Source organism: Aythya ferina (genome assembly GCF_964211825.1).
Source record: "Aythya ferina genome assembly, chromosome: 10".
Classification (NCBI taxonomy): domain Eukaryota; kingdom Metazoa; phylum Chordata; class Aves; order Anseriformes; family Anatidae; genus Aythya; species Aythya ferina.
The window spans coordinates 11,922,585-11,981,702 of NC_140306.1; the positions used below are offsets into that span (position 1 = coordinate 11,922,585).

The 59,118-nt window shown below is 53.5% G+C and overlaps 1 protein-coding gene and 2 long non-coding RNA genes across 6 annotated transcripts; 2 read left to right on the forward strand and 1 right to left on the reverse strand.

The window, feature by feature from the left end:
• Window positions 1-10,337: 10,337 nt before the first annotated feature.
• On the reverse strand, window positions 10,338-29,037 carry GATA2 (GATA binding protein 2). 4 transcript variants are annotated; one of them, XM_084531168.1, is made up of 6 exons: window positions 28,905-29,037; window positions 21,268-21,740; window positions 19,928-20,527; window positions 17,068-17,246; window positions 13,884-14,009; window positions 10,338-13,012 (listed from the first exon to the last, which is right to left on the reverse strand). In XM_084531168.1, the coding sequence occupies exons 2-6, from the start codon at window positions 21,494-21,496 to the stop codon at window positions 12,713-12,715; spliced, it is 1,434 nt and encodes a 477-aa protein (XP_084387294.1). In that variant the 5' UTR covers window positions 21,497-21,740; window positions 28,905-29,037; the 3' UTR covers window positions 10,338-12,712. The 4 variants fall into 4 exon arrangements, with proteins under 4 accessions (XP_084387294.1, XP_084387295.1, XP_084387293.1 ...); XM_084531169.1 differs by lacking the exon at window positions 28,905-29,037 and adding an exon at window positions 26,707-26,723; XM_084531167.1 differs by lacking the exon at window positions 28,905-29,037 and adding an exon at window positions 22,247-22,707.
• Window positions 14,016-19,190, forward strand: LOC311442241. Its single transcript, XR_014696534.1, has 2 exons — window positions 14,016-14,450; window positions 17,290-19,190. It is a non-coding gene; the product is annotated as an uncharacterized lncRNA (long non-coding RNA).
• On the forward strand, window positions 20,997-31,438 carry LOC311442240. Its single transcript, XR_014696533.1, has 2 exons — window positions 20,997-21,375; window positions 30,599-31,438. It is a non-coding gene; the product is annotated as an uncharacterized lncRNA (long non-coding RNA).
• Window positions 31,439-59,118: the final 27,680 nt, after the last annotated feature.

Here is a 59,118-nt window from a genome sequence, read left to right on the forward strand (position 1 = left end):
CCCCTGCATCAGGAATGAGCATGGTGAGAGGAAAGCTTTGCTGCTAACAAAGAGCCGTAAACAGAAGTAGTGTCTGCAGCCATGCTTTTTCTTCTGCAAACCCTGCGTGGGCACCCTAAGGAGTAGCTGGCAGCCATGCAGGTAGGCTGTGTGTGATTTGGTGGCTGGGAATGGTGATGGACAGTCCTTCTTTTGTCACCCTTTTTGTGGAAATGGGGTATAAAAGAGACCCGTCGGCAGAGAGTTGCAGGTGAACTTGTCCCAAATGGTGGGACATGCCTCATCCAGAGTGGGCAACCAGCTAACTGTGGTTTGATGAGGAAAGAAGGAAAACCAAACTGACCATTTTTAACCCCACTATCAGCTCCCTTTGTCCTCCCTGACATCTTCCCCTGGCCTGAACCTCCACAGAGGCAAAGGCCATGCTGCTTGGACAGCAGGATGGCAGCAGGGAGAAAGGAGTTTCATGAGGGGCAGTGGGCGGCTGCCTTTCCTCCTGAGGGTCTCCCTCCCTGGTGTCAGGCAAGTCCCAAAGGAGATAGGGAACAGCTGCCTGCCTATGCTAAGTCCATTTTATGGTCTATGCCTTGGCCCCCAGCATCACGCTTTGCAGCAGCCACCTATGTTATTAGCAGCCTTTGCTCTCCTCCAGCCTCAGGTTCTGCTGCTCCGACACTGCGGTTCAGCAGGGCAGGGCAGGGGAGGAAAGGAGGAAGAACTGGGGGGGCTGCTTTACAGGGAGGAGAAAAAAAGAAAAAAGAGAAAAGGCAGTCATTTGGGGCCTGGGCATGGTGGTGGTTTCACCGCTTCCGTTGCCTGATCCACCTTGTCAGACACGCATGAGGAGACTTCTGAGAAACAGCCCTGGGCCGGCCCCGAGCACTTCAGCATAACTGTGCACACGTGTGTGCAAATACCCCTGCACGCATGCTCCCATGCTGGAAGGAGCCCACAAGGCCAGGCTGCTCCCCAGCACGCACTCACGCCTGCACACCTACCACCCTCCTTCCACAAAAGAGGTTTCTTTCATTTCCTGCAAGAGGAGGAGGTGGGAGAAAGGGAACTCGAAGGCTGCAAATTCCTCAGCCACATATCTCGCCTCCCTCTCCTTCCTTATGCTGCCTGCCAGCTCCATGTCCAGGCTCCGAGGCTCCCGCTTCCCATACAAATAGGCAAGGGTGGACAACTGTGGTGTTTTGTTTTTGTGTGTGTGTGTGTTGTGAGAAGTTTCTGTTGCTTAGGGGGGTAGTGGGGTGTAGTTGAAACATTTACGTGCTTTTTCTTTTTTTCCCTCTATCAGAGCCATGTCAGGACTGCTCTAGTTCTATAGGACTAAACTGCTGTTTGCCTGGTTTTGATGGGCATGCCTTGTGCTGTGCTTATAGTATTTTTTCCCCTACAATGTCCCCTTCTTGTGCCTGGCCAACACCAGAAGGCTTGTCTTCATGCATATTGACAATTACCTTGTGCTAGAGTAAGTCTTTTCCAAACCCTCAGATACCCAAATGTGGCATTTCAAAGGGCTATTGCTGTCAAGCACCCAGCTTGTCACAAAACTGTGAGCTAGGGCCGCTAAAGCAGCAGGGGGTACCCAGGTGTGTTAGGTTCATCCTCAACTCTCCTAAACCTGAATTACTTTCCCTTGTGAGTAATGAAGACAAGCATGCAGGAGACAGAATATAGCCCTGATGGTTTCACAGTTATTTGGTGCTTGCAGGCTTTCCCTTATTTCTACAGGGGAGGTAGTATTGCTTCTCCTGTGTCATAGGTGATGACATTAAGGTAGTGGGTAAGGTCTTAACTCTTTCCAGAGCTGCAACAAAGCAACTTATATCAGCCAGCCCAGGGCTTCCAGGGCCTGTTCAGAGCATCTTGGTGCTGTGGTTCAGGTAGAGGTGCTGATGGTGTAGGAGGGAGTCCATCTGGCACTCCTATTTCTTTGCCTGACACTGCCTCCATAAACAAATAGTATCAATCAGAAACTCTGCCTGAAAGGCAAGTAGGTTTGGTCTTCATCTAAGTAGGGGAAATCCTGTGCACGGAGATTTCAGGACCTGGTGGCTGGAGTGCAGAACACATGGAGAGAAAGTCCGCTTTTGCAGAACGTTTCCCAAGGCATCCAAGGACTCTCACAAAGCCACAAAGCCTGCCCTAAAACCACAGCTGCATCAAAAGAGGAAGAGTCCACAGCAGAACTCGGAGCATATTAAACCTTGCAAAATAGGTCTCTTTCTGTGGTGGGAGGTATGTGTATAAATACATATGTATACATACATGAAGGAAAGAGCTGGGTTTGTTCAGCACTGCAGCTAAAAGTGAAAGCAGCCTGCAGGAACACTAGGCAGAGCGGTGATTTCAGGCAGGGTTGGGTTGTGCAGCAGAGTGGCCCACCTTGATGGCTCCACAAAGAGAATGACCAGTCTCCCCAGGCCCTCTACACAGTGTCGTGCAGCAGAAGTAAGGGAATATATCTGTTTTGTGAGCCACAGAGGCACATTCAGCAAGTATGTAAATGCAGGAGTGAGACACTGCTAAGAGTGCGTCAAGGAGGGTACAAATGAAGAGATGTCCAACTGGTGCAGCACACGTAGGCCAAAAGGGACATAATTGCCATGAGGCACCAAGGAAGAACACAAGGTTAAAAAAAAAAAAAAAAAAAAAAAAGTAAAGGGAGACTTAAAATGGGAGCCTCTCTAGCACACTGGTACCATCTCCATTCCTGTCAGTCCTTACACAACAGAGTACAGTTGCTGTTGAGTTCGGAGTTGTGCAGGCTCCCATGAAGGCAGTGTTCAAGGCTGGCGTCCGTGAGACTTCACCTGAGGTGGCTGCATTCCTGTGCATTGAGTCAGGAGCTCACAGTTAACTCTTTCGAGGTTGCAGGACATTTGCTGAGCAGATGTGGGTCCCTCACGGACAGCTTTGCTGCAGCTGGAATGACGCTGACCAAAGGGATCTCACCAAGGTGAGGAAATTCAAGGAGCTTGTGCCTGGACAGAATGCTGTGAGAGATGTTCCTTCATTTGGACAAACCTCTGCCCCACAGTCTTGGTGCATTCTTTGTGAATGTGCCTGTGGCATGGTTTGCAGTCACAGCTGCATATTTTGGCTGTTGCACGTACCCAACCTCAAACTTTCATTCTTTACCCCATTGCCACTACCCTCTGCAGGGGTGGTAAATCCTGCCTTAGCAGAGTGCACTAACCCACCTGGATAAGCAGGTGTACAGCCCATTCTAGATCTCAGGACTCTGTACCTCCCAGGCCAGCGGAGTTATGTCCCGTGTCACTTCAGAAAGCACAGAAGAAGGAAATGCACTGGAGATCCCCACTAGTATTATCTCAATTCTTGTGAGCACAAGGTCAGCAGAAGAAAGGCCACTCCATGCTATGTGTGGACTGCAGGCAGACAGGCTCTGCTGGGCAAGTCACAAACCTCATTCCCCGGTCATCCAGGCCAAGGTTGTGGTTGGAGCTCCCTAACTTCCTTTAGCCTGCACACCCAGTCTTTGTTCCCAGGGAGTCAGGACAGGGCTGCTGCAATCCTCAAGATGGAAGGACCGAGGGGTAGCTGAGACCAGGGGTTACAGTAAGTAGTGTTTCCTTCCCTGAGATTATTTGTGTCTCACCCTCCACTGGAGCAAAATTCACATTCATATCCCTCAAAGTCAGCCTGCTGTGGAAGTGATGGAGAAAGAGATTAAAACAAGCAGATAATGCAGTGGGGAAGCATTTCTTTGCATCCTTCTGGGTAGAATCGCTGTCTCTGTTCCCATCACTAGCAGGGACCAGCTGTGGTTTCTGGCAATGCCAGACACAGACATTGCCCCACAGGTTCCTTTCCCTTTCATTGTCCCTGTGGAGAACAGGACTCTTGTTAAAAAGCCTGGATGTATCATTGGGAGCCAGCTCTATTATCCTCCAGCCAGTGAAGCAAGATAGGCATATTCTCCCACAACCTAGGGATGCCCTATTATGATCTCTGACCAATGGGAGTATTTTTAATGGGATCAGAGCCTGCCCTTTTCCATATCCCAGTGGGACAACACCTGCCCACAAGAGAACAAAGAGGAAACCTGTTGTGATGGGAAAAAAAAGACGTCATTTTCCCCAGAGAGGCAGCGAGGCTGTTTGATTAAGAGCATCTTTCTCCCACCAGCTGGTTTGTTAGCAAAGCAACCTTTATGCAAAAGAGAAAATCTTTGTGAAGCAAATGCCACGAGTCCAGTGTTACTCTCCCATATACATAATGAGAAGTCTTGGTAAATCATTGCAAAAAAGACTGTAGAACCAGGTGGGAAAATATTTCTGCTTAAAATTTATATTTAAAATAGATTTTTTAAAGGTAAATTCACAGCAATATTTGAAATGTTGCAGGAGAGAAATCTTACTAGAAGCTTCATCTCTAGCTCATCCTTCTCAAAAGACCTACCAGTCACCCACTTCCATATATTTCTCTCCAGCCCCTGTGGAGACCCTGTCCCATGTGTGCATGGTGTCCCAGCAGTGCCTTTCATCTGCAGCAGTCCCAGACCTGGGTCAAGGAACCGGGATGGGACAAATGCAACCCACATTGCCACAGTGGTGCCAAGCTCCAGCTCAGTCTGCACCTTCTTTTTCTCTGCCCATTTCTCAAATCGGAGACCATAGGGCTTGGGTGCTGGTGCTTATCTCATGATCTGCCCTGAGCAAAACTGGCTTGTGAGAATAGTTGCAGGCTCTAAGGGAGTCTGAAGAAAGTTATCTATGGCCCAGGGACCACTCTATGTCCCATGGTTCATTAGTTCTATCCAGAGTTGGAGTGGAAAGACTCGGGCATGGCTGGATGTGTTTGTGCATTGTAGTTTATTTGGGGTTTGGGGGATTCTGGCAGAGGTGTAAACGTGAGCCAAACTTTATTCCAGTGGATGCGGCACGTAACAAGAAGTTCACCTTCAGTTAGAGAGGATCTTAATATGACCTTCTGTAAAAAAAAAAAAAACGGGCATTGTTTTGAATTGTTAAACAGCTGCTGTGTTCCACCCCGCTAATGGTTGCAATTCAGTGGTGAATAGTATAAGCCTTAGATAAACAGCCGGTAAAATGATTTGGGATTTTTCCTTAGGAGGGGGGGGGGGAAGCAGGCAAGTTACTCTACAAAAATAAATTATTATTCTCTCTTCCTAGGAAATGAAGTGTTCTCCTTTTCATCACCAAGGGGGCTGTCGCACAAGATCTCTTCCCGCCCTTCTGTGCTGGAAACAGCCCAACGCTGTTTGCGCCGCTCTTTTGCCACCTTCACCTTCCTAGGAAGCAAGAGGCAGTTTCCATTTGGATTTGTGCATCTTCTCGGTTCACTCCAACCACCCCGGGCTTTTTCTCCATCTCATCCCACGTCTTCTTAAAAACAACCCTTCCCAAGCTGCTCATCTAGTGTTGTGCACAGGCACAGACACCATCCCCTTTCTCCAAACAGCCGCGACTTGCCCAAAAGAGAAGCAAAACTTTTGCTAAACCACTCCCTCCCGCTCAATGCCGGGCGTCCGCTCAGTACACGCTGTGTCTGCCTTTGCAGGGGCAGGACTGAAAAGCGCCGGGCCTTGGGTCTTGGCCTCCATCGGATGAACAATTTCCCGTTGAAGGTTACTCACTTCCTGTTTTCCGTATTTAGACAATCTGGGCCTATAGGGAGGCTTTGATTTGTTGTAAGCTTCAGCTGGTTTAAACGTTAAGTCGCAGGAGACCGAGGCGGGAGGAGGGAGGGGAAAGGCCTGGAGACAAATTAGGGCCATTTAATACCATGACTGTGTTCTCTCACAGTTTTCTAGTGACCATTAGAGCATGTGAAAGGAAGGTCAGGGGCTGACAGCATGGGAGATGGAGTCAGGGCTGCTTCACAATGGGCTGGGGCGAGCGGCAGTGTGTGCGTGGGGCTGCGTAGCAGTCGGGAGCAGCTGGGCCATGCACGCCAATGACTAATTTCTCCAGTGTGTCACTTTTGCCACACACAGCTGTATGGAGAGGCCAGCAGCACTCCAACAACGACAGGGAGGGGCCTCTAACCTGCAGAGGAGAGCGCTGTGCCCTTTCTGGGTGCCTGTCAGCACACACCACGTGCCGATGTTTGCTCAAACTTGCCCAGAAGTCTGCTAGGCTGGAGCGAGTCAGCACTCGTAGGCAGCTGACAGGGGCAGGTCACGTCTTTTCGGTGCCTGTTTTGCAGAGGGGAAACTGAGGCACGGAGTTTTGCAGCTTTGCTCGTTATCTGAAAGTGAGCGTGGGAGGGATCGTGGTGAGTCCTGGTGGCAGCCGAGCAGCGGTCTGTCTCCTGAGATGTGCTTCGTCCTAACGAACGTGTTCCTGTGCTGGTGGGATTTGTGCTCGGATAGAGAAAAACTCAGATAAAGGAAAAAAAAAAAAAAAAAAAAAAAAAAAGGACTGAAATGCAATGGGAAATGGTGAATGAATGTGAATTTTACAGCAAAATCCTACAGGGATTTTCAGGGGTACCTGGAAATCACTCCAGTGTATAACCTGCTGCTAAAAGCCAATGTGGGTAAGTGGGATTGAGTGAAAGAACCAGAGATAAATAGTCACAACCAAAATGCCAACCAAAAGAAGAACATGATGTTCTTCTGCTCTTGTGTCCCAAGGGAAGAAATCTGCCACAGCCTCTCTGCCTGACAGAAAGTGGGCGGGAGGACTTGAGCTCCAGAGGAAAATAAAATCAGTGAGGAAGACTCAGGTGAAGCACTGAAGAGTTTAGGAGAAACAAGAGTCCACATTCACACTGTGGTGTTGATAGGCCCGACTTCAAATGATTTACATGTGCCTTCGGCCCTCCTGAGCCAGAGCCAGCTTTCCTCCAAGTAACTCCCCGCAGCCCTGAGTGCAGAACCACACAGAGAGACGCGGTATGTAGGCAGGTAGCTGTTTTCTCCTTGGCATTGCTGCATAGGCTGGGTTAACATTATACTTCCCTGATTCAGTTTTTATAGACAGAACAGTAGCAGTTCCCTCCCTCGGTGGTATGTAGAAGCCTTTCCCTTTCCATGAAGGAGGGGTTAGTTCTCTATTGTGTTACTACCTGGTGGCTGCTTTTTTTTTTTTACTTTCTTTTTCTTTCCTTTTTTTTTTTTTTTTTTTTTTTTTTTCCCTGTGTCTCCTACCCTGCTACTGCATTTTGCTCAGCCAAGCTTTTGGCGTTCAGAAATGCAACTGAGCGCAAATGCAGTGTAGTTCTTCCTGCAGCATCTCCCAAAAGTTTCATCTGGTGGGGCCCTCAACCTCCCAGCAGCACTTCGGTGCAATCCGAGCCCTGGGCTGAGGACAGCGCCGTGTCTTACCGGGACACATCAGATTGAATCAGGATTGACTGCAAAGCTGACACCATGGAGAATTGCACTCAACGCCATTCAAGCAAATGGTGCTTCTGAATCGGCACCGGCCGGCTGCCCTGATGCTGAGGTTTTGATCTGTTAGATCCAGAGCAGCCTGGTTTGCACTCATATCACCACGCTTAAAGAACAGTCACTTAATCTCACTTAGAAATGTTTACTCGTGAGGACCAGATGGCCCAGGGAGTTGGGCTAAACAAAGCATTTTACTTCTAGGTCACGCATTCTAATCCAGTCCAGGTTGGCAATAAATGAACATATTCACCTGATAGCCGCTTTTGGCTTAATTTTTGGTGTTTTTCAGGCTGGTTTCCAAGGGGAGATGTCACACCACAAAATCTCCCTCCGTGCCCTGCCACAGTTGGTCCTGATTTGACTGTCTCTGTGGAGAAGCTGAGGATCAAATGCTCCGTGGCGCCAGAGTGTTTTCTTTTGCAGCCTGCAGGTAAGGGGAAGTTGTCCTGTGTCTGGCTGTGTCGTGCCTGCTCTGCGGATGGGCAGGATTTCAGTTTGCAAAGCTGCCAATCCAATCCCCTCCACCACCATGAAATTCATTTAAAAAATAGGGAAATGTTTAATTGCAGTTGACATATAGGCACTCTCTGCTATGAACTTTACACACAATTGCAGATAACAGTATCAAAATTAATGCCTGCTTCCCACTTGTCCTGCTATAAGCAATAAACGTTTGGCAAGTCAGTAAATAACAAAATTCTCATGTGGCCATCTACAGGTCACCAAGATACTTAAGAAGTTTGCGTTAATTATACCATGTTTGCCATCAAAGAGGGTCTATTAACCCTTTGAGCTGTTGTAGGAAAGCCGTGGAGTCATTTGGAAGTAAATAAATGAAATCTTGTCACTAAAAGTGCAATCTTTGCAAAAAAACAAAAAGGTTTGAGGCCAAAAACCTCACCAGACATCATGGAAAATAGGCTACCTTTTCAGCTTTCCTTTTATTTATTTTGTATTTTGACATCAAACACTCCCTGTAACCTAATCTTCTTGGCTTTTGATGTGGCTGTGGAGACATGACAATTAAGCACGGCTTAAAACAATAATCCCAACAACGGGAACTAAAGGCAAGTAATGTCAGGGTCCCCCCCTCACAAAAAGCCTGTTCCCCCTGTATCTGGTGGTAGTGAAAGGACCGTAAATCCCAGTTTGTTGCCTCGGTTTCTGCTGTGTGCTTACACTTTGCGTTGAACTTTACACACTTGCTCCATTTCCATTCCCTGCTGTTTGTTTTTCTTCCGCTATGCAAAATGTCTGGAGACAAACACGATACACACGTTGCAGAGAGATGGTTTGATCTTTCGCAGATTAGTGCCACCTGACAAACACGGGATTATTTGTTATCTGTGTTGCAGGAACCGCAGCTGACCCTGGTCAGAAGAGGCACGCTGCTCCCTGCGCTGGGGGGCTGCAGCACCCCTCCTGCCAAGCTGATGGATTGCGGCCCCGATTCTGTGAGCAGATCGAACTGACCCCATGAAAAGCCTGCAGAGGGGCAACTCCAAGGTAAACCCTACTCAAAGCCCATATGTATAATGTGCAACCAAAGCAAATGGCTTAATTATTCTAAATTATTTTAAAATGGTGTGGTTAGTTCTCCGGTTCTCTCCTCCAAAGACTGACTCAGTCTGAGTTTAGTTATAACCCTGTTTTGAACCTGTCTGAGGATGAACATGTTTCTTCTTACAGGAAGCTTGCACGGTATGCCATAAACTCTTTTCTTTCCTTTTTTTTTCTTTTTCCTTTTTTTTTTTTTTTTTTTTTTTTTTAAAGGGTGTTTGCACTAAGCCTTGCTAAACAAGTTAGAGAGATGATTAACTCGTCTGAAATGATGGAGGAAGGTCTCATCCCAGTTGTGTGTGCTTTCTTCAACACATCTAGAGCTGCTGCAACTCCTTGTCAGTTGCTAGCAGGGCTTGCAAAAAGGGCTGAAGAGGAGGCTGCACAGCCCTGTTTGCAAGAAGCAAAGAGAAGCAGTTCGAGAAAGGGCTGGAATTTGTACGCATTCACTGAAAAAGGAACTATTTTTTTTTTTTTTAATGAGTAAGGAGTTATCCCCAGGCAGGCTTCCACAGAAGTGAGATGCAACTCCCACTGTGTCAAAGGAGGAAACCCGAGGTTCATTAGCAGTTTTCTAGAAAATATTGTTTTAGTAGCAGTGGTGCTCACCCCCATGCATGGCAGCACGATTTGCAAGTCTCTTTCACTTTGTAAGGCCCCAAGGAGTCCCTCGCATGGGTCATGCTCGGCCATGTGTTGAAAGCAACCGCCAAGTTTGGGTCTTGGGAGCCCTGCCTGGTAAACCCTGTTCTCTGTCCTCATGTGCCAGACCGCACACACAGCCCCCACATCTACACCCGTCATCCCATTTCCAGAACAGCACAGGGCGGCTCCGGGCTGGCTGTCCCTCTTACTCCTTTCATGCCACGGATGATGCCAAATGGTAAGAAACAAGTTTTTAGGTTCGCGATGTTGCCTCTTATGCTAGTGCAAGAGCCTACAGAGAACTTTGCCCAGTCTAACAAAGGCTCAGTCTTGAAACCGATTAGGCAGCTGGATGCTTTTCCGTGCTTTTAAAAAATGTTTTTAATTGAAGAGTATTTCTCCAAGCACTTTAAAATAATGATAATAAAAACCTGTAGTCCATCATCTGCAAAGTTGCTGCTGCCTTACGTTTTAAAACTGGTTTAAAAACTTCAGCGCTCTTAACTGCACGACCTCGTCACCCCAGAACAACACCAGAGAATGAGCTTTTGTACCTGAGCATTTTATACTAAATCATTCACCAACCACTTTTTTGTCCTACCCTGCTAGGTTTCTGAAATAGCAATAGACCACTCTATTACATAAAGTTTAAGCTAATAATTCTACTAGCAACAATGATGACAATAATTTTTCCTCTCCTAGTTAAAAGCAGCCTTTAGGACATGAAGCTGGGCACAAGTAGTTTCACAAAAAAAGGTATTTTATTATTCTTAGCAATATTCACCTTGAAGGAATATGAGGAAAGCATACACTTTTTACAGACAATATATAAACATGTTGTACATAATTAACAATAACTTAGTTCACTAATCCAAAAATAAGCAAAATAAAAAAATTAAAATAAAAACAGAAAATACTGCAGATTTTTTTTTATGCTGATACAAGTACAAAATAATTTAAATCTCAACTGCTGTTGTCTATGCTGCAGTGACTGACAATATATTGCACTTTGTCAACTGTATCAGTAATCCCTGTCTTCCACCCACATCCCTTCCCCACCCCCCTGCCCAAATCCTACAGAAATTTGAGTCGGGTACAAATAATGTACAACTGTACCATTGTAAAAGGTAAAAAGTAAAAAGGATCCAAATTTTTACCTCAGTAGATTAAAAAGCCTTATGATTTTTCTTAACAGATTTTGTTTCCTGTTTAGTTCCACTTTTATACAAAGTGCACCTATATGCCTACGCAGACCAGAAAAAGGACGAACGCAGGATTTTCCAGGTCTGCTTGGTTCTTAAATTCATTATCAAATATTTGAATTACATGTTTAGAAAAAAAAAAAAAAAAATACATCCATTTTTATTGGTTTCGTTGTTTGTTTTCTTTAAAGCAGGACTTTTGCAGTAAAGATACAATTGGCTTGATCCAAAAAAAAAAAAAAAAAAAAAAAGAAAGAAAAAAGAAACAAAACCCAACAACAAAAAAGTTAAAAGTTAAAAAATAAAAATAAAAAGCTTGTCACAGAGTTAAGCTTACGTGGTTTACATTATCAAACCCCTCTGCTCATTGGGGCATTTTCATCAGAAGTATAGCTAAATATGTACATTGTATGTTATACTGGAGCTTGTGTTCACGAGAGGCATCAGATCATTACAATCAATAGAATACACTTCACATTGGCAATAGCTTTTTTTTCGGTCATTTACGTACAACGTGGTTTAATAATGGGAGATTTAATTTTTCTTTTTTTTTTTTAATTTTTTTTTTCTTTTCTTATAAAATGCACTATGGAAAACGGACGTTCCCCTTAGAACGGTGCTTTCCCTCGTCTCATCAGCTGTCGCTGCATCTGGGATTTGACGGATGTGTGAAGCTCAAACTGATTGTCTCTCTCTTTCCCCTCTCCAGTGATCTCAACCTCATTTCTGCCCTTCCTCCCTGTGAAGTCCACCGGGGCCTGGGTGCCTGAGACAGCACACGCGCTGGCTGGCTGCGTGTGGACATGGTGGCCACACTGCCGTAAGTTTACCCAAGCAGCTAATCTGCATTTTTAAGCAACAGCTGCCAACACAACAGAACAAAATGCTTCAACCTCTGTAGTCTGTGAGTTGGATGATTTTATGCCCTGCGATGCTTTTTGCTGTGCTGCAAGCTAGCTGCAACAGTTTCGTAAATGCCTGTATTTTACCCCTTGCTAGTGCAGGACTGCCTTCCCAAAAGTATCTTCCCAACATTTTGTCTGACATAGCTCTCTGGTTTGAGGAATAATAGGGTAGCCGGGAAGGGGGCTGTTGTTTTTTATTATTATTATCGTTTAATTTCTCACGTTAGAGTAAAGAATTAAGAAATTGTGTCAAATATAATCACCATCTTGGGCACACTGAAATCCCGTATTACGGCTGCAACTTTGCTTACCCTTTCTTTTCCCCCTTCCTGGCAGCTATTTTGATATGGAAGATAAATGGAGCTAATCCAGGGGGCTGCTGAATATTGTCCCTCCCCCGCTTAGTTATGAAGGCAGATTTTCTTACAGGGTAGCCATTGCAAACAACAGCACAAAAACATGCAGTCAGAGGGGTTGAGGCTTTTTGTGGAAAACAAGAACAAAATAAATATGACTTTTTGTCTGATTTCATTTTAAAAATTAAGTTTTTATAAAGATGTCTTTTTTTTTTTCCCTCCCCAAAGTCCACGATAGAAATCCAGCATGTGTGGCTTCCAGTGAGCCGATTCCATCCTGGGAGGCTGCTTGTATCTCTTTACAATATTCACAGTAATAACAAAGAGAGAAAGGAAAGCCAGTTCCAGCCTCTTCCTTCTGCTTCTGCCATCTTTTGCTTTCTGCTGGACCACTGAATATCGAACAGGTGAGTTCTTCTTTTTCCTTATACCTGAGGGGGCAAAGTGCATTACAGGCACCACTACGCGTTTCTGCAGAAGACCCATCATTTGCAAGGTTTTAGTCCAGCGTTAAAGAGTTAAACCACACAGGAGCAAAGATCCCTTTTTGCCATCCCTACATTCTCTTCTTGGCAGAACATTTTCTTACTTGGTGTCATCTTAGGCAAAGCCCCATGTTCTTAATCTCTGGGTGGGTCTCTTGGTCATCAGGTTTTATCCCATGGCTGTAACCATGCTGGATGGGTGTGGATGTCCAAATGAGATGCTGGAAGATGGGTGGATGGGGGTGGGTGTTGGTAGGATGTGTCCAGAGTGGCTGAAAGGTGGCAAATGCCCCATGGGAGCCATGTGGCTAGCAAGGGCAGCAGCGCTGAAAGGAGACGATTTCTCTTGCATGCACTTGGACAGTTCCTCAAAACACTCAGAGCCTTTCTTGCTTTTCTTTGATTTGTTGGACATTTTCCTATTCCTGGTCTGAATTCCTTCCTTTTTCATGGTCAGAGGCCTGTTCACCTGCAAGAAATGAGAAAATCAGGCTCATGCAGACAAAATGACCTTATTGTGCAAAAATGAAAATATTTGGACAGCCCCCGTGTGTTTTTCCTGGATGTAGACCTTTTTCTGGCCAAAAAAAAAAAAAGGTGTTTCTCTCTGCAGAACTTGTTTATGTTGATGTGTTTAATAAAACCACAAACACAAAAAAAAATAGATATGAAAAACAAATTGAACCGAATTTGGCATCTGATGACTCTCTTTCCCGTAGGCTTACCCTCAGTCCTCATTCATTTCCTAATTGAAAAGATCAAACTAGGAGGCACATGGTGACCCAAATTCAGTCCTAAAACATGAACAATCTTGTACCAATAACCTCTGTTACTTATGGTTTAAATAACTTTCTAACATGACAAATGATTCCTGCTTGAAATTATTTTCTTAAAAATATATATATAATAAGACAAAGTTTTAAATATAATTGAAGGGGTTTTGGTGGTGTGTTGTTGTGGGTTTTTTTGTTTTAAATCAAAACGAGCAGGCCCCATCGAGATTAATTTCTGCACGGAGCCCATCCCGAATGGCCCCTCTGTTTCTGGAGGGAGAGGGCACACAAAACATGCTTAGTTAAAACCAAGTGTTGTAACTCTATTTTGCCTGATTTGCCCAAGCGTTAGAAGCCAAGCTAATACATTGTAATGTCACTGAACTTAGCATCACTATGCCGACAAAGAATGGCTGTCACTTCCCAGGGGAACCTTAGAGACAGGGGGGGAAGGAATAAAACAACAACCAAAACCCTGAAACCAATAAAAGCCTAGTGTACACCATGCAGTTAAGACATCAATCCCAGCTAGGCAAGCAGCGACACATGAGATGAGCAAATACTCACATTGTGCAATTTATAGTAGAGTCCGCAGGCATTACAAACTGGGTCCCCGTTTGCATTACGTCGCCATAAGGTCGTGGTGGTGGTCTGACAGTTGGCACAACAAGTCCCTGCTCTCCTAGCCGCTGACTAACCAAAAGAAAAAGAAAATTTAAAATGTGTCAGCGGGAGGAGGGAGATCATGAGAAAGGTCAAGTTAGGCTCAAAAATTTAGGTCGGGCAGAATTAATAACAAAATTGTACACAGCATCAGGTCCGAAGGAAAGCTCCTGGCAGTTTTGCATTCTGTGGCATTGGGTTTTTGTTTAAATGCAAGTATTCTCCTTTGCAGACCGCAGCTTCCAGCCCTGTGGCACCATGTGTGCGGGGGAAGTAAGGAGGGAAGCAATACATCTCTAACTCTGCAAAGACAAAAATTTTAGGAGGGGGACATGGTGTTTGATTTGTTCAAAGTTCCCCTTTATAGGATTATAGAATGCATCACAAAACGTATTTTTTTAATTTTTCACCTTTTTTTTTTTCAGTGACCGATTTAGTGAGTGCCAATGTTGGGACTGGGTTTCAAAAGAGGTAATGATCTTAAAGAATGTGATTTTTTTTTTTTTTTTTTTTACCACTACTCTGTCTCTTTAAAGATGGCTACAAAAGAAAACCAACCACATTACTTAACTGGGTGCAGTATTTATCAGAGCCATCACTGAAAATTCAGTTTCCATTTACAAGTGAAAGGGAGAAAACAAAACCGGCTCCAACTTTCTTTAAATATTTAGCAAACCAAATTTCATGCCTTGCAGCAATGATTCTGCTGACCCGTCTGCCGCCTCTGTCCCTACTCACAGTTCCTTAGCTGACAAGCCCTCAAACAACCATCTTTAAAAAAAAAAAAAAAAGAAAAAAAAAAGAAAAAGAAAAGGATCTTTTTAAACCATATTGTTCTGCTAAAACCAAGGTGGGGGGGGACAGAAAAATACCCCAGCCGTTCACCCAGCTCCCAGAACAAGAACAGGAAAAGCAGAACAGCAGGTAACCAGTAATTTCTGGATGGGCCCTTCTCTGGCAGACCCCACAATATAATACACTCCTTGTGCAAGCACGGTATTGTTGAAAGTATTGTGGACAAGCTAATTGCACCCCGTATTTGGGGAAAGAATTTCTCATTAGAAAGCTTCAGCCCTGCCTCTGGGAACGGTCAAAATACAATCTATTTTGCGCGATCAGATTAATGTAGAGGACTCAATTTTTTTCTCCCCTTAAATTAGCACAGTTTTACTTTCTACCACCACCAATCAATTGTACTGAATTTCCCCGGGGCCTTGCTCTCGGGGTATTTTTGCAATTAGCCACGAGAACCATCGGGTGAAGCAGCAGCAGCGAGGCTCACACTAAGCGCTGGGCACCCCAGAGAGGTGACAGCAGAGTCCCGGGGCAGCAGGGTTCCCAAAAGAGAGCCCGGTGCACTTCCTCGCCTGCCGGCCCCGCTGGGAGCTGGCGCGGCTTTCGCAAAGCCCAGACTGACCCGGCTCGCAAACGGGGAGCACCAGGTTCTGTTCACACTTGCTGCTGATTTACGCCATGGCCCTGTAACTTTCCCAAAGCTGACGGACGGCTCAGCGGCTTAGAGCAAGAATCAGGCCCTCTGAGACTCATATATTTCAGTCCCTTACTCGCTTGCGAGAACAGGCCACAGGCAGAAAGAAGGGGTACCCCCTACTGCCAGTACACTCATGCAACCCAAACACAATTAATGCCAGACCTCCAAACACTGACATTATTAATACGATCGCTTTGCTATTGCATATGAGATGAACAAATTCCCAAAGATGGCCATCTCCTCTCCCCTGCAAACAAGCAAACTACAGTGGAAAAAAGGGGCAATAAACAAAGCTGTAAATCAATTTTAAAAAACAACAACAACCACCACCATTAAAACAACTAAACGAAAAGAAAACCCCTCCAGTTCCCCCCAGATCCCTCGCAGGGAGCTAAGTATAACAGTCTCCCAACGCAGGGGAAGGTGGAGACCTCTGTTTGCATATTTGAGATGGCTTACTGATATTCACCCGTGCTGCTTAACTCCGCGGCCTGTCCCATTCAGGCTGCAAAGCACTTGAGCCTGAGAGACGATAATGTTACACTGTTGTCTTAACATTTTTCTATATGTCAGTCACTTTAGAAGGCAAGTCATTAAGAAGCTTGCATAGTTGAAATTCTGACTCGGGACAGAAATCTTCTGTATCCCATCCCAGTGTTAGAGCAGTAATGCCAATTTTTCTGCTCTCCGCTGGTCTCCAGACCTCATTTAAATGTGTCCACGAATAGCTAAGAGTCTTAGGCACCATAAATCACAAAGCTCCAAAAAAATATATTTATTATTCTTAGCATTTTACACATTATTTGTGGAATAGAGTGTATTAGAAATTTCAAAACAGCAAGCATGACTGGCAAGGCTTGCCTATAGAAACTCTCTAAAGCTTTTAGAGTCAGGAAACAGATACACAAAGTTTCCTTATCTTTAACGTACAGATATCCGGATAGGAAACTACTACCAGGAGCTTAGAAAGGACATTTTTTTTAAATCACTCAAATGAAAATACAAAGTATAGGTGACTCCATGGAAAAATAATCGGACTTTTTTTTAAACAGTAGGGGATTGTCTGGGGAGGGAACCAATATTAATATTGCCAGAGAATATAAGAGTGAAAATTACTTCATGGCTTTTATACAAATAATTATTAAGTAGGGAGCAGTAGCTTTGACTCATCTGATTTGTTTTGCTTTTTTAGAGCTGGAACTTTTTTTTTTTAGTCCACAGTGGAGGACATTCACGCTCATAACCCTTTCGCTCCCAGTACGCTCCCCAAAACGTCCCAAGAGGCCAAATAAATGAGGAATTAAATTAAAAGCTGTCATCCGAGGATAAACGGGGAGATGGATACGCGATACCCCGCGTGCATTTGGTGCGGCAGGGAGGCTGGGGAAGGAGGCACGCTCGCCGGGCTGCAGCGGCAGGGATGGCCCGGCCGGGGCTGCGTGCGGGGGATCTGCCCCGAGGCACGGCAGTGACCTCGGCGTGACTGAGTCCCATCCGCACAGGGGCTGAGCAGCACCAAGACACGTTTGCCTTGTGCCTGCGTGTGGTCCCTTAGCCCGATTTCTCCCCAAACCCAGGAAAGATAGAGACACCTACCAGCCTCCGCTTAGGTTTAATGAGAGGTCGGTTTTGACCGTTCATTTTGTGGTAGAGCCCGCAGGCGTTACACAGGTAATGCCCGGTGCCGTCTCTTCTCCAGAGAGGGGTAGCAGTTGCTCCACAGTTCACACACTCTCTGCCTTCTAAATGGAAACACGAAGAAACCGGATTTCTTTCTTTAAAAACAAATTCACAAAAGCTTTTTGCATTGTCCTTTAGGCATTTTCCACAAGTCAAAACAGTGTGTTAATTCAAGCACAGTCAGACAGCAGTGACATCTACAGCACATGCAGCAAGGACCTCAGCGTTTCAAGAACGCCCAGACTCCGGTAAGTATTTTATGTCACGAGCAGAAATAGGCAGCTCATGCTCTGCACAAGGTGAGAAAGAATGACACTCTTATTGTGTCAGATGGAAGTTATCGTTTCGGTAATGAGAACTCCCTTAATCTGCAGCGGGCACCGCTCCCCTCCCGGATCTATTGCACGGCAATGGTTAGATTGCGTGTTCCCCTGCCATGAATACACACACACGTGTACACAAACACACACCTGCAAGCTCACAAGATGTTAAAAAATAAAATAAAAGGTAAAGAAAAAAAAATTGAAGAGAGGGGCTTTCTAGAGTTAAATCTAAGCAAAAGGACCTCCTTTGCTGTGCTTTCTTTTTTTGTTGCAAGCACTACCGGGTAAGAAAGTAAAGCCGAGCAGACTGGGAATAGATACACAATGCCAAAGGCTCAGTTAGGATTTTTGTGCTAAAGGCAGAAAACCGCTGTTAATGCTGATCTTTAAGAAAGTTCAGTTTCAGCAAGCACTCTGGAAATTACTGTAAAAAAGAAGCTGTGAGTTCTTTTCTGTTCCTGTGACTTTTCAACAATGCAGTTTGGATTTGGTAGGGAACAGTTTACCGTGTTACTGCTTTATTAGTAGTTTTAGTAGCACAACAACATGGGAAACAGCATTGTAGAATGGCTCTATTAAACCCGGCATGCAACTCCTAGATATGTTTCTGCCTCAGAAAGTCCTCTGCTAAAAGTTCATTTGCCTCTGATGGTTCGAAGGCAGGTCTGCTTAATATAGAACTCTCTTAATATAGTTTATGCAAATCCTAAAGTATTTAACTGGAAAGGAAATTCTCTTTTTGCTAATAACTGAAGCAGGCCACGTTGAGTTCAGCAGGGTTGTGTCTCCTTTAATCTAGGGAGTGGGTGGCTTTTAAACAACACAGTCTACAGTGAAAAATGAGGGGAGCTCTGCGGCGCTGCATTTGTAGCTTTTGTCCCTCCTAGGGCAGGAAGCTGCAGGAGTCGTTGTGTCGTGAGTCTTAGTTTTCCTACAAAAACACTGAGTGGTCACGAACTTTCCCCAGTTCCTTGCACAGGGGGCTCCCTTACAGAAAAAAAAAAAAGCACACACACAAAAAGTTCCCCTAATTTCTCCCATTTAATAAAATCATTGGCAACCGCAGGATGAAAATAAAAAAGCTACTTGAGATCCCTTTATCTTCAGAGACCTGGGTCTTGAATTTACTTCCAAAATCAGGAGGCTCAGGCTGCTAATTTCCTTTACTTACTAGTTTCTACAGTACGAAAAAATACATACACGTAATGGTAAATAATGGAATGCATGTAAATAATGGAAGGGGAGAGTTTTTCCTCTCAGAGTAGCCATTTGAAACAGATCTGATGAGATTGTAAAATATGAGTTTTGCAACAAAAACATCAGATAAGAGATCAAATTTCTAAATAAGTCTGCTTTAAAAATAAATGCATGTGATCTACTCATAAGCCGATATATGCAATGATATGTAAGAATTCACACACCGGCACAGATAGCCACTTATTTTTAAAGGGCTGTCTCAATTCAGTACCAATACACATTCTTTCATTGCCTTCTGTTGCTGAGGATGTTGAACCAGGAAGGTTAGTGGACTCAGACAAATTTCCTTAATTCATCTGTCTAGTTGTACAACTAATGTGATTTCAAAGTGGGATCAGAATTTCATCCATCACCTAATTTGCTAATTTAGAACTGCACTTTTAGGCAGAAATGCGAGGCAGGGTTGTGGGTATGGGAAAGGGAAAGGTCTGCAGTCAGTTATTAGGAAGCAGAGAGATGTCTGGTTCAGGAAAAAAGGAGGATTTTCTGGATTTAGGCTGGCGTAAGTTAGCGATGACTGGACACCTTAGTCTTTTGCACTGGTATGTAAACTATATTTGAACTTTTGTTCCTCTAAATTGTGAAGGAAATCAGGCCCTCCGCGATCTGAAGCGGACCGGCCGGGTAAGTTTCGCTTTCATGCTGCGCTGGGGCCTTCTTTCGTAATAACGAAGAAACGTGAAAATTACTGCAGAAGAAATATCTACGGGCAGAAAGTCCCCACATGGAATCTGGGGGGGTAGGCTTAACCACTTTGGGAGGGCAGGATCAGGCCTGAGCCCCTCGGGGGGCTGCAGCCTGCCAGGGGCTGCTTTTAAATTTTTTCCTCGTATAAATCCCTCTTTGTACAGTTCAGGCTGCCAGCTCACGCCGTGCCGGCTCCGTGTCCCTCGGCCCCATCTGAGCGCCCTGAGGCCAGCAGCCACTACCAAGACGATGGCACCCTGGTACAACCCCAATTTCCTACTTTAAAAACCCAGAAAAGCGGGACCGAGCAGTCACCTGCCCTCCCATCCCAAAGAAAGCTGACACAAACACCCGGCCCTGCAGCTGCCTGTGACTCCAGCCCCAAACAGCAAGCCAAGCCACCCCCAACATGCACTCCAACACCCGGCAGAGTGGCCCTAACCTCTCTCCTTCCACCCCAGGGATAGAGCCAACGTGTGACGGGGCAGCCCGCGGGAGGCAACGCTTACCCGAGCAGGATCTGGCCTTGCTTCGTGGCTTGGGGGTGAAGCTGGACGCGGGGCCCCCCAGGAAGCTGCCCGGGTGGAAGAGGCTGCTGCTGTAGTCGTGGGCAGCCGGCACGTAGGAGGGGTAGGTGGGGATGGGGTGGTGGGTGGAGGGCTGGGCCCCCATGCTGGTGAGGCTGCTTCTGAGCGGGCTGGCGCTCTCCATTTTCATCCCTTCCGACAGCGACACTTGGTACTTGATGCTGTCTTTGTCCTCCTGCCGGGCCCCAGCGGAGGACGAAGGGGAGGCAGCGCTGGTGGAGTTGGGGTCCGGGGACACTTCCTTGGGAGGGGTTGGGGGGAAGCCGAAGAGGTGGGAGCCGGAGTGCGAGGCCGGGGTGAGCGAAGACACGGAGGCGGTGCTGGACGTGCTGCTTCCGGGGTACACCGAGATGGCCCCGGGCGCGCCGGCCGCCGAGGGGTGCAGGGGTGTCTTGGTGAAGGGGTTGACGGTCCAGGGGTTGTGGTGGTGGGCAGACAGTGCCGCCTTGCTGCTGTCCAACCAAGGGATCCCGGGGCTGTGGATAAGATGAGGCCGGCACATTTGACTCCCGGTCAGGCGGGCTGTAGGAACACAAGAGCGATGGGGATCAGCGTGGGGCAGCTCAGCCCGGAGCAGCTCTGGGAAATCTCCCAGCCCCCGGCCCGGGGAGCTCCCCGCTCTGCGGGCAGCCAAAGGGGAGCAGGGCATGGGGAGAGGTTTCACAACCCAGGGAAGAGCAGCCAGCCTGGTGCAACAGCCCCCTCTCCCAGACCCCTCCGAGGGGGACACTGGACAGCCCAGGAAAGCTTGGTGAGAAAGAGCTGGGCAGCAGCACAAGGGGCAGGAGTAAGGCACCCCCTCTCCTCCCGCCCCACCCTGGCAATAATTAGCAAACCCCCTTCTGCTCTGTCTTCCAAACTGCTGCAGCACTCTCTCTTCGGCTCCTAAAACCACCCCCGATTAAAATCCATCGCCGATTCAAATTAGTTTGTATTTTGCATCCGGGAAGTAGCCGTGTCTGCGAAGTTTTACCCTGTGCACGCACTATTTCCCCTTCCTCTCTTGCCCTCCCCTTCTTTCCCTCCCCTCCGCCAATGCTTGGTCATCGCCGGGGTTAAAATCCACCCGTGCCTCCCTTTCTATCCTGTTTTCTTCGAGCTCCTTTCCCCCCGGCCCCGACGCACCAGAGCGGCCCCCGGGTGAAACTCCTCGCCTCCACGTAGGACATCCGCCGGCCCGCACGGAAGAGCCCGGGGAGCACAGGCAGAGGAGGGTGGGGAAGGGGCTGGGGTGCAGAGGAGGGCGACGAGGGTTCATTTACCGTGTGCCTGGCTGTAGGAGACCCTGGCCCGGGCATGGGCGGAATTGGCGTAGTAGGGGTTGCCCTGGGAGTCCAGGTGGTTGAAGAAGACGTCGACTTCGTCCGGAGGTAGGAGCTGCGCTGGTTCCATGTAGTTGTGAGCCAGTCCGGGGTGATGGCTCTCGGGGTGCTGCCCGTTGAGCACGGCGTGGTGGGTCATCCAGCGAGGCTGGTCCGTGGCCACCTCCATGGCCTCGGGCCTCCCCTCCCAGCCACCCCCGAAACCGGGAGCGAGCGGCGCTCGGGGCAGGGGGCTGCTGCCCACGGCTGGCTGGCGGAGCTACCGGTGGCTCTTAGGAGGTGGGGATGGCTTTTCTGGAAAGAACGCCGTCGGGGGGCTGGAGGGTGCCCTCGGAGGGATGGGGGGAGACCCCCGTAGCTGGCGTGTCCCTCTGGCAGCGGGCAGGTCGTGGAGGCAGGTCCGGGCACAGCACCTGTAGGGAGACACGGCCGGGTGAGCGGCTCGGCGGCCCCGAGGTGCGCTGCTGGTCCCGGCGGTAAAAGGATGGGGAGGGGGAAGCGGAGCCCCTCCTCCCTCCCCAAAATATCCTCTTCCCCCCCCCCCAAAGTCCTCGCCTTGCGCCCTCCCTTCCCATTGCCCCGCAAAATAAACACAGATCCCGTTTCAAACTTTACCAAGGAAAAAAAAAGGGGAAAAAAGCAAGAAAAATCTTCCTTTTTTTTTTTTCCCCTTTTCCCCCCGCTCTCGCTACAAACGTCAACAGGAGTTTTTCCAGCTGGCTTCAAAAGGGGAGGGGGGGGGGGAAGGAAGAAGGGCAGATCTACCACGGCGGAGTTCTAGCGAGAACTTCGCCTGACACAAAAGGAAAATTGGAGGGGGGAGAAAGAGAAACGGGAGCGGGGGGGGAAAGGGTGTTTAGAGAAAGCAGCGAGCGCGCCCTGGCAGCGGCACGGCGGCCCCCCCGCGCCCCACACTTACCCGGTGCGGGAGGCAGGGTGCCCCCGCGGGGTGGGTGCCGACGGCTGCCTGCCTGGAGGGATGCGAGCGAGGAGGAGAGGGGAGGAAAAAAAAAAAATAAAAAAGGGGGAAAGGGGGGGTGGGGGGAGAGAAAAAGAAGAGAAGGAGCCGGAGAGCAGAGAGCAGGGGGGGCTCGGGGGGGAGCAGAGCGAGCGCGGGAGGAGGAGAGGAGGCTGGCTGGAGGGTGTTACTCAGATGGCAAAGCCGCTGCTCTGGCCGGCTCGGTCCCATCCCCGCGCATCCTATATGAGCGCTGGCGCCAGCTGGCCGCGGCGCCGCAGACGGGCCGGGGCGCGCAGGGCCGGCGGCCGGGCCAGCCAATCCCGCCGCCCCACACCGCCCCCAACCGCACCCCCGGCCCCAAAAGGAGCCGGCCCGGAGGGGGGGGAGAAGGGGGAGCGAGGCGCAGACCCCCCCTCTCCCTCCTCCTCCTCCTCCTCCTCCTCCTCCTCCTTCTTCTTCTTCTTCTTTCTCCCCTCTGCCCCCGCCCGCAGCATCCTCGCCCGGCAGCGCCGTGGGGGCTTTCCCCGCCCGGGCGCTGCACGCCCCTCTAGGGCGGGGACGGTGAAATTTGGGGGGGGGGGTCCCGGAGGGGTGTGAGGGATTGGGGGGGGGTTGGGGATGGAGTGCGGGAAGGGCTGGAGGAGGGGGGTGGCTCCGTCGGGGGCTGCCCCGGAGCGGAGCCGTAGGGATGCCCGGGGCTGGGGATGGAGTGAGGGGGGGGGGGATGAAATCGGCACCGAGGGGACAAACGCGCCCCAGCCCCCCCCCCCCCCCGCGGGACAAACCCCGGCGCGCTCGTTGCCATCCCGTCCCTTGGAAAGAACCGGCGGAATCGGCTAAAAAAATAAAAAATTAAAAAATAAACGCCAGGCTCCGCGCCGGCCCGGGGGAGCCTCCTCGACCCCGGGCAGCGGGGTCACTGCGGTGCCCCCCCCCCGGGCCAGATCGCGCCCCCCCTGCCCGGTCTGTGGGGCTGGGGGCTGGCAGGAGGCTGCTGCAGCCAGCACCGGGCCCGGCGAGCCGAGCCGGGCCGTGCCGGGCCAGGAGCAGGGCGCCGGGCAACCGCAGCATCTCCTGATGGTTTTATTTTCCTCTCCACCTCGCTTCTTTTTATTATTTTATTTTATTTTATTTTATTTTCTGGTAGTGGTTTTACGATTTGCAGTGACTGGTAGGCTTTTCAGCGGGCAGGGAGCGGCGCAGCCCGGCTCAGCGCGAGTTTGCTGCGGAGTTTGGGGCTGCAGCCCCCGGCGGGGCTCGGGCTCTGCTTCGGCCCCATGAACCCGTCCGCTTTGGGGGCAGAAAGGGGAAAAAAAAAAATTTAAAAATCCACCAACAAATAAAAAAAAAAGGGAAAGTCAGAACCAAACCCTCACAGCGCCATGGGTGCCGCTGCAGGTCGTTTCCCGGGGGCTCCCCTCCCGTTCCTCAAACCTCTGCTTTTTGGGGAAAAGGGGAACGATCACTGCAGCCCCCAAAACCTCCGAGCCGGGGGGGGTGGCAGGGGGGCCAGGACCCCCCCCCCGTTTTGCAGGGGGACGGCTGGGAGCACAGCCCCTGCTCGACGGGGCGGCCGGGCCGGGAGCCGCTCGGTGCCGGCCGGGCGGTGCCGGGCCCCTCGGGGGGTGCCCGGGGGGGGGCTTTTAGGGCCGGACCCCCCCCGGCATGGGGGCAGCGCTGGGGGCCGGGGGCCGGGAGCCGCAGCCGGCCTCCCCCCGGCCCGGCCGCCCCAGTCACTACGACGCCGGGGCTCTGACGTCACCCGCCGCTGCCAAATTCGCCAGGAAATGAACTTTTTTTTTTTTGGTGTGTTTTTTAAATAATAATAATAATGATGATGATGATGACGCTAATAATAATAATAAACTCCCTTTCCTCGCTGCGGAGCACGTCTGGCCGGAGAGACGCGGGGCTCCCAGCCGTACCGCTGCCCCCCCCTTGCACTCGCCGTGTCCCCCCTTAGCCCACCCCTTGTCCCCCCCCCCGGGGACCCTCCAGGGCAGCCAGGCGGGGTGGGGGTGCGGGAGGCTGGGGAAGGGGGACCCGGCACCGCTCCCCCCACCCCGCAGCCTTCCCTCCGCGGGTGTCCCGCACCTCACAGCGGGGTCACCCCGGCAGGGGGGGGACAAGGCGGAGCCCCTCGCCCCCTCCTGCCGCCGGGGGGGGTCGCAAGCGGCGGGCGGGCGGCGGCGGCTCCTCCGCCGGCTGCAGGGCACGGAAGGAGCGGCGGAGCCGGCTTGGCCCGGGCCGGGCCGGGTTGGTTGGCCCGGGAAAGGCCGGGAGAGGAGACGGGAACTGGGCCGGGCTCGGGGGGAGAGGGGTCGGGGAGGGCGAGTGCCCCCCGCGCTGCTCTGCTGCGGAGCGCGCTCGGGGAGCCTTAGGCCGGAGGTGCCAGGGAGGAAAGGGAAACAAAGCGAGGAAAAAAAAAAAAAAAAAAAAAAAAAAAAAAAAAGTTAAAAGGCAGAGCGAGAAGCAAGCGAGCTTTCTAAAAATCCGGCTTCTCCTTCCACGTCCGAAGCGATTCGCTTTCCACACGCAAAAAGCGACCCACCAAAGGCAGCCGAGTATTTCCCCCAAACGGATTCTTTCTTTCTGTCTCCTTTCTTTTTTTTATCTTTTCTTTATTTTTTAAAGAGGGGTGAGTATAAAATAAACCCAGGTAGGTCCCGCGGCTCCCTGCTCTGACCGCAGTCGGGCCGAGCCGTGCCCGCCGCCCCCGGCCCGGGCCACCGGGCATCTCCCGGGCAGCTGCTCCCTCATTAATTCCTGGGGATGTTTTAATTATAATTACTGCCCGGCTGCCAGCAGCACGGGGCCGCGGTTCTTTTTCTTTTTTTTTTTTTTTTTTTTTTTTTTTGGAGGGGGGGAAAGATGGGGGGGCTAGGGGGTGGGCTGTTTGTTTTAGGCAGGTGATAAAATCGCAGTTAACGAGCTGATAATTCGTTCGTGTTTGTTTTAAAAGACAAATTGTAAAGATTAATCAGGCGGCTTGATTTATGGCGAGGCAGACCCCGGAGCTGCCCGGCAAGGGCTCCCTGAAGCCCCCGGCTCGGGTTACCCGGGGGCCGGCAGGAGAAGCAAAAACAAAAGGGGCGAGCGGGCAGCGCCGGCTCCGGCTCCGGGCCCCCCCCGCCTCGGTCGCCGGCCGCCCGGGGGGGTCCGGCCGCCCCCGAGCTGGTGGCACCGCGGCCGGCGCCTGTCGTCGTGCTCCCGAGCCCCTTTGCAAAACCATTGACCCCTCCGGCAGGGAGAAACGATTCCTGCCGAAGGAGCGGCTCGATTCCCGCAGCTCAGCCCGGAGCTCGCCTCCCGAGATTTGCTTTTATTTAAATGTATTTATTTTATATTTTTATATATATATTTTTTTAATCTTTTTCCCCCCGCCGTGTCCCATCCCCGCCGTTGGCGAGCGGCGGTGCCCGGCGCTGAGCTGGGCTGGGGCTTTTAATTGAATTAATTCCCCCGCCGGGAGCAGCAGCAAGCCCAGCAGCTTAGCTCCGCTCCGCAGCCCGCTTCACACGGCTGCCCGGGCGGCTCTCGGGCAATTTGCTGCAGCCCCCCCGGGAGCGGGGCCCCGCAGCCGGGACGAGCCCAGGATGCCCCCACCACTTTCAACCCCCTTCCTTTTTTATTTTTTTTTTCTTTTTCTCCTTTTTTTTTATTCCTATCCAAGGGGCTCGGTTTTATTAACTTTATTTTGTTATCGGCGTTGCTATTTTTTTTTTTTAAATAAGAGATTTCCCACATCTGGCAGCACAACTGGTTATTTTGATTTGATTGACAAGTGATGTCATATCGCAGAGGGGGGGGGACGACAACATGTTTTAGCAGCACTTAGTAGCGCCTTGTGATGGAGTTGACACCTATGCCCGGGCAGACGCGAAGGCAGAAAACAAATATCCCCAGCCGTACACGCACGCTATTTATTTACACGCCTGGAGTGGGGTTTGTTTCTTTTTCCTTTTTTTTTTTTTCCCTCTTTTTTTTTTTTTTCTTCTTCTTTTCCTTTTTTCCCTGACCCTGGGAGCTCGGATCAAGGAAAAAAAAAAAAAAAAAGTGTACCTAAATCGACGGGGCTGGGGCCGGCAGGATGGGACCCGGGGGCGCTCCCCTCCATCAGCCCCTTCTCGGGGTGCCCCCGGCAGCCCCCCCGGGGCCCCCACTGCCTCCTGCCCACCCGTTTAACGTACCCCAAGGGGACGAAACCTTCCCGAAACCTTCCGGGGCGACCGCGCATCCCCCCACCCACCCCTCCACCGCCTTTCCCCGAAGCGCAACCCCCGGCGGCCGCAAGCAGGGAGGGAAGGAAAAAAATAAAAAATAACAAAAACCTGATCCAAATAACCCCCAACCTTAGCGAAAAGGAAGCAAAAGAGGCAGAGAAACGCTCGGCCACGGGGCCGGGCCGCGGTACTCACGGCAGCCTGGTGCCGCCGGTGCCGGCGGGCGGTGTGCGAGCCCCGGGGCGGGCCGGGGAAGGCGGCTGCCCCCGGCGGGGAGGGGGCTGGCAGGGCCGCCAGTGGGCGTAGCGCCGACCCCCCCGCCCGCCGGGGGCAGGTAGAGGAGCAGCCAGCCGGGGGCCGGCTCCCACCGCCCGCCTCCCCCAGGTACGAGCCCCCCCGGGCGGCCGGGAGCCCCGCACGGCCCGGCTGCAGCCCCCCCCGGCGGGCTTTATTTCTTTGGGGTTGTTTTATTTTTTTTTCTGGAGAGGGCAGCTTCTTGCTTTCTGCCTTTATTTTTAATTATTTCTCCATTTTTTTTTCTCCCTCCGGTCTTGTCTCCGCGTTGCTTTCCCCCCCAACCCAGCCCACCCACCTCCGTCCTGCGTTAGCAGCACATATTATGGCCGCTAATAGGGTTAGAAAACGACACTGGTACCTCTTAACCACAGGACCCTATTTAGGCTGCATTAAAAAAAAAAAAAAAAAAAAAAAAAAAAGTCTCGGGGAATAAATCACGGAATACTTTTTTTTTTTTTTTTTTTTGATAAATTCTCTAAAAGCCTCCTCGCTGTCCCCTACCCGCAGAAAATTTGTCCCCAGAAAATTGTCCCCCAGGGTGGGAGCCTCCGGTGCCACCCTGCATCCCGGTGCCACTCCTCCTTCACCTCCTTCACCTGCGCTTTGTCCGCAAGCCGTCGGGTGCTCCCCGCACACTGGCGCAGCCCCCCCGGCTGCCACAAAGCGGAGAAAAAGCCCCAGGTTCGCCACGACACCTCTTTTTTTTTTTTTTTTTTTTGCAAGTTCCCAAAGAAAAACTCGTGCGGGAGGCTTGCGCACGCACCCGTTTGTCCAGAGGAAGGTATAAATCTGATTTTCAGGCGCTGCCACGGAAGATTTCGTTCGCGGGAACTCGCTGCACTTTGTATTTTATTTTATTTTTTAAGGTTATTTCGGACGCAGCTGTTTGAGGAGCGGGGAAAGAGGCCGGGCCCGCAGGTTGCGGTTGTTTCTCCGCAGGCAAAACTTGGCTGGGGCGCGGGCTCGGCTCGCACCGGGCACCGGCACCGGCACCGCCCGCGGCTGCCCCCGCCGCCCCCGGCCGCCTTTCCCCGGGGCTTGAACCAGGCCGGGGTTTTTACACTTCCGACAGTTTAAAAACCAAAAAACAAAACCAAAAAAAAAAAAAAAAAAAAGCTTTTAATTAATAAAGATGCTCTCTGGAAGAACAATCCCCGAGACCAAAACCCGCACCCCTCTTATTGAAATCGCTTTTCTTATTGAAATCGCCTCAAATCCAGGCAGGCTCCGCTCCTGGTGGATTTTTTTTTTTTTTTTCTCTCTTTGCCTTCCAGCTTCTGCACCCCAAAGCAAAAGGAGGATAAAGAGGGGAACTTTGCACATACAAAAACAAACAAAAAAAAAAGAAAAAAAAAAAAAAAAAAGGGAGAGAGAGGGAGGGCGCTGGAGGAGCCAGCCGAGAGGAGCGGCCGGGTCCCCGATGTGGCTGGGTAGTTTTAAATCATGCAAAGCCCCGTAAAGCTGCCGCACGGGACTGGGACGGGAGGACTCCCCGGCAGGCAGGTGCAGGGGGAGAGCGGCCGGGCCCTGCCGAGCCGCGGCTTTCGAGAGCAGAACAAACCCTCGCGGTTTTTTTTTTTTTTTCCTATTTTTTTTTTTTATACCCAAATCTGCCAACAATGGGAGCGAGGAGATAGGATGTGGCTGCGGGGAGGGGGCTTTGCACACCCTTTCTCCGGGATGCGTCTGCCCGGGCCGCCCTGGGTGAAATGCAACTTTCAAAGGTGGAGATTTAAATAATTATCCTGATGACAATGAAGGGGGAGAAAAAAAAAATAAAATAAAAAAAAAAGCGACACCAAGGACCGCGGCCCGGTGGCCCCGCTCTCCGCAGGGTGCCGGTGCGCCCCGGCAAAGCCCCCGCGGCTCCGCCGTGCCTGGAACAGACCCCACGGGAGGGGGCTGCCGGGGGGGTGCAGGGCTTTTTTTTTTTTTAGGGGGGGGTTCTTTTTTCGTTCTATACAAAACCCCACCATTTTGTCCCCGGTGCCGGGGGGGAAACCGCCCGGAGCGCTGCGCTCCGGCAGCGGGACCCCGGTGCCCCCCACCCACCCGCCCCCGGGGCCGCGCAGAGCCGCGCAGCCGCATCCCCTTACCTTGCCTTTCTCCCGTCCGGGGTTTTTCTTTCAGTTTTCTGCCCGGTGCCTGGAAAGCCCCTGCTCTCCCCTGCCGAGGGCTGGGGAGGGTGCGCCGACCGCGGGGAGCCTCCCCCGTCTGCCCGCTCCGGGAGCGCGGCCGTGCCCCGGCGGTGGGAGCGCGCAGCCCTGCGGAGGGGCTGCCCGAGGTGCGCTCTGCTTAAAACTGGCAGCAGTTTTCGAGCTGAGCCCTTTTTTTTTTTTTTTTTTTTTTTTTTTTCTTCCTCTCTCTCTCTTCTCCCTCCTTCCCCCCTTCCCTTCCTCCCTCCCTCCCTCTCTTTTCCTCTCTCCCTTCTTTCCCTCCCCTTCTCTCTCTCCCTCTCCTGCATTCAAGGATGGCACAGCGAGCCACTGTGTATTTATGTACATAATAAGGCAGCTCGTCCCCTCCACTTCATTTGCATCATTACAATATCGGTACAAGCACATCACATTGTCTGTTGCTTGCACCTTTTGTTACGGTTGCTGTCACAGTCTACGCGACTTGACTTTCATATTTTAAATGAATTGATATTACACCAACAACACGCTCACATCCCAGTCGCTGGGAAGCCGGGCTCCGGCACGCCGGGCGCCGCAGTCCCGAGCCGCTCGCTTCTGCCTCTGGATCCCAGGGAAGGTGGGGTGGGGGGAGCCGCTTTGTACTATCAATTATGGCTATAAAATATTACTATTCGTATTAATTTAGTTTCCACTCCCTGGTGACGGGGCTGATTCTTTTTTTTTGTATTGTCCAGCCTGTTTTTTATTTTTTTGGTGTAACCTCGTGTCTCTTCTCCCCGCTCTCCCTTCCCAAACTCAGTCTTTCGTGCTATGCACCTGCACCTAAGAGAGGCAGCGGGGGAGCTGGAAGAGGCACAAGCAGATATCACACGGCGGAGTCAATTTATAGGTAGAAAAGAAACGGTCAAAACACACATTTCGCAGCCCACCAAGGCGATTCAGCCAAAACGAACGGTTTGGGAAACGTTTGCTCGCCCCAGCCCCGTCTTGGGCATTCCTCACCTGCTGTGTCTTTTCCTCCTGCTGCCCGTGTGTGTGTGTGTGTGTGTGCGGGGCCGGGGGGGGTCCCCTCGCCAAGCCCCCGGAGGCTGGATGGGGTCGCGGGCGCCGGGGTCGCGCCGTGGGGGTCGCGCCGCGGGGGGCAGCGGGGGCAGCGGCGGGGCGCTGCGGGGCGCGGCGCGATTCTCCGGGAGGGGGCGGCGAGCCCCCCGCCCCAAGGCTGCGGGCAAACCGTATTAATGCAGAGACAAAAGGCCGGACCGTCCGGCGGGGGCCCTGCGGGAGCGGGGGAACGAAATACGGTTCGGGAAGGGAAGGAGAAAAAGTTTCGCGGGAGAGGAATTATCATCATAATGGAGGTAAAAATGTGAGCAGGGGAGGGGTAGGGGGGAATCCTATTCTGCTGGCATTTTCTGTCTGTCTTTGTGATATGGTTCGGGGGAAAAAGGGTCCTTGATATGCGGCAGATAATTCTTATCAGCCCCACGCAGCCCATTTCTAAAGTAAGTGTTTTAATTACTCCTCCTGTATTACCCTTCATCCTCTGAGAGGAGATACATCCCCAGATTTATGCAGGGGAAAAAATACAAAAGAATGTGCTATTAAAATATACACATATATACAGATCCCCTTCTTTTTTCCCTTGCGCCCAGGAAGAGGGAGACGGTGCCGCCAGCCGCGTCCTGGGATCGCCCCGGCACGGAACGACTCCAAAACGAGGGAGCATCGCCCCGGCGGAAAAACTACGGGAAAAACGGGGTTCGAAGCCTGCAGATTTCCCCCTAAGCGGGGACAGAGGGGGTGTCCGAGCAAAGGGCTCAGGGGGGTGAGAGACCCGCGGAGGAGCCGGGCTGCGCAGCCCAGGCTCTTGGCGCTGCTGTCCCGGGTTGTCCCGGGGCCGGGGCCACCCCCGAGTGGCAGCGGCGACACTGGGGGCAGGAGGAGGGGTGCTGCTTCCCCTTCATGCCCGCTGGAAGAGAAGGCTGTTTTTCTCTGCTGTTTAGCTTCTGTACTAAAGATGTCATCTGAAAGTCTGGGAGGAAGGGGGGACCGCGCTCAGCTCTCTTCCACGGTAACAACCATATTCTGCAGAGGAAAAATATGATAGACAGCAAGGAAAGCGCTTTTTTTTTTTTTTTTTTCCTTAAAAAATAAAAAAAAAAAAGAAAAAGGAAAGAAAAAAAAAAAAAAAGAACCAACCTTTTCAATATTTATTCAAAAAAAAAAAAAAAAAAGAGAGGGAGAGAATTTAAAAAAGAGAAGAAGCAGCACCAGCAGCAGGGAGAATATAGGCTCAGCAACTCTCCAGGTTCGCTTCCTTATTATTACTATCCAGGGGTAATTTTTCATCTCTGCTAGCTAATCTTTGTTCCTTGTGAAGATAATGAATAGCCCAATCCTTATCTCCTGGGCTCCTGGAGGCTGCTGGAGAATGGGGTTGAACAGGGTTGAAAATTGGTTCCAAAGTGCTGCTGAATAAATGGTGTTCCTTATCTCTCGCTTCCAGATTATCGGAACCCTTTCAAAACTCACACAACAAATACAGCCACCACATCTAATGCATCATTTACCAGAGCAGATCTCCGCGTTTGATCGGCAGATAGGCAAAATCTATGTGTTCCTTGCCTTGCTTAGTATGCACGGACGCCGGGCTGCGGTGCGTGCGGGGTGCCCCCGCCGGGCCTGGGACACCCCCGGGGCTCTCAGCACACGCAGCCCTGCGCTGGGGCGAGGAGAGCGTCCCCAGCCCGTCCCCGAGCCGGGGGAGCAAGGGTGGGATGGCAAAACCTTTTTGCAAGGTGCCCATCTCCGATATTTGGCTGTGCTGCGCTGGGGAGCCCCGGCGAGTGGAGCGGAGGACCCCAAAATGGGGAGCCCCCTCCAGCCGCGGGCATCCTGAGCCTGAAGAGCGAGCGGTGGGCATGGGGGAGGAAAGAAAACCCCACAAAAAGGGAGTCCTTCTCCCATTCTGGAGTCACCGCGAAGTCTGCTCAGGGCAGCATCAGCCTTTTTTCTTTCTGGCTTTGTTTTTCTTTTTTTCTTCCCTTTCTGTTTTCCTTTTATTCTTCTTTTTCTTTCCTTTTTTTTTTTTTTTTTTTTCTTTCCTTTTTTTTTTTTTTTTTTTTTTTTTTTTTTTCCTCATTTTTTTCCCAGGTTTCCTTGTTTCTCCTCTTCCTTTTTATTTTTTAATTTTATTTTTATTTTTGCAAATGCCAACAGAACAACCACCACCTCGCAGCCCGCCCGTGCAGCCCCTGGCTCCAGGGCAGGTGATTCTGAGCCGGGGATAGACGTCCCCGCAGCTCCCTCTTTCCCTGGCAGCCCCTGACTGGTGCCCGGTCACCTCACAAGGCAGCATTTTATTCTGTACACCTCTGTCCCCAGCACTGCCCCGTTAGGAACTGGATGTCCCCAGTGCCCCAGTCCCTTCTGCCCATCTGGCAAGGGCAGAGGGGTGCCTGGCTTCTGCGGTCGGCGAGGAGGGCTCGTCTGACCCCTTCCTTCTCCTGGAAAAGGAGAGAAACTTTTGTGGGAAGTTCTGGGCGAGCAGCAGCCCCATCCAGCCCCTGCCTGTGCTCAAGAGTTTTGCAAATGTTCAACTTGTACTAATTTTTTTATGGCTGTATTCACAGTTGTTCCCCATAAAAAATGGACCTGTGTTAGTTTATTAATAACCTAAACATTACGTATTAAAGACCTATGAGTGACACAAGATGACAAAAAGCTGTATTTTTCCAATATACACAAGCACACATTTAATAACCTTCTATTGCATCTCAGCTAGGCCTTCTCTCTGATGGTTCCCATGGCAACTGAGATAAAAAAGCAGCCATTTTCCATATCTCTATGAAAGTCTATTATATTGCAGGATTAGTTCATCTTCTGCTAAGGTCAAACACAAAGTCATACAACCTGAAATATTTAGAATCCATGTACATTCATTTTTTTATATGCCCTTTCATTTTCCACAAAAGGCTGGGCTCCTCTGAGGTTTTATTCCCCAGAAAATGCTAAGCAAAGCAATAAAAAAATCATGATTAGCAGCTGATGAAAAGTTCAATTGTTTTTTTTTTTTTAAAAGTTTTTTTTTTTTCCTTTTCCTCCCCCTTTAAGAAAAAAAAAAAAAAAAGAGAGAGAGAGAAGCCACCACCACTATTGTCGCGCAGACAGCGCCTTCCCCATTTATCTCTATCAGCAGCCGTGATTGCAGCCGATACCGGCCGCCTAATTGGGCTGGCAGCAATTTGCGGGCGGACGGCGTCACCTTCTGGCTGAGCGGGGCGAGGCAGCGGCCGGGCAGGGGCAGCCCGGGGAGGGGGGACCGGACCCCCCCCAGCATCTCCCGGGGACGCGCAGCGCGGCCCCGCTCCGCCGGCGGCCGGAGCCCGGGGTGGGGGCGCACAGGGAGGGAACCGGGGGGCACCCGCAGCCCCGGAGCGCTTGGTGATTTCGGGGGGCCGAAGGTGCGGTGATGAAACGCGCCCGATTTAGGGGTCGGGGATGTTGTCCCGCTGAGGGGCTTGGAGCCTTTCACCTGCTGGTTTCAGCGGTTTCACGAAAAAAAAAAAAAAAAAAAAAAAAAGATAAGTGGAGAGGTCTAAGCACCGGTCTCCAGCCTGCTGCGGAGATGTAAAGCAAAGTCACTTTTTCCCCCTCTTTTTTATTTTATTTATTTATTTTATGATGGAGTTGGCAGAGTAATTCAGCTGGGTTTTGGTGACACCCAGGAACGCAATAAAGTAAAACCTGGGCAGCCTTCAGACAGCCTGCACGGTGACAAACGGGTTATCACCCTCGACATGAAGAACTACGGCTCTTCCTTTTTTTTTTTTTTTTTTTTTTTTCCCAAGGTCACTCCTGAAAACCTGGAAAACTGAGGGAGGGAAATTCTGTGCCTGTGGCTGTCCACACCTGTGGTTCTGTTCACAGCCTTTGCTTCCCCACCTGCCTCACTCACCAGGGACACCTGTGCACCTATAAAAGCCCCCACCTGGGCTCTCCCCTCCCTTTGGTCTCTGCGCCTCTCAGAGGAGGGCAGGGAGCTGTGTTTTTAGGGCTAAAGCTTTGTGGTTTTAGCCCTGGATCCTGGGACTGGATGCCTTTACCTGCCTTTGAAAAGAAGGCAGCTGTGTTCCTGCTCTTGGGTTTTTTTTATTAAAAGGAAGAAGCCTGGAAACATGCCCTGAGCTGAAAGTTTGAAGAGGAGTACAGAGTGTCCCCAAATGTAGGTGGTTTTCTTTTTTTAAGCCTTGTGGTTTCTTTTCTTCCCTACTGCATCCTCCTCACCCTGGGCAGTGGCTGACGTGGTGTTTGCGTGCCTGGGGTCTGCAACCCTGAAAGTCCCCCCTAGAAATCTGGCCATAACCGTGCCCTCCACCCAAAACAGGGTGGTCCGACAGTTCCTCTGCTCCTTGGGGTGGTGATGTTGGACTCCCCCAGTGGCTCTGGCCTTCCTGCGAGGTCTGCTGCTGGTGGCACAGGGGGCTGAGCACAAGGGTCTGAGTCCCAGTGGGGTCAGGGAGCTGCTCGGTGGCACGGCCACCCCCTTGTCCCCGAGGAGCAGGGAGCTGGGTGCTGGCTGGGGGTGATGCTGCTGGGAGAGCTGAGGCAGAGGAGATCCTTCACCCCGTTCCTGAGCACAGCAAGGAGCAGGGGGTATTACTCACCCCCTACGCACACACCTCAGGCAGCTCGGTGCGGTTTGGGATTGGGGGCAGTGGCAAAATGCCCCAGTTTGGCCCCCGGTTGTTTTTCTGTCTCTCGTTGACATCTGGCACATTGCTGCGAGTTCCCAGAAAGAGGCCCTGATGGAGGATGTCGGGGTAGGAAGAAAGGAGCTGACCTTGCTGTTAAAAAGCAACATAAATGGGATTGTTTCAGACTGCTTCCAGCAGACGTCTCCAGGAAGAAAATCTCCTTGTTCTGCTCTGCTCCGTCAGGCCCTCGTGGGCAGCTTGGTCTGCTCATTGCTCGCTTCGTGCCACGCTGGAGGTGTTGGTTTGGTGTTTCCTCACTCCCCTTGCTGTCTGAAATGATCTTGTGGAGTTTGAGAAGGATTTAAACCCTGCTGATCCCTCATGGCTCCCCATGATCCTGATCTCATGGAGATGCCAACAGCCCCAATGCGCTTAGATCAAAGCCGCTCATCTCGAGCAGGAAGCTTGAGTCCGGGGCCCGATCCTCCTGAATCCAGCCCCACATCCCCAGCACCGCCTCTCAAAAGGGAGGAAACCTCTTGCAAATCTCCGAGCCCAGCTCTGAGCAGGGTCTCGTGGAGGAAGGAAACCTTCACGCTGCCTGGCTGCTTTTCGTGCTGGGGAAGAAGCGGAGTAATTATCTGATTAGCGAGAACCGGCCGTGCTTGCAGCTCGAGATGAATGAACGTTTGAAGCCCTCTTGGCTTTTTGGTTGTGATCAAATGTGGCATCAGTTTAACATCTGTACCCTTTATCTGGGGAGGGGGAAGGCTAACCTGTCTTGACACGGGGCACAAACTTGATTTAGAAGGGGTCTCCTTCCATATTTCCGTCTGTGCTGCGCGATCCGGCTGGGCGATGCTGCGGGGAGCATGGGGCTACTTTGCCTGCCCGGATGAGGGCAGTACGTGAGGCTGTGCTGTAAATCTGGAGAATGATGAGAGGAGCACGTGTGAAGTGCAGCTTGGGGTGGACCCGTGTACTTGAGGGTGGTGTGGGCACGGTGACAGCAGGCAGCTGTAGGGATTGAGACGTAGGCATGGTCCCCCCTCACTGCAGGGTGGTCGGCTCCCCCGGCTTTGTCTCCTCCGAGCCAGGGCTGACAGCACGTCTTGAAAAACCCTGAACAATGCATCTGCTGTGGAGGCATAAATCATCCCAGGTCCTGCTACCTGCGTCCTGGGCTTTGCGCTGGCAGTGCGGGGCTGACAGCTGGTGGTCATCCCGTGTGGTGGTACAGAGGTGCAGGGGGCTTGTCAGCAGCCCCAGAGCTAAAAATTTAAATGATGAGCATGAGGAGCTATTGACTCCAGCCCAGGTGTTCCCTTTGTTGGGGCAGGTTGTTCTCCAGCTGCGGAGGTGCCACTGTTCCAGGTGAGGGCTGTGGGCAGAGACAGCAAAAGGCTTTCCAGGCTTTGTCTTGAAATCCCCTACCAGCCACCCCAGCCTGGCTTTTTGGTGGCAGAGCCTTTCACCCCCTCAGGGGCCAGGCCTTGGGACCTGCTTGAAAAAAGCAGCCTGGGCTGGCCCTGCCTGCCCTCGCCAAGTGAGCCTCGTGCGTGCTGGAAGGAGGCTTCGGATGCTGGGCCAGGGAAAGCGAAACACAATCTGAGAACGGGGCCGGAGCCCAGCTCACCCATTACGCTCTGGCAAGCAGTGTATGAGGCAGCAGAGCTGCATCCTGCACCCTGCTCCTCGCAGCATCCCTGCAGCATGTGCTGGGTGGGTGCGATGCCCGTGCATGGGGGTCTCCAGGAGAGTCCTCTGCCCTTTGGAGGCCAGAATAGTCAGTGCTGGGCAGCAGAGCAGGCTGTGTTTGGCTGCTGCGGGCTCTTTACACCTCCCACGGCATCTGGCTGAGCTGCTGTCGGGGACAGGATATTGCAGCCGGGATATTGGAGCCGCTCCGCCGGCCGGTTCCTGCGCTGTGGATGTGTAACGCACACCGCCGGGCGGGCAGCGTGTGGCTGTGGGCGCAGTGTTTATTTAGGTGTTGAGGGAGAAATGAATCTCGGCTGTTTCCCACTTCGGCTGAATCTTTACCTGCTCCCGCAGCTGAGAGCCACTGATGCTACTGCAGAGCCCAGCACCCTGCTCCCAGCACGGTGGGCAGATAATTCTCATAATTTTGGGGGAAAGCCCTTTCCCCTCCACCCCTAATGAAGCTCCCACTCCCCTTACCCATGAAGGATTTTGCCTTCGCCTCCAGAAGCTGGTAAGGCTGTGCTGCACTGCCCTTCCCCTTGTTTTTCCCAGCTCTGTTTTGGAGACAAGCGAATGACTTTGGGCAGAAACCTGCCCAGCCCACAGAGCCATGGCAATGCTTCCTATGGGACTGATAAAAGCTTTTTTTTCCCCCTCCTCTGGAACCCAAAATAGCAATTTCCAGTGCACCAAGCACATCAGCACTGGAGCTGAGCATCCTGCCCAGGCACATCAATGGCTCTCTGGATGCAGGTGAATTGGGAGCAGTGCTGGGAGCATCCCTTGGGGCAGTACTTTCCTTAACCTGGGGATTTTGACCCTTTTCTACTGGGCTCTTTTCAAGGCTCCTAAACAAAGACCATCCTTCATTTGGTAATGCGGCTGCATTTCTTGGACGAAAGGATGGATTTCTCCATAAATCCCTTTTTTTTCATCAAATTAAGAGGGAAGAGAAGGGAAGGAAGGGAAAACCCCCAGCCCTTGTCTTGGTGGCATGTCATGCTTGCCTTTAATTGACAGACCTTGTTATTAATGTTTTCCAGCCGCCTCTCATCCAGGGCTCAAAACTCCCTTTTAAAGCCCTGTCATGTTAAAAATTGACGTGTGTTGACTTTGGCCTGGGAGAAGCTGGGCCCTGGCTGTAGGTAGGAACTGCATGTGTTTAGTCTGGCTTACGTTTTATTTTCCCCTTTCATCAAATTAGTTCAGCTGTATTTTTTTCTTTTTTTTTTTTTCCCTTCAGGAAAAAAAAAAATAAAAGAAAAACTGTTTGACAGTCCAAGGCTCTGGGTTAGAATCGCAGCATCGCGTTAAACCAACAAAAAACAGCTCACAGACGTGGGCCGAGGTGGGAATGGGGCTGCAGGGGCAGGAAAAGCTGCTGTGAGTAAACACGGTCCCTGGGGAGGTGCACGGAGATGCCTCCTGCAACCCCCCAGCCCGGCTGTTTGTTTGTTTAAAGTGTTCCAGTTGGGGTAATTGTGTTCAGGCTTGCTAAAATTAGTGCTGTCCTGCTCTGGGCTGTCCCCACTGCATCAGGTTTTGCCCTCCTTGCCTGCCTGCAGCAGCCTTGCTGCAGGCACCTGTGTTTGGAGGTTGGACCTGGTCCCTGTGGGGCTTGTGAAGGCTCTGCCTTGTGCTGGGGGAGATGCTGGGGGAGAGTAGCCTTGTTTTGGCTTTTTTTGAGCTTCCCATCTGAGCACGTTCACCAGTGAAGTCTTATCCCATCCATTTGTCATTTTTTTGTCTTCACACTGTGCTGTATCTGCCTGTGCTCACAGTTGGGCTGCCCCATGGCATCCACTAACTCCTGTTATCGGGCTGAGACTTTTTGGGAGCGAGCTGTGAGCCCAGCAGGGTGCCCACCAGGCTGAACCAGGACTGGGAAGCACCAGGAAGGTCAGTGGGGTGCATTTAATGCTGGGTGGACTCCTCCCAGTCCCAAGTTACCGAAGTTTCAGGAAAATGCCAGCTGCTGTTTTGGTGGAAATAAATTGATGAAACCTTTTGTTTTTTTGGCCTTACAAAGGGCTTGAACAGGTCTCATCTGTGATGGCAGCTGTCCCACAGGTGTCATTGCAAACCTGGGGAGCTCTTGGCTCTCCAACAGACCCAAAATGAAGCCCTTGCACTGAGGGAAGTGGGGGGAGACCGGGCACCACAGCCTCTTGGCCATCGTCCCTCTCACAAGGGTCCAGCCCCGCACAGGGGGGCTGAAATATTTCCTAACAGCTACTTCTGTAACATTAGTGAAATCAAAGCAAAACGTGTCAAAATTCCCATTAAGACACATTTAACTTCCCTTGTTCCAGGACAAAGTGCCTCTGCCTGGAGGCAGGTTTCGGGTTCGCTGCGGCAGCCGTGGGAGACTATTGGATTACAGGGCAGCCCGGAGCCAGGTTTTGCTCTCTTCAGGGTAAAGGCTTTTTCTAATCAGGATCAGTTTAATTCTGTCATCTGAATTATTAGCTTGGCTCCGCTTCTGGCCCGTGCAGGAAGGAGACGAGGGGAGGGAGCCCGCTGCTGCGGGAGGGGAGGGGAGAAGGGAGGCGGCCCCAGCCCCAAAGGGCAGCTGCCTGGGACCTGCTCTTTGCACCCCAAAAACCCCTGTGGTCACCTCTGAGATGATGATGATGGATGGAGGAAGGTGTGCAGGCCTCCCAGGGCTTTGTGGAAACAGATTAAGCTCTGCCATAGATGAGTTATCCTCATTTACAGGTGGGGAAACTGAGGCAGGGGCTGCCTGCCAGCGAGGGAGGTGAGGGGATGTGGCACTGCCAGCGCCTGCCCAGAGCTAGGATGAATTAAATCCTCGTTAGCCAGAGGAGATGGTAAAATCCCTCCTTTCCTCCTGGAAAAGCCAGCGTCTCCGCATCCTGGCTCGTGTGTCAGGGAGGCTGTCGTGCCCTCACCACATCCTTGCTCTGAAAGGGATATTTTTTTTCCTCTTCCTATTTTTTTTTTTTTTCCAAGAGTGAGGGGTGGAAATGGGAAAGTTGTTTTCCCTGTTATTCCTCCACATCCTTGCTCCCCATGCCACGGGCAGCATCTGTGGCAGCATTTGGTTTATTTAACCTCCCCAGCAGGCATTAGGCAGCAGCAGTAATAAATAATAATTAACTATTAGTGGGTATTGCTGACAGCATCATTAGGTGAGCACGGTGGGGAGTTATTGCAGTTGGCTGTGGGTGAAGGGGCTGGCAGAGCATGCCTGGCAGCCAGTGACCAATGTTTGGTCTATCAGTGTCTCAGTGTGACAAAATCTGGCTGGATTTAAGGCATCAGAGGGAATTTGGTGCTTCCTGGGGTGCCTGGGCGTTCCCAGGTGGATTCTCAAAATGAGGCAGGGTTGGTAACAGCGGGATCACCACGCTTTTGTTCTATCCCTGCAGCTCAGGACAGAGGGGAGTTGGATGCCTGCCTGCCAAAGCTGGCACCAAGACACCCAAAATGAGAGTCCTGGACAGTCCCTGGAAACTAGCGGGAGGCAGAAATAAGGCAGCAGGTGGGCACGCTGCTTGGTGCGAGCATCGTGGGGTCCAGTCCCTATCTGGAAAAGGGAATTGCTTCCAGCTGCCTCCGAGGAGAGGAGTGGCTGCCAGGAGGTCAGGTAATTGCTGGGTTAGCCATGGAAAAAATGCAGCCTGGTGCTTCCTCACCTCGTGCTCACCTCATCTGTGGGGTTCGGATGTGCTGGCAGAGCTCAGGAAACATCTGAGTTGCAGCAGGGCTAGGCAATCCTTAGCTGATCTGCTACTGGGTCAGGTTCTAATGGGTTTTCATGAGGTTTCCTTGATGCTCATGCAGTGCTGGAGAGATCTAGCTGGTATGTGAAGTGTCACCAGCCCTCTGGATTTAGGGATAAAAGAGCTGCTCGTTCCCTGGTTGGGAGCAGGGAAACCCAGCATGGGGCAGAGGGATGACACAGCACCATGCCTGGCTCACTGCTGTTGGGTAACCCATGGCTGGCCCCGTATCAGCCAGCTTTTTGGGATCTCCCACATAGTAGCGCTCAGCTCCGAGCAGACAGAGCCTGACGTGATGTTTTTGGCTTGGTTCGTTGTTGGCATCATCAATCTTCCACAAGAGATGCTCTCCGCTCAGCATCTCCGATGTTATCACATCCCCACTGTCAAGTGCAGGCTGAAAAAGTGTCCCAGCGCTTTCGTTTTCAGCCACTTAAGCCCTGAGCACCTCCAAAGCCTTGGCTCTGCTTTTCCTTCTGCATCCTCACCTCCTCACTGAGGAGCAACCTCATGCAGGGACCAGTCAACACCTTGGGTGCCCTGCCTGCAACATCTCAGGGGGCTCTGAAGTCTGGAGAGGGTGCCCACCTTGGGAGGACAGGGTTTTATCTTCCTCTGTGCATTGATGAGGTGGGATATCCAGCACAGGTGTTCTTGCCCCTTCCTGGCTCTATGGATTTAAATCGAATGCAAGGACTGTGGCTCACGCACTGCAGGCACTGGCTTGTCTTGTTCCTTTCTCCATGGTCTGCTTTAGTTTGTAGAGCCCCTCAGGTCCTCTGTGATGGAGATTGTCCCTCCTCTTAAATCAGGGGCTGATGGCTGCATGTGAATCTGAGAACACAGCAGTCCTGGAGTCCTCTTTCCTTGGCCTCCTTCATCTGATGGAGTCAACAGGACGGCTCTTTGACCGAGCCCAAAACCTTTCCAAGGAAGGCAGTTTTATGGGGATTCTATGTTGGGATGTGCTAGTTTGCGTGCATTTGGGGCTGTGCTGTGTATTTAAGGCTGTTGAGGGTGGAAAGGTGCAGTGCTAATATACGGGTTGATGCTGAGAGTCAGCAGGGGTTTGGGTTGCTGCTGTCCAGGACACAAGGCATCAGCTGGGCTGGTGCCTTCACCAACATCCCTAGCCTTGTCCATGTGTCTTGGGCTCCTTTTTCTGTCTTTTAGAGAAAGGCTGAGGGGATGGGAGATGGCATGAGCCACCAGGACAGGGACAGCACTTCCCAGAGCCACCAGCTGGGACAGCCCGGAGCTGGCCAACTCCTCCACCGTGCTTCAGCAGCACTTCTTCCCCGGGGAGCTCAGACCTACAGCTGCTCTCGGTGAGCTTTGGCCATCCCACAGCCCTGGCTGAGCATTTTGGGGCACTCTGCCACCCATCCGTGGGAGAGGTCTTCTCCTGGCTGCTGCTGTGGGGCAGAGCTGCGGGGCTTCCACGCCTCCGAGCTGGCTGGTGCCCGCTCCCCTCACCCCAGGGTGCCTCACCAAAATAGCTGCTATGGAAAGGGGTTTGTTGACTATTTTTTTTTTTATTTTCCTTTCCTTTTTCTTTCTTTTTTTTTCTTCCTGTGCTCAGACTTCCCCGGGCCTCCTCAGAAGGCTCTGGCATATCATCCTACAGATGTGGCACAAAAGCCCTGGTTGCAAAATATATCCGGCATGGCAGTTGGTAGTGTTGTGCAATCTCCATCAACTTACGGAAACCACCGTGAGATACTATTAAAGAGAGGCTCCGGGCCCATCCATCACTCCAGCCGCAGTCACGTGCCGCTGTCAGGCAGGAGGGCACCGGCAGGCAGCGCGGGGGGACCGGCGGCACCGGGAGCTTTCCCTCCCCGTGGCTGCTCCACCGCAGGGACGGGCAGGATGGGACCTCTCTGCTGGCACCCAGCAGCTCGGAGCAGATCCCTTGTGTTGCCAGTGGTGTCCTGCCATTGCACGTTGCTCTCCAGCATCTGGTGGTGCTGTTGTTTTAGTGCTACAGGTCAAAATCTGGGTGGTTGTGAGCGGTCATGCGAAAAAGGTGATGGGTCAGGGGATGCTGCAGGGGCTCCAGGCTGGAGGAGGGAAGGGGATTGCAGGTGGCTATGGGGACGAGGGCATCCGGGCTGTTCCTACACACCTGGCTGGCTTGCTTCACCTCCAGGGAGCCCTTTGGATGGGGACAGGATGCCACAAGCTCAGCTCCTATGTGCAGGGAGGCGACATCAGGGCTGGCGCTGGGGCATCCCCCTTTGGGCTCTATGACTCTTGCTAGTCCCAAACACGTGGGATCTTGCCTGCAAGGGGGCTCTTTTGTGACAGCCCCGGTCTTTTGGGTCAATAATCACATCAAGGGCTGTGGGGAGGGGCTGGCAGCCTTTAGCCATTGGCAGATCTGGGCCAGAAGACGTGGGTGTCCCCAATGTCATCCATCCCTGTCCTGGGACACCTTCCCTACCAGCCCCAGTGCCCAACTGGGAAGGGACTTGAGCCAATGAACCCACTCAGCCCAGCAGGCTCATTATCACCCTGGCTTTAATGCACCTCCAGGCCCAGTCACCCTCTCCCCTCAGTCACGTCTCGCTCTCTGCAGCATATTAAATCCCCAAGGGCTGCCCGGGCAAAATTGCCGCTGCTCCATTACTCTGCTGTCAGCATCCGCCACCCTCGTGAGAATCAGGCTCCGCATCAGAAAATAATAAAGGCGATGTTATGAGCAGAGGGGAGAGGAGATTAAAAACCTGTTTGAAGAGCCTGCCGGTCCCTGGCTGTTTATTGCACGTCGTGGCTTTGCGTTATTTTTGTTGTCACCGAAGTTGGACTTTTAATTTTCCCCTGATCGTGAAGTGACTGCCTTGTAATTTCCCTATGGCTCTGGGGATTAAAAAATGTGGCTGTTTAAAGTACCTGTTGCTCCCCAGGATCAGCTGGGCGTGCTTTCACTGCATGTTGAAGGGCTAATTAAAGCCTTTATTCCCCCAGAGGTGATGAGCACTGGGCTCAACCCCGGGGCTGAGCAGCTCGGGGGGGGGCTTTTTGCACCAGGCCAGCTCTGCGCTCCCTGGGACCTGGCCATGATACGTGCATTTATCCAGGACCTTTTTTTTAAGATGTGATTTACTTTCCAGGGCATTTTGGTCAATTTTCACCCTTAATGCCTTTGGCTAATGAGCCTGCTGCATTTCACAAAATGGTTTTCATGCACTGACACGCTCGTGCTGTGGGTTGGCAGCACTATAAAGGAAGGTATTTGGGTCCTGAAGCCAAAACTGCTGTGTCCTCCATCCCCATGCCAAACATTTTCTGTGAATTGTTGTTTTCCTCAGTGGTGGTTTATGTTAATTAACAGGCAGCTTGTGTCGTTGCAGAGCTGCCCAGGGATTTACCCCGTTGGGGTGATGCCAAACCAAGGGTCAGCTCTTGGTGGTCTCCAGGCCATGCCAGCAGGATGGTCACTGGTGCTGGGTCATCCCAGCTCTGGTTTTGCCCAGTGGCATCCTGCAAACCCCATGGATGGGGCTCTCCAGCAGGAGAGCAGGGCTCTGCCTTGCCTCCAGTCCATCCCTCTCCCTTTAGGTCTCAGAGAGCCAGGTTTGGGACTGCCCCACCAAGAGTTCACATCGGCACCTAAAAATAAAAATAAGAAAATAAAAATCCACTTGTTTCTAAAAGAAAACTCCAGGCTGAGCTTTCCCAGCTGGAGGGTAAGGGACGGTTGCTTTGTAATCGCTCCCGGCTTACTGTTGAAAACATCTTGGTCAGATTTTTATCAGCGCCTGAACAGGAACAGCCCCAAGGACTGGCTCTGGGGAGATTAGGGGGCTGCTGGTGCAGCACGAGGCGCTCCCGCCCGGCTGGGATGCGCTGTACGGGACACTGATTTGGTGTCTGCCCGGGGTGCTGGGGATGCTCACGAGGGAGCTGGGATGAGTTTTCTTGTCCTCAGAGTGGTGTGGAAGGAATAAGGATGCTCCAGGCTGCCTCGTGGGGACAGCACCGGTGTCGGGGTTGAGGTTTGAGCTGCGAAAAGAGGATCTGATGGGGAGACATCGCTGCAGAGGTGGGGTTGGGGTGTGACCAGGTGGGGTGCGGGGAGCTGGAGGGGGTGAGATGTGATCCGTGGTGTTTCTGAGTAGTTTGGGGTTAAGGTGGGTTCTTATAGCATCCCGTAGGGAAGGTGTCTGGGGCTGGAAGAGGAACCTGTGCATGAGGAGGTGATGCTGAAGAGCAAGAAACTGTGGGTCTGGGCTGGGCTGGCTGTGCAACAGGCAGGGAGGAGCTGGGGCCTGGCAGCAAGCCTGGATGTGGGGCTGGGAGAGAGCACGGAGGGGAAGGGGAAAGAGGAGCCCCTCAGGCACTCAGTGCTGCTCAGGGAGCCCAAACCCTGGAGGGACAAGCCCTCTGCTCAGCCAACATTGCCCACTGGCTTCTACATCCTTCCAGAAAGAAGACAAGCACTGCTCCCGCAGGAGCACGGGCCAGAGGGGAAGGAGGACGGCGAGGCAGGGCCTTGCAGCAGCCCTGTGCCACCTGGAAATGCTGGCGGCCGTGCTGGGCAGTGCTGGGGGTTTCCAGTAAGGCCGGGGTTGGGGCAGGAAGCGTGCCGTGGGTGGCAGGAAGCTGGCCGCCGCGCCGCCCGGCATTCCTGCGCGCTGGAAAGCCGAGTCACGCTTCCTGCAGCATGCCTGGAGCGCCTCCGCCCCGAGCAGCGCCTGCTGCCCCGCTGGATGTGACCCTGGAGCACTCATCGTCCTGCTTTTTGGGTCAGGAGCAGAGCGATGCTTACAGGATTTGGTCCTCAGCATGGGTGTGATGCAGCACAAGGATGCCCCGGGCATGGACTCCAGCCGTGGTCCCTCTGGTGATGGTCACACCGCAGCAGGGAGGTGGTCACGGTGAGGTGAGGTGATGGCAAACTGCAAATACAGCATGTGTGTGTCCTGGGTGACCTCAGCGTGCAATGGGCTGTGCCACACGGGGATGGGTCACAGGGCAGTGCCCCGTCCCTCCTCTCCCACCGCAGGCTCATCCCGGAGCATCCCCCCCATGCCACGTGCCCACGCTGCCCTCAGGGCCCTGTCTCCTTGTGCATCTCCTCTCTGCAGCTCCCTTGTCTTGGTCCTGGAGAAACCCAAGCCACCACAAACCACAGCAGTTGGCAGTGGACCTGTCTGCATGGGATGGCGTTATTTTACCTCTCCTCCATCAGCGGGGTCATGGCCAAGGAGTCAGCCCCTCACCATGCCCCCCCTGGTGGGACTGCTCCATCTCCAGGCAGGTAGATGAGGCCCTGGGGTTTTCTAAAACCTCCTCCATACTCATGCTATGGATTATTTTATTTAAGGTGCTTGTGCTTTAGCTGGTAAGATCTCAGCCAGCTCCTCACTGTGGTTTCTGTTTGCTTTCCTCTTAGATCTCTGCAATCCCCCTTTGATTTGTTCTCCTCCCATAGCCCACCAGGTGAGCCCAGTCCTCTGCAGTTCCAGATGTCTAAGTTTCTTCATGTTATTGTTCTAGTTTGTCACTTTATTGTTTGCTTTCATTGTATTTATATCGTGTGTCATTGGCTTTCATGGGAAAGCCCATGCATGGTCATATCCCCGCGTTGTCAGTGGAAGCATCAGTGGTGGGACACGGCTCAAGCAGCCCCGCTGGCAATTTGTTGGGTAGGAAGAGGGCCTGGGAGCTCCTGTCTGAAGCTGCCACGTGCCTTTAGCTGGGCAAAATTTCATTCTCAACCAGCATTGCCGGGCTGTTACAGAGCTCCTCATAGGCCCAGAAAAATGATTTTTCTGCTCTTTCTCATTCTGGTATGAGTCTAACTGCTGGCGTAACCTGGCCCACCAGCAACCCCTTCACAGAGCACTTGGAAGCATCCTGACCAAATTTGAGACCCCATCCCTACCTGTGAGCTTCCCCAAGCCCATCAAATGCCATCACGGGCTTCAACATCTCCAAAGCAGCTCACGGCGAGCCCATGTTAGTGACACCCACATCCCTGCCCCGTGCGGCAGCGACCCCAATGTGCCCCCCAAAAAAAACCCTATGGAGGGATCAGCCCCGGCTGTGGGAAGCGGCTGGTGGCTGCGGCTCCCAACCGGGCTGGCGAGGCAGCAGTGATGGGTTATCCATCCCTCCAAGCCCGCAGCAGCAGAGCAGAGCCAGCGGGGCTTCCAGGGAAGGAAATCCCAGCGCTTGGTGAGCTGCAAATAATCGCGGGCGGCTGAGGGGCAGGAAGCGCTTGTTAGGAAGGAGCGAGGAAACGGAGCCGCTGCCTCGAGCCGAGCAGGCTTTTCAGGACCGGAAAGTGGGAGTAGGAAGGCGTAAAAACGCTTTGAGCTTTGGCAGGGGATCGCAGAGGGCAAGGGGTGAGGGGACAGGGACAAACAGCGGCACGGAGCTCAGGGAGGGGGCAGCCCAGCCCGCGTGTGCGTGCCGTGGAGGGGACTTCACGGTGGAGCTGCTAATTAGCTAAGAAAGGCTCGTCTCCACGCCTGTTAGGTTAACTCAGCGGGGATATTGCAAAAGCAAATTCCTCCCAGCAAGTGTAATTAGGGGGCCGGAATTCCTCCGGTTCCTTGTCCTTGCTGCGAATCCTGCTAAAGCCATCAGGTGAGGACACGGGGTGAGGGGGCGAGGGGGAACACGCAAGCCCTTTGCAATAACAACCCCCCTCCCGGCGTGGCAAGGATTTCGCATCAAGGCTCGACGTTTTTCTGGCTGATTATTGCGGGCTGGAAAATACACGTCGGACTCAACCAGCAGGGTCGCAGGGCTGCTTCCCCCCCCGGGCAGTGCGCTGGTGTTAGAGGTGGAAAGAAGACAGTGAGGGGTCTGGGCAGGGCAGCGGCAGGATTTGGGAGGTGCCCATGCACGGCACAGCAGCCCTGGATGGTGCAGGGGAAGGCTGCATCCGGCCCCATCCACCCAGCAGAGAGGTGCCGGGCTCAGAGCGCCCCAGCCCTGCACATCACCGCAGCGGGGTGCTTCGGGGCTCCCTGGGCACTTTGGGCACCCTGTGCTTGTGCTACTGCTGCCTCTGCAGGAGGGGAAGGTGCTCGTGGGGTGCATGAAGATGTGCCTTGTCTGGGATGCCAGGTACCTGGGGACATGGGGACGAGGCAGACGGCATGGCGTGGGTCAAGGGGAGAGTCTGGGGATGGAGGGTACGGAGGGGGTGGGAGAGGAAACGTGGGGGGAGGAGAAAGGGCGAGCCTGGGACCTTAAAGAGCAATTAGTCAAAGCTGAATTGTTTTTCTAAACTCTTAATGAAAAAAAAGAGTGGGGCATGGCCCAGATGGTGCCAGGGGATCAAATAAATGTCGCACTCAGGAAGCAGCTGCTACTGGGAATGTTTCCTGCCAGCCCTGCTGCTGCTCACAGCCACTTTTATTATTTGTTATTTTTCAGGACTGCAGCTGGGGTTTCCCTCCAGCTGTGTGGAAATATGCTTAAGGCTGGCCCGCGAGGGCTCATCCCTGCCCGCAGCATCCCTGGGGCGCAGAGCATCCCTGCCCGGTGCCCCCCCAGCCCCCTGCGGTCCTGTCCTCCAGCTCAGGTGCTGTGCGCCTATGTCCTGTGTAGGGTTTTATCTAAGGGTAATGCCCCATTTCCCTGCCCATCCCTAATATCTTCCCATGAAGGGTTCAACCTGTCCCTGCTCCAAAGCTTTGGCTGATGGGATATGACCAAAGTGAAGAAATTTGTCCAAAAATGAATGTTTTGGGTGGTGTTTTCATCTGTCTGCTGCTTTTGGGGACCTTTTTTTTTTTTTTTTTTTTTTTTTTTTTTTCCTGTAACCCCATGGGCTAAAAAGTCCTTGCTTTTATGAAAAAAAAAAAAAATCATAAACCACAACTAAACCAAAAACTCCTTGACTCCAGCAGCTGAGGATTTAAGGGATCCTGTCCCTATTAGAAATTTAGGAACATTTTTGCCCCTTAGTAGCCACAGCCTCCAGGTGGGAGCCGCGTTTTTGCGGCACAAAGCAGTGAGAAACCTGGCTATGCGGGGTAGCGGCTCCCAGACCGATGTGCACACAAGACAGAAGGACTTTTTATTGGGGTGTATTTTTTTTTCCAAAGGACAGCTCAGTTGCAGGGATGGCTTGGATGCCCCCTGAGGAGCTGCGTGCCCATCTCCTGCCACTGGCTTTTTATACATGAAAACCACCGTACTTCCAGCAGGGCAAGACCCTCACCATCCAGCTGTTGTCCTGGGAGTTTTTCTGGAGCCAAACCCTCAGCTCTGGCCGTCATGGGATTTGGAGGTGCCAGCCTGGGGTTTTGTGTGGGTCAGGTGGGATCGGCTTCCCGGCTGTGCTGGCCGGGGCTTCGCCAGCTCCTGCTGGAGACGCCGCTTCCCCGCCCGTCATCGCGTGCCCTGGGGTTTGCGGTTACGTCCTCGGAGCCGTTTGATCCCTGAAGGCTGCAGCTGATCAAAGGGGCAGCTTACGGGAACGCGCCGCTGGGAGACTTCCTCCGGTGGTGCCAGGGGCAGCGCTGGGGAGGCGAGAGGCGAGGGATGAGATCTGTTAACTGCTGCGGCTCTGCTGCTCTCGCAGCCCGGGCAGGAGCCGGCTGATGGAGAGTTTTGAAGAAAAATAATAATGGGTGGCCTTGAGTTTCCCCTTCTTCACATAAGCACATTTAAAAAAAAATAAAAAATAAAATGAATTCCCACAAAAGCCCAACGCGCTCCTCAGGTTTGGGTTTTGCACATCAGTCGGGGAAGGGAAATGACGGCAAAAGCAGGGGGCACTGCCAGCCGGCTGCAATAGCCCCTTTCTTGTCCCATGTTTCTTTTGTTTTTTAGCATACAATTGAACTATTTTTCATTGTGCAGGGGAAGAAGGAGCTAGCGGTGGTGGCCTTGCCATGGTGGCCATGTGAAACCCTCCTGTTGGTGCACGGGGAGCACCACCAGCGTGGGAAGAGCTCGTCCCAGGTGGGTGCTGCCAGGTTGCGCCTTGGCTGCAGGCTCCCCCAAGGTCTCTGTAGGGCTGTACCCCAGGCTGGTGACCCTCCAAATCTTCCTGAGGGGCTTTTTGGCCCTTCTAGTGAATCGGGAGGCTTGTTGGCAAACGGGACCTATGTTGGGCATCGTTTGTGGAAGCTGGAACATCCTCAGGTATGGCTGCACCCAACCGTGTCACCTCGGGAGGGGTGGGATGACCTGTTTGGAGGGACCACCCTCCAAAGTGGGACCTTAGCAGATCCAGAGCATTGAACTGCTGAGCCCCAAACAGGTCCCATGGCCCTGGGTTGGGAGCAGGCTGGCAGGGAGCGGAAAGTCACCAGCATCAGAGCAGGCTGGGAGGTGGGTGGGTGATCCCACACAGGGTGCTGGAAGGAAACCGCTCCCAGGAAAAGGAGGAGGCTGTCAGGGATGATGCACTCTGCATGTCACAGTGAAATCAGGGAGGTTGTTTATAGGTGGCTCATTGATTAGGGCAGCCACACCGGGAGGAAAGGGCTTTCAGGAGTGACAGCACCCAGCCAGCTTTGGAGAGGCCTCAGGGAGAGCAGGAAGCCCCCAGATGACCGACATGCTTTGGAATGAGGTGTTTCTCTGGGTCAGTGCCTGGCTTTTGGGGGATGGCCTGAAGAGAAGTCATAAGTCTGTGCTGTTCTTTGGGGCCCCTTGGTAGGACAGAGCTGCTGCAGGCCCAGGAAGCCCCATGCCGATGTTGGGGACTGTGCTCTGCACCAAGGCAGGAGACAGCTCTTGGCTCGTAGACTTCCCCCCCCAAGGGTCTTTATCATTTCTGAGCTCCAGTTAGGCTTTTTCCACAGGAGAGGCTCTCAGATTTAATACGTTGGAGGTTTCAGAGAATCCCTTAAATGTTGCACAACCTCCTCCTAGGCAGGATGATTTTATTCCTTGGCTTCTTGAGCCAGACCCGTTCCCTCCAGCCAAGGCCTGACCTTGCTGCTGGCCATCGGGCTCCTGCAGTCAGTGCCTCAGAGCGACGGCAGCTCTTCCTTGCAGCCTGGAGGACACCAAGCAGATCTCCAGCCTCAGCGTGGGCAATGCCACGTGCCCGTGGCGGGGAACAACCAGTCCCCCAGAGGTCAGGAGGTGAGATCCCAGCTGGCGTGGATGTGGCTCACAGGGAGCTAGATCCAGCCGTGCCCGGGGAGCGTGCTGAGCCGGTGTGAGAGGCAGGCATGCAGTGTCTCAGAGTCTGCTCGTTTAGAAATGGTGCTCTTTTCAACGGTTCTGTTATCAGATGGAGCATTTCCTTCATCAGTGTTAATATCCATGTAGTGAAACAATGAAAGGGCTTCCTATCAGTTCCAAATAGGACGTGAAAAGCTCTCAGCGTTAAGAGTAGAGGATGCTGGAATAGGGCAATGGGAAACGCCTGAGTCACTGAAATGCCTCTTTGATTCCATTAGGCTGATATGTTCAAAAGGGAAGAAGAAAAAAAAAAAGAGAGAGTGGAGCTAGTTAATGATCTGAGAGACAGAGGGCAGGAAGGGCCAGCGCTTGCAGCGTGGTCCCTGCAGGGAGGGAGGGCACGGAGGGATGTGCTGGCACGGGCTCTGGAAAGCAGAGAGCACAGCGGGGAGCTGTGTGCAGTTTGTTTTCGGAGAGAGGGGAGGCTTGGCGGGGGAATACAGAAAGCTTTCACCCCCTGCCCCTTGTCCTGCTGGTGTGCTCCGGCTTTGTCCTTTCTTGCCCGGGCACTGCTGTGCCCATGATCATGTGCAGCACAGCCCGACTTTGCAGCATGGGGCAAGGAAATGGGTTGGGGCAATGTTGCCCAGCAAAAAATGGAAGGGCTGAATGTGCCCCCAGTGCTCTGTGCAAAAGCTGTGTGATGTGGTGCTGTATTTTTTCCACAATTCCTCTTTGCACTGGCAGACCTGGCTGGGACAAAGTTGCTGGATGGGAGCAGGGGGCTGCTGTTGGGCTTTTTTCAACAGCACTGGTAACACCGTGAGGCTCTCTCGGTTGCAGAAATTGAAAATGCCCACCCTGCGTGTGGGGGGCTCTGCTGTCAGTCCTGCTCCACTCCGGGCTGACGAGCTGCAAACCAACCTTTTAAATCACTCTGACTTAAAAATTCCTCCAAGTGCTGCTGTGGACTCAGGAGGGGAGAGGGAAAAGCTGCCTGGCAAAGCATCCACGGACACCAGCCACGGCAGGGAGCAGTGACCCTGCCCATCATGAGGATGCATGGCTGCTCGTGCTGGAGCCGTGTTTGCGGGCAGGAGCGAGGGGTTTGCAGAGGCTGGGCAGCACCTGCTGCACTGGGGCAGAGCAAGCAGGATATCCCGAGCCTGCAAAGATCCCTGGCCCACAGCGGGGCAGGCGGCCAGGGCGGTGTGGTTGCTGGCTGCTCCGCTGCGGGGAGTGAAGGGCTCGCTGCCCGGCCCCGCCAGCCAGGTGTAAACCCCAAGGCCACTGTACAAACACGCGGGCTCTGACATGTGCCAGGTCAGGGGCTGCGAGCACATTTGTTGTTGTTACAGGAAGAGCTGCGAATATTTTGGCCGTAACCTGTTTTCCCTCAGCCTTGTGAGCCAGCCCCAGCCTCCTGCAGGCAAACACCCCGTGGGGCACAGCAGCAAACGCCCCGCTGTCCTCCCTGCTGCATCCCAGGGGAATTTCCCGGTGAAAGGGGGTCAAAACTGCGAAGAGAAGGAGCAGGGTGTACCTAACAACCCCTTTCCTGGCTGTACATCCCCGTGCCTGCTCCCCGGGGAGGTGAGCAGCTCTCCGTGCCCGCTTGCCTGGGACCCCCATGGGGCTCCCCAGCACAGGGCTGCCCTTTGTAGCGCTGGGAGGCGATGAAAAGCTGGGGAGCCGTGCCAGTGCTGCCAAGAGCCCAGCACCGGGGAGGGCTCACACACAAAGGGCTGTCCTGTCTTCACACCTGCGGGGAGGCCGGGGCGCTGACAGCCCGGGGACGATGGCAGTGACAGAGGCATGTCACGAGCAGGTAGCGGCAAGGTGCTCGGAATGAAGGCGAGCAGTGAGGTGACAGGAGCGGGCCTGGACTCGGCCACTGCACCTGGGGATGGACCAGAAGGGATGGGGGAGGCCAGGAGGCTGCTTCTCCTCCTGTCCCTGTGGTGTTCAAGGTGAGGCAGACGTTTGGGTTTGCTGGGACGCAGCGTGGCCAGGCTGTTTTAAACCACCGCGGGAGGAATCGGTGCAGGCGGTGTGAGCATGGGCTGGAGGGGCTTTGGTGAAATGCTTGGAGCATTTCTTGGAAAAAATTCCCCTCCATCTCCCCATTCACGGGAAACACTCAACATCCCTTCAGTGGCGTCTCTCCGAGACCCGTCTCCAATCCCAGCTAGGAACTGCTGCGGGTTTCCAGCTGCTTTTCCCCCTTTTCAGGCAAAAAGACCCTTCCACGCCGGCATGCCGGTCCCTCGGTGGGGTTCTGGGGTCCTGCGGGATGGGGTTGGGGTTTCAGGTGTGCGTTCAGCGGTGTTTCCACCCCTCTCCGAGCCTCGGTGGGCTTCGGCAAGGGGAAAGCTTGGCCGATGGTGCCCTCCTGCGGCGCAGCGCTGTGCGGCAGCTCGGGGGCTGCTGGGGAGCCCCCTGGGCTGGGCAGGCGGGGGGTGCCTCCTGTATCCCCCCCTCCAAGCCTGGCAGGCTCTGGGGTGGCCACAACCCCTTGTTCTGGGGTGAGCAGCGAGGGCATGAAGGGATGGGGTGGTCCCGGGGGAGCCGGTCAGGGTGGGCACCCTGGGGTGGGCTCCACTCGGACCTCAAGCATCGTCCCCCTCCCTTGTAGCTCGGGCCCTGAGCAGGGGACAGCGTGTCTCTTTCCTGTCCCAGCTGGGAAGGGCTGGGTCCCCGCCAGCTTTCCTGTTTGTGTTCCACCCCGCTGCTCCCCGGCAGCCTGGCCCTCGCCCATCCAAGCCCCGCGAGCCCCATCCTGCCCTGTGGGATGGTGCTGGGCTGGGTGGGCAGCTCGGGACCCCGCTCTTCGTGTCCCTTGGGGGCCGTGTGGGCAGGAGAAGGGATGGGTGAGTGGCTGGGCTGCCCAGCCCTTTGTAGGGTCAGAGGAAGCCTTGTGAGCTCCCAAGTCACAGCCTCTGGAGCCCTAAGGGATGTGAGGGGTAGGTCCTTATCCTCCAGCAGGGTGTTGTTGGGGCAGGGGGAGGCGAGGTGCTCTGCAGCCCCTCTGTCAGGCTGTGCCAGCCCCTCCGTGGGCTCGCAGTGGTGAGAGATGCCTCCTGGAGCTGTCAGGGCATGAGGACAGAGGCTTCCAGCCCTGCCCCGCAGATGGGCTGAGGCAGGGCTGCTATCAAAGCAAAGCCCGGGAGCTCCCAGGATTAGGAAGTTAAGGGCTCGCATTGTTTTCCCAGGTCCAGAGGGGGTGGGTACCGGGCAGGATTAGTCTGGCAGAGCTTCCCAACCTGCTCCAAGGGGCACAATAAGACCTTGAGGAGAAGAAGCTGCGCCGATGACGGATGAGAGGCACGTCTCTCAGCAGCCTCTGCCTCCCGCTGTATGCGGGATGTGTTTGGGGCAGGTGTTGCTGCTTCGTGGCTCTGTCTCTGCCAGCAAACCCTTCCCTGTGCATCCCAACTGGTGTGCGGGAGGGCTCGGGGGTGCAGGCATCTCTGGGGCATGGGGAGAGGGGGTGGTGGGAGAGATCTGGGTGTCCCTCTGCTGCAGGCAGCCCCCCTGAGTCCCTGCATGTCCCCTATTCTAAATGGGGCTGAGCCCTTGCCTGCAGGCAGTGCCTGTTCACGGAGCACTAAGGTGCATTTCTTGCAGGCCAGCGGCCCCCCAGGCAGGTTTTTCTTCTCACATTATGGATTCTACAAGTGATATTTGGCCTAAGAGGACCTAAATGTCCTGTTGAATGGGGGGGGCTGCGGCAGAAGCCTGGAGGGCAGGGGGAGGTCTGGATGGGATGGGACTGGAGGGAAGAGGTGTGTGCAGATAAAAAGGTGATATATGCATAGGGGTTATTTTATTTAATTTTTTTTTTTCTTTTTTCTTTTTTTTTTTTTTTTTCAAATTGAAACAATTAGAAGCTAACACCCAAAGCCCCTGCTTTGCCATGTTGCTGCTCCCCAGTGTTCCCCCATCCCGGGAGACCTGCACCGGCTCTGTGGGGCTGCCGGGTGCTCCGGTGCAGCCGTACATGGTGTGGTCACACAAGGTGGCACCTCCTTCACAAAAATGTGTCCTTTGTGGGTGCTGGTTCAGGGGACCACAAGCTGGATGCAGCCCTGGCTGCAGGTGCTGCTTCCCCAGAGCACAAGGTGATGCTTTGAGCCCAGGGTCGCTTGCACAGGATTTATCCCAAAGCACTGTGCCTGCAATCGGTGTGCTGGCACAGAAAGGTGGTGGCAGTGCCGGTGGCAGTGGGGTGAGGATGTGCCCCCTGTCCTGCCACCGGTCCCTGCACAGAAACAGTGCCGGGGATGCCTGGAGCTGCTTTGGAGCTGATTCTTTCTGTAAAGAGGAAAAGGGGAAGGAGGGAGGAGAGGCCTTTTTGTGTCCCTTCCATCACTGCAGCAGCCATGCTCTTCCTTCTGATTTTTGCTGAAGCCTGGATCACCAGGAGCCAAATTGAAGCGAATAAGTGTACCTGAGCAGAGCTGGGAGGTCAGCCAGGCAGAGCCAGGGGCGTTTGGTGCAGGGAGCTGCAGGGATTGCCCAGCTCCCTGCTGACACCACAGCTTCGCCCAGCAGCATACAGCGCCGGCCTCATTCCCTCGTGATAGCTCATGGCTTGTGATAACGCATGAAGTGGGGGGGAACATGAGCACATGCCAGCACCCAGCTCCTCCACCATGGCTCACCCGTGGGCTTAGCACCATCCTGCGTGTGGCTGGGCCCCGTGGGGCAGGCCTGAGCCATGCCTGGGTGCTCCCAAGCTGCTGGCACAAGGCAGAACGACACCGCAGAGCCTGCCCGAGGCCTCTGCCCTGCCCACAGCTGGCAGCGCATGACCTGCAGTGCTGCAAGCCAGGCCGAGAGCTGGAGACACTCAGCACACCTCGAAGCAGGCCGGGATGGGTTGGGGGAGCTTGAGGGGGGCATCTCCCACCCGGCGTGGTCCCGGGGAGCATCCGGAGCATCCGTTAGGCTGCGGGGCCAAGCCCCAGCCCGTGCCGGGTGGCGTGCTGTGTTTGTGAGCCCCCCCCTCGTGCTTGCGGTTGACCAGAGCGCTGAAATAAGCCCGGCCGGAATTGGGGCACGGCTCTGTATCCTGATGTGGTGAGCAGCTCCCACCGGCGAGGGTGCGGGGGGGCAGCCCCTCGGGGCGGCTGGCGGCAGCGGGGACGGCGGGGCTTGGCACGAGGAGCGCGGCAGGGCCCCCCGCCAGCGCCCGGAAAGCTCGGGCTGGCACTAACGGAACTGTGATAAAAATGAACGTGAGCAGGACAGCAGCGCGGGGGAGATTAATGCCTGATTGTCAGAGGGGAGGAAACCCGGGCGGACAGCGCTCACCCAGATACTGGAGCGGGCTGGGGGGGGGGGCAAGGGGGGCAGGTGCTGCTTTTCCCGGTGTTGCTCCATGTGTAGATCTGCATCCTGCCGTGTGGCCTCCATGGAGGGACGAGGGGATGAAGGGTGCGTGCGTGGGCCTTGTCATCCCCTGTCCATAAATCCCCCACCTCTGCCCCTCCATATGGGCCTAAGCAATATCAGCAGTGCTTGCACATCTTTTGCGTCCCTGCCCAGGCCATGTTTGCTGGGTGCTCCCTCGCAGCTGCCCAATTGTTTCCCATCCCCAAAGCCCTAGGGAAGGCTGTTGGCTGGAGAAAAGTGTTGGCTGGAGAAAAGTGCAGTAGCAAAGCCCCCTCGTTATTGCCATCAGCTGCCCTGGCCTTGCCAGCAGCACCTGCCTGTTCAGCACCTCCTGCAGCTCCCGGTCCCCTGGTGCCACAACAGCTTCTGCCAGACCCCACACCCCCCAGATGCACAGGTACAAGAGGCCCTTGAAGGCCCTGTTTGCTCCATCACCCCCACTGATGCTTTTTGTCCCCAGCCCTTCTTTCCCAGCCACTCTCTCGGTGACAGTCACCTCCGACAAGTCCCGCTCTCCATCCCCTCCAACAAGACCACCCGAGCTTCCCCTGGCTTCAGCTCTGTGCTGACCCAGCCAAGCAAGGAGGTGGCGAGGCCACTTCAGGAGCTGTCCCCGCTTGTCCCCTCGTGTCCCTTCGGCGAGCTCCAGCCCTGCCAGCGGCAGGGACAAGCGTGGGCTTGCAGGGACACCTGGTGGCTGCCAGCCTCACTGCGTCCCCGAGGCTGGGACGGGGACCCCGGCGGGACAGGAGGTCCTTCGGGGGGCTGCAGCACCCTCGGGGCTGTAGGGGCCCGATCCTGTCTCTGGGCAACTCGGTGGGGAGCTGGGGAGACCCTCGGGGTGCACGCTGCAGAGCTTCACTTGATGGATGGCACCCCCGAAGAGGAGCCATGGCTCCTTCTTTTCTGCTGTAACGAGGGGAAATGAAGGCTTATTAAACCAAGGGAAACAAAGGGAAATTGAAGTCTGCTTGCAAATTATTAGGAAAAAGCAAGGAAGAGAGTTTTGGTGTTGCCCTCCGGTAGATTTGTTGCCTGTTTGTAAAGCTGCTCGGTTGGATGGAGACCTGGTATCCCAAAGGCACAACGAGTTCCTGTCCACTCTGCTCCTCCGGCACAGGGATGTCACAGGGCCGAGACTGCAGCAGCTTTGTGGCTGGCCTGGGGCACTGCCTGGCCTGTGCCAGCAAAGGCAGGGGGCACTGCGGGTGCAGGAACCGGCAGGGACAGGGCAAGGAGGGAGGGCAGGGAGCGGGCAGATCAGTGTGGGTGCACCTGGGACATCCTCTTCCTCCCCTCCCTCTGCTCCTTCCTCCTAGGGATGGAGCTGGTGGCTGCTTGTGCTCTGCCCTCCTGAGACAATGCTCACCCCTCGTCCCTGCTGCTAACCCAAACCATGTGGCTTCGGTCTTTCAGCACCTCCTCTCTAAATCCTCCTCCTCAGGCCCTTCTGGATGCCCCCAGCTTGTAAGATCTCGCAGAGGTACCAAAGTTTATGAAAAAAAATAATTATAATAAAACATGCTGACTTTACCAAAGAGATGCTGAGCATCACCTTCCCTCTTCCTCCTCCAAACTGCTGCCACCAAGAGGCTGCTCCGTGAGCACCGAGCATGAGATTTTCACTCTGGCGGCATATTTGGGGTGCCAAGGTCTCTGGTTGTGGCTCCAAGCCCAGCAGGACATGGACTCCCTCCAGTCTGGACCAGTTCAGAGCCAGAGGGTGAGAAGTGCCAGGGCCCCCGTGCCCTGACTGGCGTCTTCCTCTCTCAGTGAGGACATGCAGTGTGGCTCCTGCTCTCCCCGTGTGCTCACTGCTTCTCTGCTGCCTTTCCCAGTGTGCTGGGAGGCATTAGCAGGGGCTCCTCTCTTTTAAATATCCCACGCAACACTGAACATCTCTCTGAGGCTGCTCCTAGCTCGGGGCGGCGTTTTGCAGCCTGCCCTGCACGTGCACAGCACAGCCGCATCCCTGCTGGCCAGGCGATGCTCTGCACCCGCGGCTCTGCTGCACAGCCCACCAACACGCAACACACCAACACCAACACAGCCCGTGTCCCCACGAGGAGGACACTTCCCTTGTCCTTTGGAGTCCCTGGAGTGGCGGTGGCTTTTTGGGAATGTTGGGAGGGGATGGGCACCATGCCAGGCCACGCAAACAGCATTTGCTGGGGATGTTTCTCAGCTGGAGCCGTTGAAGATGGGTTTGTCCCACGATGGCAGGCAAGGCCCGTGCCATCCTGGCTGAGCTCCACAGCCTCCACGTGCATGTTCATGGCCCTCGGGAGGAGGCAGCGCCTCCAAGGCACGACCCAGAGCTTGGCACATGATGGCATCGGGGCCAGCCCGGGGGGCTCAGGGCCGGTGGGGGGTCTGCGGTGTCCCTGGCGGGGTGGGCAGCCTCCAGCAGGTCTGGAGAGCCGAGCAGCCCCAGAGGAGCTCCCAGGGCCGGGGAAGTTTCCTGTTTGCTGCCCGCGCTGAAGCATCGGCCCCGCAACCGCTGCCGGGCTCGCGCTTCCGGCCGGGGCTCCCGCCCGGAGCCCCCCTGCACTATCAGCTCGCCAGATGCCTTTTTCAGGATACTGTGGTAAAACTGTGCCGGGCAGGCGCTGTCATTTGGGGTTTTCTCTCGTGTCAGCCTCGAAGACAAATTGGGCGAGGAGGAGCAAGAGGGGAAAGAAAAAATAAAATTTTCAAAAATAAAAATAAAAATATAAAAAAATAATAATGATAAATAGAAGAAAGGGAGACGCCGGCTGCCATCCGCCGGTGGCGTGGCGATGGGTCCCCCAAGCGGCGTGGTGGCAGGATGGGGTGTCCGCCATGGCGGCACGGCCTCCCCGGGTGCTGTCGGCCCCTAGTGGCGGCGATGGCCGCGTGGTGTCATGGTGGTGCTGCAGGCCCCACGGGTCCCAGCAGCGCCACGGGGCCTTCTGCCTTCCCTCCTGGTCTGGATGTGGCCTCCAGGTGCTGCCACCTCCAGAACGTCATCCTCCATTGGGGTGTCATCCTCCACCAACACATCGTCCTCCACCAACACATCGTCCTCCACCAGGACATTGTTCTCCACCAGGACATCGTCCTCCATCATGATGCCGTCATTCCTCATCCATCACCCTCCAAACGGACGTGGCCCACCCTGCCGTGACGAGGGGGCAGGAGCACCGTGCAGCTGCCTGTCCCCATGTGGCACCCAGCAGCACCCAGACAGGACGGGGTGCCCCAAAGCATCTGTAGTGCCCTCCTGGCTGCTGCTCTAGGGCCTCCTGCTGGTGTTGGGCATCTGCCATACCGGGCAGACTGGGAGGTGGTGGTGGGAGGGCAGCAGTGACAGTGCAGGGACTGCTGAGCTGTGCGGGGGGCTGTCAGAGACACTGTGGGGCCAGGGGACCCACAGCACTGGCACAAGCGTGGTTTCCACCCTGGGAGAGCAGAGAGAGCCTGGGAGAAGATGTCCCTGGGGACCCAGAGGTGCAGAAGTGCCAGTTGTCCCACAGCCGGTGTGAATGGTGGCACTGG

Excerpts from the sequence above, each read along its gene's own strand:
- GATA2 (XM_084531168.1), bottom strand. The coding sequence starts at position 21,496 with ATGGAGGTGGCCACGGACCAGCCTCGCTGGATGACCCACCACGCCGTG. Across the intron at positions 20,528-21,267 it reads CTCCTACAGCCAGGCACACG|CCCGCCTGACCGGGAGTCAA; the intron begins GTAAATGAACCC and ends GTGTTCCTACAG. Across the intron at positions 14,010-17,067 it reads TTAAACCTAAGCGGAGGCTG|TCAGCGGCTAGGAGAGCAGG; the intron begins GTAGGTGTCTCT and ends TCTTTTGGTTAG.